The sequence below is a fragment of the Electrophorus electricus genome, chromosome 24 (genome assembly GCF_013358815.1).
Source record: "Electrophorus electricus isolate fEleEle1 chromosome 24, fEleEle1.pri, whole genome shotgun sequence".
NCBI lineage: Eukaryota > Metazoa > Chordata > Actinopteri > Gymnotiformes > Gymnotidae > Electrophorus > Electrophorus electricus.
The window spans coordinates 7,751,307-7,814,870 of record NC_049558.1 but is presented as its reverse complement, the minus strand read 5'-3'; the positions used below and the strand labels follow the sequence as shown (position 1 = coordinate 7,814,870).

The 63,564-nt window shown below is 40.8% G+C and overlaps 1 protein-coding gene across 1 annotated transcript; it reads left to right on the top strand.

Moving 5' to 3' along the window:
• Positions 1-11,244: 11,244 nt before the first annotated feature.
• On the top strand, positions 11,245-35,493 carry chl1a (cell adhesion molecule L1-like a). The gene is made up of 28 exons (XM_027017901.2): positions 11,245-11,332; positions 12,600-12,645; positions 13,993-14,155; positions 14,408-14,516; positions 14,774-14,964; positions 15,077-15,199; positions 15,734-15,904; positions 16,019-16,048; positions 16,211-16,313; positions 16,508-16,689; positions 16,905-17,039; positions 17,745-17,879; positions 18,619-18,730; positions 20,036-20,202; positions 20,293-20,458; positions 20,697-20,821; positions 21,113-21,214; positions 21,434-21,631; positions 22,240-22,310; positions 22,980-23,202; positions 23,956-24,071; positions 24,364-24,568; positions 24,765-24,887; positions 25,263-25,442; positions 28,618-28,749; positions 30,324-30,396; positions 31,974-32,135; positions 35,353-35,493. The coding sequence occupies exons 3-28, from the start codon at positions 14,074-14,076 to the stop codon at positions 35,441-35,443; spliced, it is 3,507 nt and encodes a 1,168-aa protein (XP_026873702.2). The 5' UTR covers positions 11,245-11,332; positions 12,600-12,645; positions 13,993-14,073; the 3' UTR covers positions 35,444-35,493.
• The last annotated feature ends 28,071 nt before the right edge of the window (positions 35,494-63,564 follow it).

Sequence of the window (63,564 nt, the reverse complement as noted above, 5' to 3'; positions counted from 1 at the left end):
CAAGCAGTGCATGAAGTGAATGGAAGGAGCAATTACTCGCATGACTGGACATCGAATGTCCCCCCTGTACTCAAATTAAAAAGCAATCAAACCGCAATTAGAGGCGCTTATTCAAACTCAATACGTCCTAGGAGAAACTCCCATTAAGACGTTTTCTGTTGGGTTATGGATGTACCAGCGTTCTGTTAAGCATATGCTTGTTATGAGCACACCTTCCACGCGGCTAAACTATGTGAATGCCACTTCTCTTTGCTGAAGTAAGCTTCTCCTCAGCTGCAGCCCTCACTGAGGAAAAAAAACCAAAACAAAAAAGGGAATAAATTGTACATTCTTCTACGGATGCAGAACTATGAAATCCCTCCCTACAAAGCCTCACGGCGGTTAACATCAGAGGCTTTAGAGTAAGCGCTGCACTTACAGAAGCCTCGCGTTAATATGCAGACATACGTCTGTTGGGTGCTGAATGAACGTTCGTGACCTGCTTTAAAAATAGTGGTCTGTGACTCATGCCTGTGAACGTAAATAAGGCGGGGAAATGAACATTATCGACGCAAGACTTGTATGGCGAAATCACTTACACTGTCAGCAGGACGCTCTCCACTTGTATACCTAAGGCAGACTATAAATTACCAGTTACAATTAAAGCAACCGTCTAAGGTCTTGAAAATTACATTTGATTAAGTCACATTAAGGATGCGTCTCTCAAACATTAATGTCACGCTCGCAACAATGTTAATTTGTTGCTCAAATGCCTGTACTAAACTTTCCAAACACAAATCGCTGACAGTCTGCACGTGCAGGGGCGCTTGCGAAGCTCTTGGGTGGTGCGCGAGAAACGTTGTGTCGCGGCACGAACTTTGTCAACTCTGTGGAACCAAGCGCTAACCTTGTTGCAAACTGGACAACTCCAAAAATGTAAACATCAAAGCAGGTAAAACAAAACCACAAAACGTATTCTGCTCATGGTGTCGCAAAGCAAAATGTGGCGTACAGCCAGGACATTTATGCGCGTCCGTTTTTAGTTTAATCCTACACATGCTCAGAGGACAGAAATAAAAGAAATGGCCTTTCTTGGGCAAACCGTTGCTACCTTTTTTTACCGGTTACTACACTGGGCGGTATAGGGTAGCGTTAGCGTGTCAAGTTTGGATGCAGTTGACCTTACATGTTGATCTTATTAGAAATCCCTCGCTGAAATGAACAATAATATGACTCGGATGTACCGGTAAGTTCTACACACATCCATAGGCTGCAGAAGCTCCGCGCTTCCTACGAGGCCTGCATCTTTCGCGGGGTCTGGCTTTACTATGATTTCGACCTTGCAAGTTTAACATTTTCTGAAAAAAACCTAACCGAGTATTGATCTAGTGTAAATAGAACTGTGAGAAAATAAGTTGTAATCTCGAGAAAAGCCAACCATTGTTATCTTCAGGTCATAAGAAAAACAAAACAAAAAAAAACCACTCAGAATGCTTAACCTAAACGAAACAGAATTACATAAAAATATTTTAGTCGCTATTTAGTTTAATATAAAAACTTTAAAAAATTAGTTAAAGGGTGTCTTTTTCTCCTGTAGCACACCTTACCCCACCTTAGAGCAAATTGTTTAACAATATTTATTCAATGTGCTACGCTTGGTTAATTTGGTTAACAAAGCAGTGGTGGCATCGTGAAGTCTGTACGAGTTTCCTCAGGCTGAGGAGGAAGTGAAGGTCGACCAGGGCAGTGTCTGTGGTTTGTGTTCTAAACTGGTCTATTCAGCTTTACACTGAGCAATAGATCGAACCTCCTTCATTGTGTGACTGGCCCTTGACTGGGATGGGTAATTGGTAGATCGAGGCATGGTGGGCCATTGCTATGCCCTGCTGAGACGAAACTGTGCCCCTTTTGACGCCTTTGTGCGTAGACACTGTAGCCAGTAGACACTGGCGTGGCCATGGGTTTGATGTGGTTTACAAACCCCTGTCCTTTGATATGATCGACCTGGCTGTTTCATTCTGCGGATCTTAACACAAATCACAAAGTCAAGTCGGATGGGGAATGAATGAATGTGGGAGTTCTAGGAAATGAAGGTTCCATTTTTTGTTTGTTTTACTGTTCGTTTTACTGTTTTTGATTATGATCTGAATGTCATGCAAGACTAACAGGGTTATGACTTTTGAGGAATGTAGTCTAATTGCTAAGATACACTGCCAAAGAGTATCTTTCCTTCTAAGGAAAGGTTCATGTCTCAGCTTCTCTTCATATCCTCACATGTGGAATATGGCTTAGGAGTTCATTTGACCTCTAAATAAATATTATTCATAGAGCTAATGAAGGAATATCATAAGATGTTGAAGTAAGAATCAGGTTCACCATGAAAAATATGGAGAGACTGCATTGCAACAAAGTTGAACCTGGAAACGGATTTAAGAAATAATTATAACAATATAATAATTATACTATTACAATAATTATAACTTTGGTGACTTGCTTTCATGTAGTTCTTGAATCAGCCATGTTTTACACACAAATAGCAAATAGCCCTAATATCCAGTTTTCAAATATGGAAGAGGTGCCATACAATCTACAAAATACCTCTGCTTTCCTACTACCACGGCAGTATTATTCAGAATTTACTAGTAAGAAATATCTGCATTGGGATTATTTGTGTGGATTTAGGACTAAACCCCTTATGGCGAATCCCACTCTGGTAATGGGGGATTGAGGGAATGTTTTTTAAATAGTCAGTGTGTACTCCATAAACATAGTTAAGCACATTAATTATTAAAGCCTGATCCTCCTTTTAAGGCACTTTAAAAGTATAATGGCTGCAGAGAAGACGTTCCATGTCAAAAACAGTTATGCAGACTCAAAGTGTTCTGACATTAATCTGGTTTTGTTTTGCATTAATTAAATAGTTTGTATGTTCTTTCGGATAGGATGCTCTGCAAATTTCCTCAAAATAAATGACAGTGATTGTCCAGTAAATGTTCTGGAAAACCTCAAAATGAGATTCATGCTGCAAATTTTGTAGAAAACTGAGTGTTTGCTGTGATGGATTTGATTAATGGCTGTGGATTATAGTGACGAGAAGTAAATCTAACATATTTTTAGATGACATACTGTTTTAATCTATCACAAGACAGGCAAAACACTTGTTTAATAATCTTGCATATTTGTACATTCATGACTTACAGTGTAAGTAATTCATAAGGGCTTTTAAAAGTTTTCCTCTATAGTTTAATGCATAGTACTGTAGAGGGACTGTGATAGTGTTATGTCCTTTGACTATTGTAGTTACATTTGCATATCTTGCCTATAGCAGAAGCGTAAAAGCTCAGTAACAGTAAACAGCTCTGTAAATAATTGCTTCATTGCAATTTTACCTTCAATACTAAGCTGCATTCATAACACTTACTGTTGTTCCAGAATAGTATCAGAAATTGGAAGCAGTGTAAAATGTCTGCTGTAAAACATTTTTTTGCCTTTCGAAACCATTATGTTAAACTGAAAACAAGCTCTGAAAAGGCTGCAGAATGAAAAATTGGCATGGAGATTTTGCAGCAAAAGACTTGTCTTTACATGCAGTCTCCTTTCATTCATATCTTATCTATAGTGCTGTCTGCTTCGTGCTTTGGTGTTTATAGAGCCGTGCCCGAGGTGCTGCCCGGGGAGTTCTGCGGGGCAGGGCAGTTGTCTGCCACAGAAACAAACTGCACTGAGCTTTCTGATCTTTTGGTGCAAGTGATACCAAAGCACCATGGGGCACTGCATTTAGGCCAAAGAAGCTGTTTCCTTTGAGATGTAGGTCTGAAGAATTATATTTGATGTGCATATTGAACTGTGATTCCTCATTATGGTTTGTTTAAACCTGAATAATGATTTTCTTGGCTGTGAGACCAGATAAACATCCTTTCATTATGTTTCCTTCCCCTAATTATTATTTTTCTTGAAATACACAGAATACATATAATGGCCGGTTTAACAGCTGTCATCTTGTTAAAGCCCACAGTGGTATTTTTGTTACCTTGTTTGGTTGCCACCTGAATGGGAAATGGGTGGGGTCCTGACTCCTCCTGCTGGCCATAGCTAATTTAATTACCGCCTCCCACATTTGACACAGATTTCTATAGCACTCCTGACAAGAGAAAACGATATCCCATGCAGAGACCACCTATGAAGTGAGGCACTGCCGTTTACAGACTTGCGCTTACACACGCACACGCACGCTGGAGTATATACGTCTAGGCTATCCTGTATTGTGTCTGCTGCTTACTTGGGCAGCCCCTTTGCCACTGTAAGGGCCAATTCTCCACATTCCTCCTTCTAAATATGGACACGGTTTGCTAGCACTCGGAGGGCACTTCACCCCATTCAGCTCTGTACAACAGAGCCCTCACTGTGTCTCCCAATATAGAGTAACCCCCGTCCATTTGGACTTCCCTGTCTGGTCACACATTGAAGATCAAAAATACTCCCAGTAGACAATATCCTTTAGAAGCTTAAATAGAAAGTAAACAGGTTTTCCATTTAGTGCTATCTCGTCTTTTGTATGACTCCTCTGACATAGGACTTTCCTCTGGAGAGGACGGTTGATGCTAATGTGGCAGTCACACACTGTTTCAGATGAAAGCCCGAGGACCTCCATAGTGGTTATCTGACATTTAGCATAAATGGGGTGACATATGCCAGTCAGAAACCATTTCTGAGAGGTCCACATTTGAACGTGTATATATTATTTAATGTTTATAGCGATCTAACGAAGGTCTAAAATGAGAAAAAGCAGGGGTACGTGGTCACAGTTCTGCAGTGAGTTTCATATCACCTGTATCCTTTTGCTATTTTCTGCTTTTTAGCATCACTAAGATGATTTCAGCTATAAATACTGTAATTATTTTGGATGCTGCTCATTGTAGATATTTTATCTGATACTTGTACTCGTTTACGTTTTTATTATTACTACTTTATCATTTAGCAAATGTATGCATTCCACACGGTTTTGAACTTTATTCATATGTAAATGAATTCCCTCCCATTGGGTCCCTGTCTAAGCCTGTATAACTGTATAAGCCTAGAATGCCACAAAAATCTTCCTCTCCCTATAAAGTCCTCCCTATAAAGAAATCTCGCTCTTCCTATCAAGTGACTCTCACAAGCCTGTAAGTCGTTTTGCTCTGTTTTTCTTCAGACAGCACAATGGACCAGATTTAATGGCATTATAGTTACTCATGTCAGACGTGCCTGAGAACAGATGAGGCTTGATAGTGTGCTTTGGGTAGCAAATGCAAATTAGTTAGTCACTGGCTAGAGGAGAAATAAATATAACTCAGTCATCATGCTTTGTTGAATATGTCATCTGCATGTTGCCATAGGAATATTATGGGGAATGTTGGTCAGCTCAAGGGAGTAAGGCGTCAGAAAATGAAATACAGTTAGTGACATTTAGGGACATATAGGGTGTATTTTCTGGTGCCTAGACTGCAGTAAGCAGTGTTTTAGCAATATAAAAGTTATATTCTGCAGAGTTTTTTCCCACAACACCAAACATTGTTAAGCAATAGCGGCAACTGTGCATTGGGGGCTAGAGTATGTGAAGAGCACACTATGTCAAGTTTGAAAGTTGAAAATAATTGTAGGTCAGTTTATTTACAATTTTTTTCTTGACACAAAAGAGAAGCTTTTTCTGCTTTCTACACACATTATATTATTAGAAAGGCAATGAATGTTATTGTATGGCTTTAAATTGACAGTTTGTTGCTCGACAAGTTGTTACAGGTGGTAGAAATGAATAAGGTTTTTATATGCATTGCACCTACCACACGCATGCACACACCCACACACACAAACAAACAAACAAACACATACACACCCTATGAGGCAGAAAACTGACTGAAGTGCCGTTGTTTTGCTACCTACTTTATTATAAAGACTGGGTGTAAATTCTTATTTTAATGAATGCATGTGCTTCAGGGAGTCAAGCAACGGTGCGCTTATATGTCATTAGAATGAGTCACAAAGTGTTCAGTAACTGACTGTTTACTTGGGATTGAATAGGAAATATAGGTTTGGCCTAACGTTGCTTGACTTATGTTGTTCTGGAGCCATTTCATTTATCTACACCTCTCCCACTCTCTCTCTCACCATGGCCCAGCGTTCTGGAGCCTTCTAAGACCTGCAGTCTTTCCGTCAGGCACACAGATTAGAACAAACATTTATTCACGCATCTCTAAAATACTAATTGATCTGGATTGCACAACTTTTTTTCCCATTTCATTGGCATGGTCTAACACCCCACCCAGACAGCCGTTAGTTTAGTCAGCATTGAGACAAGCAAAACTGACCAATGTGGAACAGGAATCAATGTCTGGCACTAGATAGGACTCAGATGACTAGCTCTCAAGGTTTACCATTTACAGCATTTAGCTTGTGCCTTTACCCAAAGCAGCTTACAATTATGCCTGATTTGAGCAATTGCTTCAGCATTAAGGGTATTGCTCATGGACCCAACAGTGGGGTTTGAACTGGCAACCTTCAGATTACAAGTCAAGTATCATAACCACAGAGGTACCACTGCCCAGGTTTTTAAAATTTGAAGCAGCTAGTTGCTTTTGGTCAATACGCGCTGGTAGATGTAAAGGTTTAATGAGAGAAGCTTGAAAGAGCAGTGGTCAGAAATATAGTGGTCAGAAATAGATTTGGTGGGATTTCAGCAGGTATAATTCTTTGCTCAATTAAACCCGTAGTCTGTGCTACCTCAAAGCTACATCAAAATCATATCTCACTCTTACCGTAGATATTCACCTAATGCTGGCGGTGAATCTTCTAGAAAAATGCTAAAGGATATCATCTGGCACTACAGTTTCAGATCATAAATTGCGGTATATGCTTTGAGAACACAAATGACGAACGCTGCTGTTGTTTCCTGTGAATAATGAAGACCCTGTGTACATGGTTAGGTGTGAATATTTTTTCAGTTTGCGTGTGGGAGCTTTGTTGCAGCATGCTCTGCAGATAATGATGTTGGAAACATGTCAAAGTTGGAATCGTCCATGAATCTCCGAGCAAGTAACGGCCTGAATGAAGCCTTACACAACACTCCGATTCTTTAGTGGCTCAGCATCGTTTTATTAGAAACTTCTTTGTTGCACTTTTATCTATTCATTTCAAGGCATGTCATCTTAGCCATTGTTCTTCTGTACAGGCCTCATTGAATTTGAAAGGAATAGCTCCAGGTGACCACATTAACAGACTGCACCTGCATGTGGCAGAAACTCTATTCAATACTCATTACTGAGGATATTTATTTTTCTATCCGCTGCTACTGCAAAAAAGAGATCAATGGCTTATTTTGTGGTCTGGTCTTTGTCAAATGTGATATGACCACTTTTTTGTTTTTTGTTTTTTTTGCTTTTGATCGCTTGATCATATCTGTTTCCACCTCACGTCCATTGTGAGGTTTACGGTTTGAGCTGTGGAGCCTTCTTCATAATGTGTTTACCCTTTTTACACCAGATTTCTGGATGTTTCTGATAAAATGGCTGAAAATGTCTGGTGAGATGAGCTTCGTAGCAAACTGCAGAGCGTCAATGAGGCTGGATAAGGTGGCCTAGACTAAGTGACTTGTTATTAAAGGCTGTTAAGAGTTATCAGACTATGATTAAGCAAGACCTAGTGTATGGAGAAGTGCTGACATACACTGGTGTTTTCTGAATGACAGGATGTAAAATTGTAGATGCTGCTGTCCCTTTTTTCTCAAATACAGGAGAGATACATAAAATAGGTGCAGTGCAGAGGCGTAATTTAGGCCCCCCCCCCCCCCCAATCTCACAAGTGCTGCAAACGGATAAGGAATGGCTAAAAATACTTCATGACTTTTAAAGTAATTATAGAGTTAAGAACATGCTAGATCAAAACTATTTGGCATATGCTATGTATTACGTATTACCTTTGGCTTTTAGGTAATGTTGAGTGCATGTTAAGAGCATTATTTGTCCATTATTTAACATTGTTTGCTTGTGCGCAGGTTGGCATGCACTTAATTTCCTAATGCCTGTGGCACCGTGTGGAGTGTTGTGCAATAGCCGAAATATGTGCTTTTAAATTGAGAGATAAATGAGAGATTAAACGTTATTTTTTAAAAAATTTCTTGATTATGACAAATCTATTCATTATTTCTTAATTATGAGGGATTTGAACAAAAGTGTAAGAAAATGGCCTGAAATGGCTTAAGGGCAAAGCCTGATAAAAGACTTCAATTACATTATTTTTTAAGCTGCTGCATTTAACTCCAGAATAGTCACATAAATCCACAGCACCATATGGCACACTGCTGTAATTTGTTGTACCTATATCAGCTCCTTTGAACATTGTTTGAAATGTGACACTGAGATGTTGCCCTGTAACTGAATATGCCCCTGAATTTTTGTACAACTTTTGTGTAACCTCTTCCTCACCACTGGAAGTACAGGTTCTGGCTGTCAGTAGGCCGTCAGAGGTTTGATATATTGTGGCTTTGTGCTTTGGATTCCAGGCATTTCATGCTTGTGTTCATGCTTGCCTGTGGTTTCTGAAGTTGTGTGTGTCAGTAAGATAAGCTGAAGGGTTCTCATGTCGAGGTGGAACATCAAAGGCAGAAGGATTCACATTATTGGTGCAGCCACACAGCGTGATCATTTAAATTATGTAATCATTTACAGTTCTTGCTGTAATTGTGCTAAATGTGAATCCGGAGGTGTAGTGCAAAATTCTGGGGACCAATGCAAGAAGCAGGGTTGAGGCCCTTTTTAAAATGATCACTATGATTTTTAAAAATTTATAATCCACTCCTGGGACTCCTATAATCTCAAAACCCATTGAGATGGTTCAGTGTCAGATTACTATCATGTGTGTGTTTTCTCTGCCTGACAACCAGGTCTATATATATACGTCTATCTTGAAGCAAGTGAGCTGAGACGATTGTAAAGGTTTGTGCATGTGTCTACATGTGTCTACATGTGTCTACGTAGTCAAGAGGGGTCAGGGACCATAACGCACATACAGATGGGACAAAGCCACGTGACCTTATTCTTACTTTACTGTTTTAGATCTCCATTATCATCTCACGAAATAACAAAATAACTCAAATAAATGCCACAGCAAAACAAGGAGAAAATCTGTCAGACTGGGCTTCCTGCCAAGGAAACAAACACACAAAAGCAAAAGAAACAAACAAACCGTAACAGCAGCCCCAAGACACTAACGTATCCTCTCACAAAATAAATAATAAAAGAAAAGATATTCGCTAACCTGAATCCTTAACTAAACCGTAACCAAGAGAAAAATCAACCAAAAATGGCACCCATACCTACAAGTCTCCAAAAAAGAGAAGAAAAAGGAATACCTAAACAGCTACACAGAATCACAGTAAAAAGCTTCCAGTAACCTCTGTCAAGAAACAATGGTAATGCTTTCATTGTACTAACTATGTTGTGGAATGTCTGGTAAATTGCTCTTTCATATGAGCATTCTTATTAATGTCAGGTATATCCAGGTTGTTTAGATTTTTCAGGTGTGTAAATGTCTGATATCATATGACGTTATGTACATATGACATCTTTGACTAGCACCGGACTAAGTTACTGTATGATCACGGTTACTGTAGGATCACCATGAGATAAGGGATAAAAACCGTAGATGCTTCTATCAAATATAAAATGTAAGATGTATACAAAAGTGTTAATATTGCATCAGAAAAAAAAAAAGCTTAGAAAAAGGAGATCTCTAAAGATCAGAATCTAGAGAGTGGTCTGAATCCCCGTATTTAACTCTCCTGGGTAAACAAGCCTTTACCCAGGAGAGAATTGCTGAGCATATGACCCTTGTTCTGTTTTCTAAATTTATGACTTGCAATGCAGAGATATTCCTTTCCTTAAACAGCATCTGCGAGTAAAAGCCTTGAAACCTCATAAAAGTTCACTCACAGGACTTCATGAACCGAAAGCATGTTCTACCTCTTCTCTCTTTGTAACTCAATCTGACACAGCTCACTAACTGTAGCACCACAGAGATTAATAATTCTTCCCTGTTCACTACCACATTATAAACGTTCCAATACTTCGTATATCAGTACACTGCAGTTCTAACATGGCGTCATAAATCTGGGATATGATTACAGAGATTATGTGTCTTAGTCCAGCAAATCCCAGTGACTCTGGAGACAACGCTCTTGACTTTCCGTCTTAAAGGATCAGCCTGGGTTTGTTGTACTTTCTCTCACGTCTTTGTTTTTCACTGTTTGCAGTGGTGCTTCCACATTCTCACGCTAATCCACAGCCTGTATTGTCAGGCAAGTCGGAACACCTATTCTGTTCCAAATGCCCATCCCATCCTGTTCAGTCTTCCAGAGGGGGCCGACGTCAAAGCATGCAGCTGTTCTAAGGATTAAATAATTTTGTTCTGGATTATTTGACAGTATTTAATCAACTTGTTTATAGTGTTTATAGTGTGTCTTGCAGCGAAGCATGGTGTTCCATGCAATATCATGTCATACACCAAGATATAAACAAGTTGGCAATGGTTTGGCGAAAAGCCGAATGTATACATGCTTCCAGCTACCTTTCAGCCCATTCCCATGAAAAGAAGAAAGACACAGAGAGCTTTTAGCAATTTTTTAGTCCCGCCACACCAAATGAGTTTGCACGTGACAATGGCCAAAAATAAATACTTGTATGTTAACTTGTTTGAAGATTTGGGAATGTGTTTATGAAAAACTGTTTTTTGTGGAAGATTGAGTTTACACAGAACCATTCCTTCAGGATAGTTTTTGTTTGTTTCCACATTCCATATGGCGTTTAGCACAAGAGGCTCGGTCCACCAGAAAAAAAAAAATCCATCACCTTAAAAATGATCATATATCAAATATATCATATATATTGTATCAAAATATGGTCCAGTTATTAAATTAATAATATAATAGCTAAGTAAAGGCACTCTACACTGGAAAGTGAGGATTTCTATAATTTTTGGGTTAATTTCTTTAAGGGTTTGCAAATAGCTGTGTGGATCAGACTTTTGTTAAGTCTTTGTGCAGGCATAGTGGCTCTTGCCTAGTTAGAAACATCACATTCACAGGCATCTCCTCTGTGAATGTCCCTTCGTGCTTTGCTGGAGTGCTGGGGCATGTTAGAGGGGTGTGTGTGTGTGTGGGGGGGGGGGGGGGGGGGGGGGGGGGTGTAAGAATGTGTGACTTCATGGAGCACATAGACAGTCAGTCTGAATGTGTTTGATATTGTAGCTGCTCCTCTCCTGCGTTTCGCTATAACGGAATTATCGTGTTGCTGTCTTGCGGATGCTATCTACTGGACTGGCACAAGTAAGCACAGAAGCTCCTTCTGTTTGACTTAGCATGCTCTTTCATGAGGAGTGTAACAGCAGGTGTATGGTTACATGTTATTCTTCTAATGTCAGCAAAGCATATCAGAATGGGGTTATCATATTCTCTGACTTCAGGTACAACAGACCTTTTAAAGCATTTCTCAGTGCAGGCTTAGGAAGTTACTTTTAAAATGTAACATGTATTTAACCTTTTCTTAAATGTACGTTACCATAATACTTTTTGTGCCAAAGGATTTGTTACCTTTTGCATTACTTTTGCATCACTTTCACAAGACACCCTCAAGTGCAAAAGGACTAAACATAATATTAAATAGAAGAGGGTGCAGTAAATGGAAAAGCTACTGGCATTGAAATCAGCATATTATTTCAATGGCATGATCAAACAGATATTTCAGGAACTTTAAAGTGTGGTTTAAAATTGGGCAAAACAACAGTAGTGGTTCCTTCTTCCTGCTATAGCTGTGGGACGTACAGTTGCTGGGGTACCACAGCGCCTCCTACTGGTACAGGGTGTTAATTTGGATCTTTTTCTTAGAATTTTTATTTATTTTTTTAAGTTTAACTGCCAAATGTTAGATAAACTGTATTGTCATTAGTGCACTTTATTATTTATAAAACATAAACTTTGTAAACAACTTTATAAACTACAAATAACGTATTTTTAAATCACAATGTAGAGCTCCTAAAATTAACATTACTTGACATATTAACTTTACCAGTGAATATTTCAATTTAGTTTTGACCTTAGTGACTCCTGGTAGTGATCACTACTACTGTCTTTACTGAACATGGTTTACCCAAGGTCAGCTTTTAGGTGCTCTTCATTCCTTAAGAAATCTCGGTAATAGTAAATACTGCAATATGGTCAGAAGTCTATACTTTGTTGTCGTCATATTAAAGGATGAACCTGAGTTCACCTGAATCTTTTCACATCTGAAGTTTAAGATGTACTCTCTACCTGACTACCAGGTAAAATAGCTCACCCCTGCAGTTAATCAGCTTGCAGCATCAAATGCTAGGGTTTTGATGAGAAGAAAGCATAGCATGTACATAATATTTTTAGCAAATACTAATAATGAAAAATAAATTATATCTTATTTATTGATTGCTGCAAATGAAAACCAGGTGCAGAGTTCCACTTCTGGAAAATTATGTTTTTAATGGCTGAAAATATGAACCAAGTATAAGCATTGCAATTGCATAATTGCATTTTCTCCTAAATGTACCCTCACATGTACTTTCAGATTCCTACTTATTGATGTTCCAGCATAGCCTCTTTAGACTGGCCAGGTAAGGCTGTTCACAGAAATATTTTTGGTGGAGAAACCATATTTCATGTCAGCAGATCCAATTGTGGTTATTTCTAGTGAATTTAGCAGCAGTGCTACCTTGCATAAGTCCTGGCTTGAACCTTTCCAAGGTTCGTATGCTTGTCCCGTGCAGGGGGGAGCCGTTATGTCGCTAAGTAAAACCTGCTGAAAGAGGGCTGAAATAGTTCTGCCTGACCTTTCATGCCCCTTTTCGCAAATTGGCTGCATATTGAAATATGCAATGGCAAATTTGAGCAGATATTAACACCTGCAGGCCTCTGACATTTTATCATGTCTTGAGTGAAGCGTAAAGAAATTTGAAACTGTAACCTGGCCTGGCCATGGCTTCTGGTCGCAAAAGCCCCATTCGGAACCCTGCGTTCGGCCATTTCTTCTCCTTTATAGATAAAAGTTTGCATCCAGACCCTCAGACCACCAACAGCACTTAGAAATCGGCCTGTTTTCCTGTTTTTCTTATTTTGTTTATTTAAGAGTGTATTTTTTCATGCCTCGTGGATAGTGTGCTTCCCCTCGAGCCCGAGCAGTGATCAGGAGGTTTACTGACTCACCACATCAACTGAACATTTAGGAATGTAATGCCGAGAGGAGGACCTGTCAGGACCATAAGCCACTACCCTGGGCTATTGCTTGGGTAGACGTTCAGCAGCAGTTAGTCCTCGTTCATTCGCGGTGGTATGTAGGCGAGGCATTTTCTTCCTAGCTTTGAACTTGCTTGACTCATGAGTGGCTAAGTGCAGTGAGCCTTTGACACATGTAATTAGCTTTTAGCATGCACCTCGTGGCTAAATTTTCATTCAGCAGAAACCATGGAAATTTCAGCAGGTCTTCCCTTATTATTGTAAACAGGTAAGAAGGAAACAAGAATGTGACGATGTTCAGTATAACTTGTCAGTCAACTGACATAAAACCTGTTCTCATTTTCTTTGAGGGTGTGTTGGCAGAACACTGTTGATCCAGTGTTTTTAACTCAATTTATAGGAATCAGAAGAAAATGCCAGAAAAAAAAGTTTTTTATGGACATATTCTTTGATTATGCCCATTTGTAATAGAAATACTACTCTAATGTTGTAGTGCTAGCACTGAAGAATCTGTGTTGATATGTTTTTTCTATAACCCGAGGTGAAAAGGGATCAGAATAGTTATACCAGCCTAGTTATCCAGCCTACCCTACGTCCATATGTCAAAAAGTATATAAGACTGTAATGAAGGCAGATCATGCTTGAATGTCTGGAGCTTCATGGGAGCTTTCTGCTCTGCTCTGGTCTGCTCTCATATTTCTCCTGTTGAATCTCTTTTTTCCTCTAAGAGTCAGTAGCTGAGAGCTAAGTGGCTAAGTGCATTAGCTGAGAAGTTGGTGGGAGTAAGGGGGTTTCATCAGGCTGTTGAGATGAGGTGTCTCGGGGGAGTTGGTGTCAAGCTCCTCTTGGCTGCCTTATCTGTCGGCTGTGGCCTGCATATTCCTCCTCAGGGTAAGTAATCTCACAATTATAATCACAGGAAGCTACTGTTCTCTGCCATACAACTCCCTGCCATGTTTCTGTTGCAACATCGTCTGCCACAGCTCTTGTTACCCTTTTAACATTTTTTAACCTTTTGTTAACGGTTTACATAAGCTTTGTCATTATGCGCAGAGATGGTAAACTTGAAAACACTCCTATGAAATGCGTCATTGGAGTTTGTACATATAAGGTGCCTCATTTGAACTGTATTTTTCCCTCCAGTGGAACAGCTGCCAACAATAATAGCCCAGCCTCCGCGTTCTCTCGTTGCCTTGCCATTTGAAGATAGTTTCACTTTGATGTGTGAAGCCAAAGGCAACCCAATACCAGTGTAAGACCATCATTACGCTGACTCATGTTATGGTTGTAACACCCAGTTAAAGCGGTCTAAAACCCCTTTTGTGCTTTTCATAAATCATCTGGATTTTTAACATAACATTAATTTATGCTCCTCCCAGCTAAAAATTCAGCAGACCTTATCTTTAAGAATACAGTACATTTAAAGAATGTATACTGCATACACATGAGCATAGCGGAAAGAAGTCTAGTATGTATTCTGGATAATGTTGAATGCTGTTCATTGAACAGGTTCTGGTGGACTAAAGATGGACAAGACTTTAATCCATATAGGGAGTCCAGTCTCATAAAATACAACAACAGTGGGAGTTTTGTGATACCAAACACCAAAGACCTGGCAAAATATCAGGGCAGATACAGATGTTATGCCTCCAACAAACTGGGAACTGCCATATCAGAGGAAGCCGATTTCACTGTGCCTTGTAAGCTGTTCCCCACGAAGGTCCTTTCTCCAACTTCGATGTTGAGTTAGTAGGTGTCGATAGAATGATGTAATCACCATTGCTTTTTGGGTTATTTGTACTTCTTTCAAAGCTGCACCAAAGTTCCCAAAGGAAAAGATCGAGCCAATAGTGGTTAATGAGGGAGATTCAGTGGTTCTGGAGTGTAACCCGCCCAAAGGCATCCCACCGTTTCAACTCTACTGGATGACTATTGGTAAGTTCCAGGATGCTGCGCGCCAGACCTGGGCACTCACACATTATTTTTTCTCTGTTCATGACATAATTAAGTTAAATAGGATATATTTTGGATTAAGTAATCTGATCCAGTCTGGGTATCTCTAGGAACTGGAGCTTTGTACTTGAGATCCATATTCTCCACAACAGGAGAAACTGAAGTATTTTTACGTAGCAGTTTTCAGAAATAAGCATAATCATCAGGTTTATCAGATGATGTTAGTTTATTAGTTGAAAATAAATTGTACCATAACATTGTATTTCCCAGAGATACAAAACATTTAAGGAGTAAGAGGTTTAATTGATCTTAGAGAACATATTACACTTCTTGCATGTTTTTTCAAAGAAAATATGTCTTTTCATCATTATGTAAAGGTTAAAAAATTGCACCAGGACCTCTGTAGGGGATTTTAAGACTTTGCTCTGATTACACGCTGCTGCCCTTCATGAACGACAATCCATTTAAGGCTCTGGTTCCTCATGTGAAGATAAGTGTCCTCTTCACTGTTCCCAGGTCTTCAGCACATTGAGCAGAATGAGAGGGTGTCCATGGGCCTGAACGGAAACCTCTACTTCTCAAACACTGTTCAGAAAGACAGTCGCAGAGACTACTGCTGCTTTGCTTCCTTCCCCAGAATTCGTACCATTGTGCAGAAAAATGCCGTTCCCGTTGTGGTCATACCCTGTATGTGTTCATGTCTACTGCTCACCCTCATATAAATACTGCTGCATTTATGGTGTGTGGTTTTGTAAGAAAAAAACAACAACTTTCCTTCTGTGATGCCTTCTGTACTTTCAGTGAACTCTAGCAGTCACGCAAATGACAGAGGTGAGACAGATATAGTTCAATGGCTTTGTTTTTTTTGTTTTTTTGCTTATTATACAGTTTATATAGTTTATTTAGTTGTTCCAAAAGAATCAGATTACCATGCTTGAATACGAATGAATACGCATCAGAATGATCTTTGACCGCTTGTGTTTGTACACTCAGGTCTGGGTAGGAAGCCCAACTTTTTGGTGCCCTCTGGTGATCATTCCCAAACATACCTGGTGAAAGACGAGGAGCTTGAACTGGAGTGTATCTCAGAGGGGCTGTAAGTGTGCACTGTTTAACCTGAAAGTAAGATACTGAAGTAGAGTTCATCATTCAGCATCATTCTCTTAAACATCTTAAACCTTTAGATTTCTGTGAGAAGATCATTTATCTGGGTATCATTCAGGCAACTGTCAAATGAGAAAATCATTTATGTGATGCAAATCTGTTTTTGCATTCTAATTTTTGTTTTAGCCCTACACCAACAATAGAGTGGACCAAGGTGGGAGAGAAGTTGCCGAAACGCACCAACATTAAGAATTATGGAAAACTGTTGACTATATCGAAGGTCAAAGAGGAAGACAGTGGAAAATACGCATGCAAGGCTAAGAACTCTTTTGGGGAAGCTGTCCACCACTTCCACGTGGCAGTCGAAGGTTTACAGTCATTCCTTCTTTTGAAGGACAGAACTTAGGTTTTAAATTGCACACTTAGGTGCCATCTTTTGTCAGCATTACAAGGCCGTCTCTCACCTTAAAATGGAGCAGTTTGGCTCAGACATTCTTCTTAAATACAGGCACACATTCCTTCGACACACACAGGATGGCAGTGTTGCGCTAGTCTGGGTAGTAAAATCCTTCCCGTGTCACAGAGCCACCACACTGGGTGAAGGAGCCCACGCGGAGTCAGGTAGTCACGATTGGATCAGACGTGCGCATCGAGTGCCGTGCTGGAGGGAGACCACAGCCCGTACTCACCTGGAGGAAGAACGGCCAACCCTTCCATAGTGAGTTAAAGTCAACAGAAGCCCCTGACTATGCCCATATTAGAGCAGAATAGCCTTCCACCCAAATCTTGAAGGGTACAGTCCCTGATACAATATTGTGTGTTTGTCATGCAATGTTGTACATGTACCTCAATGTAATGCCATTGAGTAACGAGGGACGTCCCGCCTTCTTTGGCAAACAGGAATGTTATGGGAATTTGATTCCTCTGCTTTCAGAGAGCACAATATAAACAAACCTTCAGTCATTTTAAAATAAGGTTTTCATCTCATTGATCTGTGGTTGGTTTAGTCTAGAGCTTGGCTTCTGAACCTGAGGCAAACAGCATGAACCAAACTTTTTTTTTTCTTTCAAGATGATGTGTGGGGCCACTATTTCTTTGTTCTTGTGCATTGTTGTGATTACTGGTGTGAGATGATGCAATCAAACACAGTAGAAAAAATGACTGCAAAATCCTTTTGCAATAATTATTTTTGCATTCTTTACAGAGGATTGTTATAATGTATCATTAATGTATCAGTGGTCATATTGATCAACAGCAAATATGTCTGGGACTATTACATCAAGTACTTAACAATAATAAAGCAAAACCTTTTATATATGAGATTACAATTACTTTGCAAAGAACTTCTAAAATGCTAGTCTTTTAGTAAACCACAGCATAATTTATCCAAACCTGACCAGAATCACCCTTTTTCCCCCTCAAGATTTACCCTCAACCCAAGGAAGTGGTAACACCATTAGCCTTCACAGAGCCCAACCGAACGACACTGCAGTATACCAGTGTGAGGCCTCCAACAGACATGGGTCCCTCTTGGCTACTGCTAACATCATGGTCATGAGTGAGTAGCTCTACACAGCCATAGTTGAAGCATGTCATTAGCCCCTAAAATAGTCCACTTAATCAGTTTCACATTATTATTAACCACCCCTAAGACACTGAAAAAGATGTAATGGTACTGAAGGAAAGCTGTGGACAATACAATAGGGGCTAAACTGCATGGTGAATTAAATATATATGCAATGTGTATATAAGGTACATATCAGCTAATATGAATGCAAGTGAGTATAATTTTCGCTCTTGTTGTCCCTGGGATTATAAGGGGAGTTTGGAGAGCTTTGGAAGTGTTATAGCAGACATTTTCATCAAGTCTCTGCTTTGATTATGATATGATATTTATGCTGATATGGTTGCCTTAGGGTCTGAGCAGCTGTTCATTTGCAACTGACATAGAAGTACAGTAACTTCCTTTGGGGGGTGAGGGGTAGTGGGGTAGCGAGAGAGCGTGTGTGTGTGTGTGTGTGTGTGTGTGTGTGTGTGTGTGTGTGTGTGTGTGTGTGTGTGTGAGAGAGAGACAATTAGTGCCCTTGCTCAAGCCTGTTTTGTTGCTTCTTTTTCATTGCTGGCAGCATATTGATGCTTTTTTATGTTAATGGAATTTTTAGCCTTTAATTGTGGAACTGACTGCATCTTCAATCACCTGCTTTGAAAACCCTTCACTGAAACTAGCCCATTCACTGCTTCTGCTGTTTGATGTTCAGACACTTGCGTAAATTACTAATGACCTGGTTTCATCCCAGATTACCCTCCTTTGATTCTGACACAAGATTATCTGGAGTATGCCACCGTCCGTGGGAAGAGTGTCACCATGGACTGCCAAGTCTTTAGCTCTCCACCTGCAAATATTAACTGGTTAGTTTCATGCTATTTTGGAATGCTGTTTTCTTCTCATGCCTATTGTTAGTTCTAGTTGTTCATTTTTACTGGACTGATGGGCTATTTCATTTGAAGTGACTAATCAGATGCAAAATATATTTAGTTTAGGTTTTCAACTCCTAATTCTAATTGCAACTGGAATGTTGAAAAGACTAATCATAACTGAAATGATACACTGTGATGAATTTGTAATTTTCTGAACTTCATATTGAAATCCTGTTCTTTCAGATCATTATTTACATTTGAAGCAATGATATCCTCTATATCTCTCTATATTTCATCTTTATAAACCTCCCCATGCCGTGGAATACAGCACCTGAAACCTCCAAAATGTGCTTACTGTCTCTAAGGATTCCTTTACTTTACGTTCATGAGCTTCTCTATTTACCTTAAGTAATTTTCTCACCTGAATGTTAACTCAGGTCTACAGACTATTTTTAAACTGATACTGATGTGAAGCAGAAAACATCATTGTAAAAAAATAGCTATAGTAAACTAAAGACTGAAGGGACTTAAATGTAGCCTATAAATACTTGAACATACATGGGGAAAAATAAGGTTTTTACTTTGATTTGATTTGAAATGAAGCTTTTACTTTGGTTCACTTAGTTTTGAGATGTCACTGAAAAATGTAATAAACAAAAATTTCACTGAATATTGATAACATTATGCTGCCCCCTCATAGAATATATTTCAGTCTGAATTTTCCACATTAAAGAAGCTAATTAGATACTCATTATATTTTTATATTTATCCATTCCCCATAGTCATTTTTTAAAAAGCAAAACTATAGTAAATTATTTTTGATATTCTGCCGTCAAAACCTTGTTTGGCACTGTATTGACCTTCAGCCGTGTAAATATGAAATGATAAAACCCATTATTAAAACACTTAACTTCAAGGTAGATTTCCCACACATTATCCCCATCTGGCCTTCTGTTAATCAAATGAAGTGATGACTCTCCTTATGCTGTGTAGCGTCTGCATGCTCCTCACTGCTGGCGAGATTCTTTTCACTAAATGTTTCTACAAGTGCAGCGCTCATGGAATTGTTCACCTGTCTGGCAGCAATTGTGGGGAGTTTTCGTAGTAATCCTCAGGATTTAAAAGAAAGCGGCCAAGGGGTAGATTTGTTCCTTAGGGCAAATTGCTGTGGCATTTTTCAAATCGGCTTGACCAATACACACCTCAAACTCAAGTAACCTCAAACTTGGAAACTAGGCTGTTCCCTGGGGCTGCAGTTTTAGGAAAACAGTGAACAGCTCACTGTTTGTCATGTAGGAAAAAGGAAGACCCAGAGGGCCTTTTGGAAGGAGAGAGGTTCTCTTTCTCTCAGAACGGCTCCCTACAGATTCACACATCTGCGATGGAAGACATTGGGAAATACGTGTGTTTTGTTACAAACTCGGAGGGTACTTCCACCATCAGTGCGGAACTTTATATAAAAGGTTAGAGATTTTCTTTAAACATTGAAGTTGTTTACTCCTTTTCTGAAACACCTAAATTCACTCAGACGTGCATTATGGTCATTACGGCAGATCCGACAAGAATTACGACCCCTCCTCAGGACCTAAAGATCAAAAGAGGCTCCACAGCGGAGCTTGTTTGCCAGGCAGAGTATGACCAGTCGCTCAGCAGAGAGCTGGAAATTCTCTGGCAGAAGGATGGCAGAGAGATTTACTTCAACTACACTGATGACTCAGGGTAGGTAGCACAGCTGTAGACTACAATAGAACTATATTATCCATAGTTATTTTAAATCAGGTGAAGTTATTTGGGACTTTTAAGGCTGGGGTAATGCTGCCTCGTCCTGAAGTGGTAATAATGGATGTTCTTAAACTACAGTTACAATGTGATGTCATCATGGGTTCAACCAGAACTTACACACACAGTTGGTGTCTTTAGTTTTGTCATGTAATATTTTGGCTTTTTTTATTGGCAGCTACTACAATGATGAGGGAATACTGCAGATCATCAATGTAAGCCACAGTGATAAAGGGCTGTACACATGTATCGCTAAAACACCTCTGGACCAAGATTCAGCATCTGCACGTTTAACTGTTCTTGGTGGGAATATGCTCTAATTATTTTCTAAAATGATTCATTTTTGCACTGTACACATAGTAAGGTTAGTCAGCATCAACTAGACTGCAGGCCAGAGTTAGAAATCCCAGTACTGTTATTAGCAAATAGTAATATCTCAACTTAAAATGGGCAGTCCTTTTAACATTGATGGAACTGATATCAAATTTACAGTGAAGTACACCAGGCAGAGGTCCTTCATCAGCTGTGAATGTAAAGGGTGTGTATAATATACTGTATACATTGGAAACATATGATGTCTCTGATCTGCTGTAGATGTCCCTGATTCTTCAGTACAGTTGACATTATCAGATCAGAGAGATCGGAGTGTGAGGCTACAGTGGGTGTCCCCCAGAGACCATAACAGTCCCATAACAGGTAATGCACAGGTTCACATCTCACACAGAGCACGACTCTATCAAAATATTCTTCCTCCTGGCTCTTAGTAATGATGGTTCTTCCTCTATGTCACACTGCTTTAGTTCCCCCCTGGATCTGCCTTATATGTGACTATAGCTAACTGTCTTCTAATAGGAGTGCCCATACAGTGTGTCTGCCACATACTGAATAACTACAGCATTTACTATTCATATGCAGAGTACATCATTGAGTATGAGGAGAGCCATTGGGAGCCAGGTACGTGGAGGGTGTTACTGCGTGTATCTGGCAACCAGAACTCAGCTCCTCTGTCACTATATGGACACATTGACTACCAATTCAGAATCACTGCTGTCAACTCTATTGGCACAGGCCCTCCCAGCAAACCCTCCGAGCGATATAAAACGCCCCCTGCTGGTAGGAAGACTACTTTCATTTCTCCTTCTTGGTATGGTTTTGTGTGTGTGTGTGTGTGTGTGTGTGTGTGTGTGTGTGTGTGTGTGTGTGTATGTATATATGTATGCATGCATAATAGAGGTAGTCAAAATTGCAGTGAAGTACATAAGGCTTCTGGGGAACCAGGATATTTCTGATAGAGGCCCTTCAACTGTGCAAGCAAAGTATATATATTGCTATAGTGCTGAACGTTTAAGCATTTTCAGTATATTTAACAAAACAGCAATAATACTGAAAACGCTATTAGATTTGGTCAAAATGTCACCACACCTCATGCCTAGCTGTCTGGCTGTGCTCACCCATAGCTCAGCAGCATGCCAGCAGCCTCCCAAGAGGACTGCCCTACAGTGTACGGCCTGTACCTGGTGCAAACAGTATTCTAGCACCATTCTGTATTCATGAGTGTGCATCACTAAGTAGGAGGAAAAAACCACTGGGAGCAAGCAAAGTGCAGGCAACTCTGTATATATGCATCACCAGAGTCCCTGTTGAATCATTGACTCCAGACAGACTGGACACTGGAGATACACTGGACAATTGTTAATAATTCATACTTCCTCTTTATACAGCACCTGATAGAAATCCTGAGAATGTAGAGATCAAGGGTCATTTGCCTCATCAGATGGACATCACTTGGGAGGTAACAAGTTTTTACCGTTTTGAAGTGGGTAGTTAGTACTTGTATAGATCTATACTTTCAGCCTATATTATTAAAATTTTGAGTTTCCTGTTTTTGAAAAAGGAGATTGTGAACATATATACAAAAATCTTTGAATTGGACAGTCTGTAAGCCAGGTTAGAAACTGCAGAGAGGTGGCAATTTTCTCAGTACTAAATATATCCGCCAGATTATCACTCTTGGGGTAAATAATTTTGTAAATTTATGGGTTGAAAAATAGCAAACCTATTCATTAATATATGAAAGACAGACTTACCAAACATTTCATGATCTAAGCAGCTAACACACAGACTAAATGCACAAGTGAAGAGCACGAGGGGAACTCAAGTTTCTGGGTTCATGATATTTTCTGACTTCTCAATCAGCTCCAGTTCCAGATGGTATCAGGTCGGTGACAACATCTTTTAAAAACGAATCCTGAACACCATCAGTTATGTTGTCGCAACCTGATCTCAGAACACAGCAGTACTGTTTAAGAATGAAAATAAATGAATCTGCTGATAAGTTATGGCCACCAACTCTGTCCTACCTTAAAAAGGTTGTAACTTCCCTGCAAAATGTATCCCAATTTGCGTCTATGACATGTGGGTGCACCTAAAATCCACCCTTTTCACTTTGTCTGTGCCTTAGCCTTTGATGCCCATAGAACACAACGGGCCTGGCCTAGAATACCAGCTGAGCTACAGACAGCTGGGCGTTGAGCAAAGCTGGAGCGAGCAGATAATGAAGAGACACTCCTTTGTTGTGAAGGACACCCCGACGTTCGTTCCTTATGAAGTCAAAATCCAGGCCCGCAACCAACATGGCTGGGCACCTGAACCCAGAGTGTTGATTGGATATTCTGGAGAAGACTGTGAGTAGAACACGTCACGCCCAACACTGACCCTAGTTGTAACTTTTTCACCTGCCGTAATTGTTCTGTGGAGGACGGAGCCTCAAGCCGTTTCTCCTCTTTTTCTTTCTGTGCCTCTCTTTGTTCTGTAGGGGAGAACAATTCAAACTGTTCATTCAGACTGTAGTAGGAGCTATGGCAGCGGGTACAGACCTTTTGGCAAAAATGTATGAACAGTTGTAAGAAGAGCCACTGTTGTGTTAATCCATAAAGGAATACCACTTATGGTTTAAAGTTGCCTTCATCTAAAATGATACATTACCTCATGATTGGTGATGTTTTTTAGAGGTAATTTTCCACTATGGTCTGTCTGTTGTCTTAAAGATAATGCAACTGGTTGGGATATATTTATTCCTCTAGTAGGTTTTGTGGTGATGAAAAACCAACAGCGATTCTAGAATGTTCACCACCTCTGCCCGGCAGGCTATATGTAGATTAGTTTTTTGACATATGGTCATTACTGCTGAATAAATACACTTTTTTTATTACCAACCTTCCTCTTCCCTTTGACTGTTTACATGCTCCTATAAATGCTTGTGTCTCATAAATAGCTCAAGCGTGTTCAACTCTGACCCATGTCTTCCACGGTAGTTCCTTCAGTGGATGCACATGTGTGTGTTCCTGTAGTGTATGCTGGTGTGAGTGTCTGGATGTTCTCCACCCAGCATTTGTTCCGAATGTTTAGGCCAGCCTCTCATGTGCTGTCCTCTGCAGTGCCTTTGTTGGCTCCCGAGCATGTGTCCGCGGATATACTGAACTCCACGGCGGTCAGGGTCAGCTGGTCCCCTGTCCCTCCATCCCGGCTGAGGGGCCGTCTTGGCGGCTACAGTGTGAGTGTCTGACCCATGGGTCTCCTGCCTCTTTCCTACCACTTGGTGCTGTCTGGGTCATAGCCCTGCAGTCTTTTAGCTGGGTCAGGAGGGGAGAGTCATTTAGCTTTGACCAAGCAGTTTACTGCTATTAATGGCCTGTCTCCCCTTCTACTGTCTCTTTCCACTTCTCTCTCCCTTTCTTTGTCTACTTCTCTCTCCCTTCTCTCCTTATTGGGCTTTTCATGCTCCCATCTTCCCTTTCGCCTTCTTTCCTCTTCCCTTTATGTGTTGCTCTGTCTCTCACTTCCAGGTGCACTGGTGGAGAACACTGAGCCTGTTAACCTCTAAGGAAGTCCCCGCTGAGAAGAAGCTTCTCACTCTGTCAGGGAACCGGAGTCTCGCCGTGGTGCCTGAACTGAAGCCCTTCACCGAATATCGCCTCACCGTCAGCGTCTTCAATGGGAGAGGCAGTGGCCCCAGTAGCAGACCTCTGACCTTCAGAACGCCCCAGGGAGGCAAGCGATTCCGTTCCATGCAAAACGACGTGCTAGGTTTTATTGAAATGTTGTGTTCTCTTTTGAGTGCTCTGATACTGGCAGCAAAAGGAGAGTGCAATGAGTTGTAGGCTGGGTTGTAATCATGAATTTGTCATGGTAGTCAGAAGATTACTGAGCTTGTGACTGGGATCAATTGTGAGTTAATTACCTGCAGTCCCCGGGAAACCTCCTATACTGAGAGCCACAAACCCTCAGGGTGACTCTATCACCCTGGTGTGGGCTCCACCGCTGGAGGCTAACGGCATCCTCACAGGCTACAGGCTGCACTACCAGATAAGTACGTGAACGCGGTAGCTCATTTCCGTCACATCAAGCACTTTGGCTTTTGCTACATGTCAGTTCATTGTGCAGGCGGGGGATAATAGATAGTGCTAATGCCTGGCTGTCAAGCCTTGCCGTTCTTGGCTACTGCTGCTAAAAAGCCCATGCAGAACAAATAACCTCTGATTTCACAAAGATAGTCCTATTTAAATATTAAACTGTCAAAAATCACTTGGTCACCTCTCACGGTAACAGAAGCCTATAAATCACTGGAACCCAGCCTGGATGTAAACAGGCCCCGTTTGAATTATGAACTGCATTTTGTTTAAATAAAAATGGTAGCATATACCTAATGCAAAACAAAAACTGCCGTCCTGTGTCTCAACCGCAGTCAACAATACAATGAACGTGGATGGACTATACACGGTAAACATCGATGGCCCAGACACGACGCAGTGGGTTCTGCATGACCTGACCAAAGACAGCCAATACAAGTTCTCCCTGAGTGCATGCACTCTGGCTGGGTGTGGACCAGCAGTCAGCGAAGATGGAGGCACAGCACTTGTATCACGTGAGTTGTCCCCCACATTGTGACGGTCCCGATATAGGATCAGAATCGCCTGACTTAGCACTGCAACATATCGCACACACCCACAAAGGTGTCACTTCCCAGCTCATTGCTGTGTGATACTGGTATTGTTTTAATACCTACAGAACTTTACTTTTCTGTCATGTGTGTACTCATACGTCCAGCGAACTCTGATCTGTAGGTCAGCCTGCTGACACAGTATCACGCTGTTGTTTTTGTGTTTTTTTTCTTGAAGCGTTGTTTCTTGAAGAAACAACATCGTCAGCGATCACATGGACACAGACCAGTATGTGTCGCTTGGAGTAGGACGTAGCTATTTTTAGTTTTGTAGTGCGTAGAAGTTGATCAGCAAATGGCCTTTAGATTAACCTATTAGAGTATGTTTTGGAGTTTCATGAAGAGTCATTTGTCATATTGAGAGAAATCATTATGTATCTTATGAGTCAATATTTATTATTCAATATTCTAGTTGAGTAGAAACTAGCCATTTCTTATAACAGAATCTTTCAAATATGCTCCTCAGTTATTTCTAATATTATAGTATTTCATTATCAATTTATATTATTTTAAACAATCCCTGTTATAGTATAATGAATTACAGCAAGTGAAATCTCTGCCATAAAGGGTTAGCAGTTTTTTTTAAATCATATTTTTTATGTAAAAAAGTGGATTTCTTCAGTAAGGTGTTAGAAGGACTATGTGATCTTCAGGACTATCAAGTCTTCCTTAATTTTCCGTATCCATGTAGTACTTTTTTCCAAGGGGCTATTTCTCCCATACTGCTCATATCCTCCCCTGGGATGAGTATTTATGAGCATCAGACTAGGGCTTATACCTTTTTCTTAAGCCTCAGTCAGGAATGTACACTGAGGGGATATATTATACCACAGAAAAAGAGGCTTTTAAACAATAGTGCTAAAAGGCTTTTAAAGCCACTGAATTGTACAATGAATACATACAATGGCAATGATTCAGCAATTCCTTATTGGGGCTTGAAACATGTGATAAAGTCAGAACCATATTTATATGTAGAAGAGGCCAACATTAATCATGACAACAGCAGTGGTATTGATAGTGCTTAACAGACAATCAGTACCACCAAAACCTGTTTACAGCAGTAGAGGTTGTCATAACAATGTAATAGGGGAGTGGTAATCATGTTAGCATTAGTAAGGTGTAGTAATGTAACGTAATGACAAAGGCAGTCACAAACACAGAAGGCTTGAACTAAGTTCATTGTTACGGATATTCTGTTTGCTAGCACCACTTTCAGAGCTTCCCTGACCTCCTTTGAGAAAGTTCTCAAAAATGTCAGTATGTCTAGAGCCACAATCAAGAACCAGCATGCCAGTTTTTGGCACTGCAACAGTTTTCTTGGTTAGTTTCCAGGTAACAAGAGCACACCCATTAAAACACCCACCAATACTGTCGACGGCTGGCAGTGACATAATTTATGATGTGCCCTTATTGAACAGCAGTGGGAGCAGAAGGTGATCAGTTGCAAAAAAAAAGCACCGCTGGTGATTTAGGATTGACGGCTCCTCTTTGCTTATGCGTACGACGCCCATGGATAGTGCGCCAGGATGCTCACAACAAGATGTCAGGATTGCAGGGCAGTGTTTTTAGGACTGACAGATCCTCTTCTGCTGTCAACTGTCCTGCTGCGATGGGCTTGTGTTGAAATCCTTCCTCTCAGACTTCACTTCATCCAATACTATAATTCCTAATGAATCTAACCATTTGCACCATAGGTATCCATCTCATGCAAACACCTAAAGGTGTGCAGCCATTTTCAGAGGGTTTGCTTGGAACGTTTTTGTGTTTTCCTCCTTCAGCTATCATGGCAGTCCTTGTGCAGAACAAAGCTTCGGACAAATATTTGCAGCTCTTTTATTTTCTTCTTTGGCTTTTGTTAAATGACTGTGATTCCAGTTTGGTCTTCTCTGCAGCCCTTCTCAGCCTAGCTCCGTCGGTTTCTGGCTATTTATCTTGCTCTCATTAATCTGTCGTGCTGCTTGCCAGTCTCGCTGTCTGTGTTCCGGTTGGTCTCTCTCACTCTCAGCTTTGTTCATCACAACCACCCCTGCTAGTGTCAGTCTTGCAGAAATCAGCTAGACAGCAAGAGGAAAACAATCTTTTTCAGAAATCCGTGTTGTAGTTATGGATCACTGTAAGGAACCCCTCCTCTGCTCAACTAATACCAGATCAGAATAGGAATAGTGGTAATAAACCAAATAGTAGGACCTTGGTTTGGACAGCACATATGTCTATATTTTTAATTCTACCTTATTTCTCCCCTAAATATTACCAGTTGCAATAATATTATAATATTGGGGTTTGTAAACTTTATAACACATCCCACTCCAATTTAGCAATAAGTGAAACCAATATGATAACGGACTCACTTTATATTCAAAGCACTGATGTACTAGAAATATAATGATGTAAACTGTATTTTAGAACCTGTGAGCATTATTTGATATGAACAGTGATGTGATTTTCACTATGACAGGACACTTGTCAACAACCTGACTTTTAACTTGCCATACTATCACAGTACACAGTCTGCTAAATGCCAGAAATGTAAAATGTAAATATACTTGTGACATTGTGGCAAATTCAGTATGTGTTTGATATTACTGAATATTATCCCAAACCTAGTAACAGCTGACAAATAAGATCATGTCTTTTGGCTCTTCATCAGTGTATGGTCACATGCTTTGTATGTCACGGTTCATCTGGGTTAAAGACACTTTTTTCTGTATGTGATGGTATCAGGAAGATTTCCGAAGATATAAATACATCTAGAATTTTCCATATCATCGAAGGACTAAAGCCTGCGTATGCAGTTTGTGTATGCAGTTCGACTGCTGACAACCACCCAGGTTGATAACTCTAGTCTTTTTGAGGAGGTTTTCCAGACAAAGGGGGAAGATGAGAGGGCAGAGAATCTGCCTGACGGAGTGACAAGAAAGGTAGAGCTAGACACTTTAGCCAAAACTGCTAATTAGCTTCCATTGTTAAGTTTGTCTGCATGAACGTTAAACACAAGGGAAAATACCCATTAGCCTGACAGAGCATCCCAACGGTTTGAAGAACACACTCAAAGAGTATCGTACGTCCAGAGATGAGTGATGACTGCTTTGTGTTCTTGCAGACATGAAAGCTGTGTATGGGAGCATGTCATCCAGAAGCTGGATTGTGGGAATAATGTGTGCCTTGGCCCTGCTCACTCTGGCGGTTCTGATTGCCTGCTTTGTGACTAGGAACCATGCTGGAAAGTATGCAGGTACAGTACAGCTGATTGTGGAGGTTATTCTGGGCGCACAGGGGGTCCAAATCACAGTGCCCTTCATAGGTGAGGTAAGTGACTGGCGGCCGACTCTCGGTGCCGAGGTGTCGAGCGCACAGTGCCAGTTTTGTTCAGCCGAAGCTCCACCTGCCGCGCTCGCTTTCAAGAGTTGTCAAACAGTCACAACGAGATCAGTCCTCTTTGTTCTCTGCTGCACAGGCTGCACATACTTAAGGCTCTTTAGGTTCTTCCGTGTTCTGTGTCTGATGTGCAGATGTAACTACACACTGCACTACATGCACGCACACGCGTATGCACACGCGTGCATGCACCCACACACACACACACGCACGCACGCACGCACACACACACACACACACACACACGCTCACACACACACACACACACACACACACACACACACGCTCACACACACACACACACACACACACACACGCTCACACACGCACACACACACACACACACACACACACACACACATACAAACAAACACATGCTCACACAACATGCACACAGCCCAGTCGCCTGACCGCCGGCAGGAGCTGTTGATACAAAATGCTGAATATTTCATCACCTCTGGATCTCTCTCTCTCTCCTACCCATCTGTGAGTTTTATTGAAACTTCTTAATGTAACAGTCTCATTTGGACTGCTTTACTTTAGTCTTTTATCATATTTGAGTTATTAAAATAGCAACTATGGACAGGGATATAATTCAAATGTTTGAAGTATGGTGTATTTGTATTTTGTCATAATAATATTATTTGTGATATTGTTTCCAAGTAAGGCAATAAGTATCTAAAATATTATTCTTGTTATAAAATAAAACTAAAGAAAATGTTTCTTGCTAAGTATTATTTAAACAATTTTTAAACATGTAAAAATGGATTTGTATGTAGAAGGTTTTGGTGTCACCTGTTTAAATCACTAGGCTCCTGCTAATCTTTTTTTTCCAGAAAGTTATTTCTGTAATATTTAAAAGGACATTCAAGCTCCCTTTTCAGTTTATCTTTAAAGTATATACATTATACATGTTAAATGGTCAAATATTATTTAAAAAATGTATTACAAAGAATCATACTTCAGTTTGTAAATATAATCAGTTACAAAAAAGACTTTAAAAAGTTTTATGCAGACTTGCACAGTGGTTCGTCATAGCATGCTACACAAAGGTCAAACACAAACTAAACTTTTGGGAATTTTTAAAAGTTTTAAAGTTTCTGTTATGCTGCTTAGCTGTCAGTAGTGCAGCCCTCAACACATACTGAGCTGAAAGAAGTACCCGTTTTCTTTCTTACCCCAAAATTTGGACACAAAACACAGCCAATCTTTAAGGCATTCTGTGTCCTTGAAAACACTCCCACAAAAGCCAGCAAGAAGGACCATTCCAGATTACCTCTGGGTCTTTTTAAACACACTTTTTGCTTATTTTCTCCATTTCCATCGCAACTACTTGCATACAGTTAAAAGAATAACACCACTATACTTTGTGAAATAAAGGCAGGCTTCATTGGTTCCTTTCATTTTTCTTTTTTTTTTTTTACCTGCCAGTGAAAGAAAAGGAGGAAGTTCGGATAGATCTGGAATCTCACAGCGTGAATGAAGAGAGTTCCTGTGAATATAGGTGAGTAATCCTCACTACTGCTAACAGATGCTGTCACGAGGTTTTCGTAATTCCCAACACACACGTTCCTTAAACTATGGCTGTATCCCCTGCACGTGAACCTTACATGCATGACACTTATTCGGATCAACACAGAAATTGCACATCAAATTGCCCTTTCTAGGTTGTCCAGCCTGGTGCTGTGTGTGATGAGAGACCGGGCCTAGTTCTGTACAACTAGTTAGAACAAAAAACAACACTTATAATTCATTATGACTTTTGGTATCTAAATAAGTATATACACAACCTGGATGATTACCCACCTGCCATGCTAATCCAATCATGGTGAGTTTACACCCAGTTAGAACAAGCTACAAAGCTATTATGACAACTTAATAGTAAACATCGCATTCATAGACTTGAACCAAAGTGTAGTGTCTTGAGACATGTCTAGATCATTTTGCATTATTTTCCTTTAAAAGTGGGTTAGAAGACAGCTGCCAAAGCCTTTGAGAACACGGGGCACACAAACACAGTTAGCTCCAATAATTGCCCACAGCACAGCTTAAATCAGTGTTTCCATCTCATTACATTTAGACACAAGAGTTCCCTGCATTGTTCTTCCCTTGGGAAAACACTGTGGCCCGAGTGCTCAGAGTCTGCTGAGCACACTCCTCCTACTTTAGGGACTACTATGCACTAGCTTGTTTGAACATCTGCTAGCAGGAGACACTTGATAGGGGCAAAATTGTCTTCAGCGACAGATGTGGTTTATAGCATTAGTCTCTGCAGCTTCCCACAGTGCATTGCTCCAGCTCACACAATGGTACTTCTTATTCAGCGCTTTTGAGAGAGGAGAAGAGATTTGAGAGTTTGTTTTCTCAATTGCCGTGCCGTTGAAGTGCAGAAGCATATCTAGGTAGCCCATTTGAGTTATTTAATACATGATATAAATCAATTTGGAATAATTATGAATACATATCAGCAGCAATTTGAATTCAGCAACAAATTGACTGGGGGTGTAGCGTCAGGTACTAGAGTAAAAACATGCAACATGCTCTGTTACCTACTGTTTCAGAGATGCAGCATTTCTCTAATTAAAAGAAGGCAGCCTTAGAGTTACCTTTTGAGTTGGATTCATTTGTGTCCAGCACTCAATGGTGTTTCATTGAAATCATGGGGTTTCAAGGTGACCCAGTGTCTTCCAAGAACCACCTGCTAGCTGTCAGTGTGCCTGTTCACAAATTGACATCTAATTTTGGTTTGTTCCTGTGCACTCCTCAGGGACTAAAGGCAGGTTGTTTGTCTACAGGCACACGGCGCAGTCTCCCATCAGCCTTTCAGCCTTCTCATTGGCTAGCATTACTGCAGCACTCTGCAATTTCCCCCACTCTGTCTCTGAGCGTGCTTTAAATTGCCATCACCTCTTGAAGCTTTTGCAATTCGCAATTAGCAGTTAGTGAAAAGCAGTGATTCCACCCAGTCCTTCCTCCTCCACTTCCTCCATACTGGCGTGGTATGGAGACCTCTGCTCGTCATAAGTCATCCCCCTAACTGTTTTAGGGAGAGATGAAGTCGTTTTGCTTTGTTTTCAACAGCGACAATGATGAGAAGCCCCTTCGGAGCAGCCTGTACTCATTAGAGAGATACGTCAAAGGAGACAGCAGCAGCCTGGACAGCTCAGTTGAGGAGGGCTGCAGATTCAACGAGGATGGGTCATTTATTGGTGAATACACCAGCCACAAGCAAAGGGCATCCATGTAGGTGAACACAACAACCTGAGATGCTCTTCCCTCTTTTGGACTTCTGGACTATTTCAAGTCAATGCGGCTCTGTATTAAGAGTTCTGTTTATATGTAAATGGGCACTTCTCATTTTTGACAAGGCACTAAATTCCCATGGTCTGACAAACTAGGGTGCACTATACAGATTCCTTAATTTAACCTTTGAAAAATGGTTCTAGTGTTTACCTACTTTCAGAAGTGAGTTTTGCTGTTGCCGTGGGTAGTCACAGAGTTGATGTCATGACAGAGCAGTTTTGAGTTACATGCTGGTTTGCGTGGGAAAGCACATGTCCCCTCTGTAAGTAATAATGAGGCGCGGCTCAGAGGAGCCAGTATGTTTCCTTTGATGTTGACACAATGGAACAAAACAGTTATTCCCCCGATTAAAGCTGGCCTTGACACAGCCAGTGAAAAAAGGGGAATCCAATTGAAAAGGTCAAAGTGGAACAGTAGCGCTTCATCCTTTCGTCCTTGAAAAAGGATTTTTGTACATTTTACTTACTAGTCTTCACTGTAGTCTAACCAGAGGAAAGAGTTTCTTCTTACACAGTCTACCCATTCAAAAACCTACACACACACACACACACACACACACACACACACACACACACACACACACACACACACACACACACACACGTACATATATTTCTTTTATCCTAGCGGACTAATTATGGTTTTGATGGGTTTTGACTAATTATTTGTGAGTGGTTTTGATTGCATTAAAGGTTCAGTCATGTCTCAGGTCAGGTCAGAGATGTACCTGTGGAGCAGGACACTGCAGGCTATGTCTGTGGCATTGGTTAAAGAAAGATTTTTGCTAAAAGACCCAGAAATCTGAAATTTACTTGCCACTTACCAATTGTTGCATTTTGTGCTTCACTTCAGTATCTTATTTTGAATATATTTCAAGATGACCTTTTTGATTGCACTGTAAATAGTCTATTTTGTGGACATCTGTGTTTTGTATATTCCTTTAAAATTGTAAATATTATTGTCCATAGGAAAGCCTCAGGTTTTTTTATTACAAGGATCGCTTGCAGGGTTTTATAAAGAATATTCAATAAGATGTATTGTATAATTTGTATGATTACAAGTACAATCGGCTATAAACTGACACGGGCCTTCATCACAAAATACTACAAAGGTGATTTTTTATATGATGATTCTTAATGTATTTTCCACTATTATGTAACTCGACTAAAATATTTCATACTTTACATAACTTTTCATTTACTTTAGAAAAGGAGTCAGATTACAAAAAGTAAACTAAACAATGGCAAGTGATTGTAGCTGCATACCTGGACGTAAACATTAAGAAAGTATACTAAGAATGTAAGAATTTCATTAACCTGTATTTGACTATGAGTTAAGACTAATAACTGCAAAATTTCAAATCATGTGCCATGTATGTCTCTTACCTCAAACCTGTAATTTTTGAAGATATCCCATTTTTAGTTTAGAGAGTTCTCTTGTGCATGAGGTACTGGGTCAACCGTCATGAATTTACATATTTTTTTGCTGAGTCATTACAGAATGATCATTTATCATCAGTTATCGTCATTTATCACCAGTTCAAACAGTCACAAGTCCCAAATTTCTAATAATAGGATTGTAGTAGTTCTCTCTCCATCATGCACAAAACTAATATTGCCTAGAACAAAAAGCAGACAGGTACACACAGCACCCACATAGTTTGAAACGTACACCACTTTAAGAGAAACACTTTGCAGATGCACCACATAGCCCATAAATTGCCATGCAGTTTGTGTGAGCCAGCTACTAACCCCTCAGCAGTGCTAAGCCATTCACTAACCCCGCATCAATGCTAAGCCATTCACTAACCCCTCATTGGTGTTCAGTGTTTAATCACAGGTCCACTATTGGCTGGATATTTTGGATGGCAGACCATTCTCGACTTAACAGTGGTAATCAGTTGTCAAACTCCCAGCAAAACCAGCTGTATTTGATACCAGTTTGTACCAGTTTAACACCTATAATCATGCCACTGCAATGTTATTGGTAACGCTGTGTTGAAAAGGGTCTGCCATAATAATATGCAGTGGGCAGCGGGCTGTGATGAATAGGGTCGAAGGTGGCCACCAGACGGTTTACAGTCTGTACTGGGACACATATGCACATTCAAGACACGTATGTAATAAAGTGACTAGTAATTGTTTCCACAAGGTAGGTGTTTCAAATAAAGTGACTGGCGAGTGTATGTTTCGAATGAACCCAAATCAGTGTTTTGTTATTGTGAATTACGGCAATGTTTAATTACACTATTTTGCATTATTTATTACTAAAATGTTTTGAAATGTTAAAAGTGATATTTGACAACACTTTTTTATCCAATTCCTTCTGATCAATTTGAGACAGGTAATTTTTCACTCAAGAAGTAACTGTAATCTCCAGGTGTTACGTGGTGTAAGTGACTCCAAAAATGAAGCAAGGTACCAATACCTGCCAGATATATATTGTATCACTGGACAGTGTAGCAATTAACAAAACTTATAATAACCGATATTACTGATTACATTTTAGATGTTGCTGCCAAACTGACAGGTGTAAGCCAACCACGGAGATCCCTTTTGTTCTGAATTTGACTGGAGTTCATGCATTTTTTTATCATAGTATTTTTGGGTATATTTTCATTATTTATCCAAAGCTCCTCAAGATTAAATAGGCATCCAGCTAAAAGCCGATGCTTCCGTGTGCAAAGCGCTTGAACCCACTCCATGTCTTCTTCTGAAATGAAGGTCATTCCTGCAATAATCCCTGAATTGGAGCAGATTATTCCTTTATCCATTCTAAAATTGCTTTCTCTGCGTAGCGGTAAAACCCCACTAAACAACAACAAACGATTACCCCTCTGCACTCACTCAACAGCAGGTCTTGGCCTTGCTAACTGCTCTGGATGTCATACAAGCCTCTGAGGCGCTCTAGCTCAGTCTGAAGCCGAGTAGTTGACTCCATCCTGTCAGTGCAGCACTCGACCTTATACAGAGAGTTATGAATATTCCCAACTTAATACTGCCTATCTAGTCTTTTGTGGATCCTTTCTAAGAAATTCATATTATCCTATAATTAAGCGACCCCAGTTATTTTCTTCTGGGCTCAGATTGTCGCAAGCGCTGAGGACATGTTTCTTTTTTCTTTTTAAACTTTTTTTTTTTTTTTCCCATGGGGACAGTGGTGTGATAAATCAACCAGCCCACATTATGCAGAGCCGTACACCCCATGGCTTCGTCTTCATCAGCGGTGACTGTCCGGCTTGCTCTTGAATACGCCAGGGGATAGCAAAAGCCCTGCCCAGCTGGAGGGATGTCAAAGACCGCAAGGATGACTTACTGATTAAGTAAGCTTAAGTGGGCCCTGCCTTACTTTTGCATCATATTTAGTCCATTGCAAAGGCTACTACAGTGCAAGTAAGACTTGCTGAAGACTTCCTGTCAGCCTTGTTATTGGGAAGCAGTGGGCTGACCTAGATAAAACTCTGGCATGTTAGAGACAAATAGCACGTTGAGTCAGTATGATAAGAAACATAGTCTATGTGAGACAATGTCATGGAAAATAGATTGTTTGGTAAATATTTGTCTATCAGTTATGAAGATTAATAAGTGTTACATACAGGCATACTTAACACATTGCCATCACACAGGAGAAATTGCAATATTAACATCTAATTTTTACAAAACTAATGTTTAGTGAACATTATTAAACATAGCTGAGGTGATTCAGTGTTTACATTCTCCTTGACTCGTGGTTAGGGAAATATTTTTAGCCTTAAAAAAACAACACATGTAAGAGTGCATCTGGGAATTCTTTGCCAGGTGACCCAGAGTTAAAGCGCAATGACCTGGAGTTCAGTGACCACAAACGCAGCTCTTGCTTATCTATAATACAGAAAATTTTCCATGACCTACCTGACAGTGGAGTTATTGCAGTTTGACAGAGTATGTTTCAAGGGTTTAATGAGGCTGTTAATAAGTTCTTAATAAAGAATGGTTTTACATAAATGTGTCTGTGTGTTTTAAATGAATGGGTATTTTTTAATATAAGCTGAAATATACTTTTTATTTTCTGGAAAACTGTAAATACAAAGTAACCATCCCAACTAACACCCAGTCAGAACTGTGAACTGGAACTGTGATTGGTGCTCGTGTGTGTGTGTGTGTGTGTGTGTGTGTGTGTGTGTGTGTGTGCGTGCGTGTTCATGGGGCAGTGTATGCATACACACACCCAAGAGCACCAATCACAGTTCCAGTTCGCAACACACTTCTCATTTGCTCCACACACATCACCGTTCCCCTTCACCAGAGTACTGATCACACACACCTGTTCCCAGTCGCACCAGGACTATTTAATCTCACAAGTTCTTCACTTCAGTGCTTTGCATTAGCCTGCCTATCAGTCTAACACTGTGCCAATTTCCTGCCTGTTCTAATCACTCAGATTTTGTGCATCTTAGTGCCAGTTGTCTGCATGCTTTTGATTTCTTTTCATCCTTGTCTTTTTCATTTTTTGTTTGCTTGTCAATAAAAGCGACTGTTGCTCAACTGCTTGCTCTCCTGCCTCATATCATGTCACAGAATCGGAATAGAAAGGAGCGTGGTGAGCGACTTTAAACCGGCCCAGTTGTCGAGGCTCGGGGGCCTTAGGACCCCAGAAACATGAGCTGCTGGACCAGTGGAAAGAGAGCTGCCAGATTTAGACCAGCCTGGACAGACTGACCAGATTCACGGAGGCATTGTCACACCTGACCAAGTTACTCTGCATCATTTGTGGTCTTCGGATCCCCATCATAACACAGGGCAACTCCGCACGGTGATTGGGAGCGCTGCAAGGGATTTGTGGTACATTGTGATCTGTATGTTGCCTACCAGTCAGCAGTGATCATGGCCTTCGTTATCAGGTGTCTCACTTGGAGAGCCATGACTTGAGGCACCATGCTGGTTACCAATGATTCCCCACTGAGACAGCAGCACCCGGACTTCATAAAACATTTGAAGGTGGTACTTCACCACACAAAGAAGGGGAAAAGCCTGCAGGAGAATCCTGTTACGCCTCAAGCAGGGCACATACTCAGTGGTGGGATATACCTTGGATTTCCAAGCGGTGGCAGCAGCCACTTATTGGAATAAAAAGGAGACGGTTGACATCTTTGTGGATGGCTTAAGGTAGGAAATCCAAGCTGAGCTGACCTGTTGTGAAGAAGCGGATCCTCTGGATGAAGTAGTAGATCACGCCTGACCAGCACTTTGAGGACAAACGCCTTTCTCCTCACACCCTTAACCATCCGCAAATTTCACCAGAACCAGTGCAAGAGGCCCCACCACCCACAGAAGGTTTAAGCAGCTGGGTAGTGCTTATATCACCCCAGAGGAAAAGGAGAAGAGGATATAACATCTGTCCTTGTATCACTGAGGAGCAGATCCAGCCGATCAGCCTGTCATCTACATCCTCCCACAGCATATGAGACCAGGGGTTGTGATCAAAAAGTGATAGTCCTCGTACTTCCTAGTTCATTACCTTAGAGATGAATGTTACATACTCTGCCTGTGTTTCAGCACTAGTGGACTCTGGGATGGCAGCTTTTTTCATGGGCCTCCAACTGACCAAGGATCTCCACAACCTGTCACCCTCATGGGCTATGCAAGCACTGGAGTGCACATTACACACTGCACTCCACAAATCTTCCTAGAAAGTAGTACTTTGTACATGGAACATCTTTCATTTATTTGTTCAACTCCCTAGTTTATCCTGTCACTCTAGGGCTGCCCTGATTACGCCAGCACAATCCGACAATCGAATACTCAAGCGGCCCCCGTTCTGTCATGTACACTGTTTTTCATTTACATTGCTAAGTCTCTATTCCATTTCTGTTGAAAGCTCTGACACAATCCCCAGTCAAACAACCCCAGCCCCCCACTGATATCTGACAAACGTGAAGGCCACTCAGTTACTCCTGCACAGCAAGACAGATTGTGCTGTACAGCTACTGGATAATACGGGCCCTCCTCATTGCAGTGTTTATCCTTTATCCCACAAGGAAAACAAAGTCATGGAACAGTATATAGCAGAAGCTTTCACGCAAAGGTACATTTGCCCCTCGCATCTCCTACCTCGGCTAGTGTGTTTCTCATGAAAAAGAAGGATGGGGGCTTCCACCATTGGTAGATTACAGAGGTCTAAATACCCTCTTAGTGAAGTACACATACCTGTTCCAGCAGGTCTCAAGCAGCTAAGAGACTGGATCTACTCAACACCCATAACCTCATTTGGATCAGGGAGGGAGATGAATGGAAAGCCAAATTTAGCACAGCCTCCAGTCATTTTGAGTACCTGGTTCTTCCATATGGCCTTGCAACTGTTCCCTCTATAGTTTTCATTAATGGCGTCCTGTGAGAGTACCTAGGTAGATCAGTCATCTGATTACATTGAGACATTCTTATCTATTTGCCCTCTCTGTACAAATGTGCATGATATATGTCTGGTTTTCCACATCCTCTGGCCAAACAATTTGTACTGCAAGCTGGAGAAGTGTGTTTCATCAAAGGCCAGCGTACTTCCTGGGGTACATCATAATTGAAACTGTACAGATGCAACCAAACGAGGTCAAGGCAATGACTCAGTGGCTTGAACTCTCCATGTGCAAAGAATTGCAGCACTTCCTGGGGATTGTCATCTATTATAGATTTATTCCTTTATCCAGTGATCTCTTGATGGGCAAGCAAACGTTATTGAGTGTGTGTGGCCACCAACGATTATCTGTCCTGCCCCAGTGGTAAACTGGACCCCAGGAATTTCGGTCCTTATACAATCCTACATATCAACAAGCTGACATATTGTGGCAAACTTACATTTGGGTAGCTGTCTCCCCTACCTTCCACATCTCAGTGTTGAATCCTCTTTTCTCAGTTTCCCTGGTCTCCCCATCCAGCCAACCAAGGGACTATCAGTCTAATCCTACCCTGCCTACCACTGTCACTGTCAGATCGGTTCAAACGACTGTTACTTGAGTGCACATCTCTCTCTCCTGCCTCATGTCATGTCACAGTAGGAATGTGGAGGAAACCAACCATTTCTGGTTCATGAAGGGATGATATGTATAAAATGTAAATAATTTACATGTTGTTTCATTAACAAATGAGGGCACCAAAAATTGATAAGAAAAGAAAAAAACAACAACCAAAAACAAACAACCCCCCCCCCCCCAAAAAAATATAGTAAAACCACAAACAAATAAACAGTACTATATTCTTAACCTGAGTGACAAAGAATCTATGTTGGCCAGCAACGTGCTTAAATATATATATGGCTGGTAAAAGAAAACCTCTCACTAAAGGCTGAAGCCTAGTTGTCAGACTATTTTCCCAGTGTTATAAATAAAGGAGCCAATGGATGTAAACAAAAGAAGGAAAGTTTAAGAAATAATGGCAATATGGAAAAGCAGAGAGCTGAAAGGACTTCGAACTAAAAAAGTATGTTTGGCTGAGAAACTAAAGCGTCTTTATAAAACTACATTCTTCTGCGTTGAAATCTCTTCCCATTATCCAGAGATTAAAATCATGTGTTATTAGTTAAAGATTTCTCCTAGAAACCCAGTAATTTTACAACCCATAAAAGAAATGGGTTGGGTGGGGGATTCAAATCTTATTCAAATCTTTTGCATATCTGTTTTATGAGTACTCAGAATGCTGTAAAGTATTACATGGCCCCACAATCATTATTTATGAATAATGTTGACAAATCAACTTTCAGAATTTTTGACAAAAGACCTTTATAATACAATGACTTCCAATGTTCCCCAAAACTAGTAGTATATTTTTGGTAGAGGACATGTATCAGCCGGGACATTTAAACAACAAGAAAAATGTGACATGTCAACACTGGAGCGAGACACGAGTGATGAATACAAAAGCAGGGGTTTTATTAAAGAAAGAAAAAAACTACCCCTGGAGAAGCACATAACCAGTTCAGAAGACATGGAAGTGAGCTAAGCTCTGTATTCATGGAAGTGAGCTAAGCTCTGTAGTTGTGGAAGTGAGCTAGGCTCTGTATTCATGGAAGTGAGCTAAGCTCTGTAGTTGTGGAAGTGAGCTTTAGTCCGAAGCAGGCTAAATGCGAAGCAACGGAGGATGTGACATGTGGGAGATGAATGGGGGAAAGGAGACTTGAAACAGGTGAAGGTGATGCTCAATAAAGGTAAAAGGAGCAGGGAAGTAGTTATGAAGGTGATTGGTTCCGCTGTGAGTGGATTCCTGGCTGAGCGGCAAGGAGGGTGTGACTATAAATAAATTAAATTATAGATTTTATTATATATTTTAACATTGTTTGCTATGCCATAACTTTTAAAACTGCCATTATGTACTTGGCCCTTGCCTAATTTCAACAAACTGAAAAGTCAAAACTGTCTTAACACATTCCCCTTAATAAACACATTTCAACAACCCATAAAGTTCTAAAAGCACACACCAATAAATGACCACTTTAATTTGGATATTCAGAATAACAATAATAAGAGTGAGTTTTAATTACTTACATGAAAATTTGTTTATCTCAAAGTGCCTAGCAATCTAAGAGAATTATAAAGTGTAAGATATTTTAAATATCTTTTAAAATATTTTAAAAGAAGGCTAAAATGCCTGCTTTCATATATATTTAATGCAGTGGCTGCATATAACACTAGTCATTAAATATACATATAAAAGTCATCATTATATAGCCTCAATTTGCATAAGATTCAAAATGGTGCAGTGTAGCCTATATCGCAACTTCTGATCATTATTTATTTATGAAGTTGCATTTCACAGTGTGCGGCTTATCCATAAAAAAATTAAAAGGCAAGACCACACAGGAAAATAAATAATATAGAATAAAGATTTTGCGTAAATAAATTAACTAAAACATCTGAAGTAAATATGGAACGTGTGTGTCTGTGGGAGAGGGCGGGGGTGTGTGTGTCAAGGCATTTTTCAAGGAGTTTCTTTCCTTGAAACTAAGCATATTCATGTTAACTTTATGAAGCCATTGGGAGCAAGACATTCAAGTAGTTGGGTCTGCAACAGGGGTGTCATGATCTGTTCTCAGATTTGTGACATTTTTCAACTGATTTGATTCTAAACATTTAGTTGTGATGGCATAACAGTCAAATCTTTTTGTGTCCTCCAAAAGCATCATTTTGGAAGTCATTCCTAATGATTCATTTATAGTAAACTCTGCAAGTCTTCTTCCAGATAGCTTAATCAGTAGCGAATGGTCTAACTTAAATTTAAGATAGGATTATAGTGGAAGCAGATATAAAGGCACGTCTGGCTTAAATAAACTGTACTTTTGTAGTATAACTGAATTAACTGCCAAAGTTAATGTGATGGAAGGTAATGAGATTTGAAATCAGCTGACAGTCAATCCTAATGCATCAGTGCAGTGTTGAACATGATCTGTGGGCTGTTATCAGTATGGAAATTAACTCATTAACAAGCAAGCTAGATTTAAGCTACTACTGTATTTTTATTCTTGTTAACAGCCTAAATGTTAGGAATACTTTTCTAAAAGAGCTTGCCTACCTCTTAACAATGTTGTCTATGTCTACCTGCTTGTGTGATCCTGTGTGGCAAAGCTATAGATGTTGTTTTATACTGTTTTATAGGATTGGCACAATGGAACCTACATTTAAAAAGTGACTCTTCAAGTGGAGGAAGGTAGAAATAAGTTTGGGCATTAATAATTGTTGTTCAGGCCTACAGTTAAGGCTCAGGGACCCAAAGGGGTGTTATCAACAACTATCCTCATGCTGCAATGAAAACTGTGCACCTCCCTAAAAAAGATGATGTGCATATGTTTTGTTTTTGCTGCTATGAGTGTGCACTCTTCCTGTCTTCCAGTATTTGTTGTGTGTATGTTGGTTTCAACCCATGTGTTCCTAATATTGCAGACAATGTTGCCAGTCACCTACATCATGCATACACAAAAGTTTTAACTGCCCCATAATTTTGACCATGAAAGTCTGTTTGGTGTAGAAGACAGAAAGGGGAAACAGGACAGTTGAATCCGCTTTATAGGAGCAGTTCTGTCCCTCTAAACCCAGTGGGGGAGCAAGTCTTTCTCTTGGTCCACTAGTTATGTGCCCATAAGGGTATTTGCATATTTAATGTATCAAATATAACTGCCTTTCAATTTTCCATTAAGATGAATTATACATGACTTTTTCCAAGGTGAAAGAGTTGCAGTGGAAAAGTTCTACTCCTCATTCGCTATAGGTTTCACTATAGGTTTCAGCATATTCCTGACGTGATTATACATTGTGATGGAAGAAATGCTCTAAGTGGGCATGGAAACTATTTCTTTGCACTGCTCACTTAAAGGTCCGTCTTTTTGAGCGAGCACAAAGTCATGTGTTAGCTGGAATGTACGGCAGTGTTGTTTACTGCGCTGTTGTAACATGACACTCAGTCCTGCTCTGCTCAGAGTGCATTTATTTACTACCACAGTTCTGAGCGCGGGTAAGTAGATGGGTGGACTTTAATTGTTATGGATACCTCACTCTGACAGTTAAGAATGCAATTCTTTCTCGAGATAATTTGGAACTGTAAATTAGTGAGCTTTTCATTGAAACATGGCAATGTATATCTCAGTGGTCCTCAAACCCTTGCTAAAAATCCCTTACCATTGAAAGGCATGTCCATCTTCCACACCGTTAAAACACAGGCTTTATATAATTCCCTGTCTCACTCTTGCCTTATATATTGCCATCGCTGTTTTCTGCATCTTGACTACTATCACAACGTCTGGTTGGTCCTCCACTGCTTGTTTATCTAGCGGTCCCACAAGATCTTAGCCCTACTGTGTGTTGCTGTATATGATTCCTGCCACTGGGTTGTGTTTCAGTATATGCTCTTCCTGCCTGCCACTTGCATCCTGTTACTATGTGCAGGAATGTCAGAGAGGCTCCTTTGCACATATTGCCTATATACCGGGTCTTCCGCTTCCGTCCACCCTGTGCTTAGTGCTTGATCCTTATCTGAAATACCACAACTATAACCAGTTTAAAACTTCCCTGGAGGGCTTTGGCTATAGTTTATATAGGGCATTAAGTAAATGATTTCACAATGTTATATTACGGAATCATCATTATGGTAATTGTCTCACAGCTGAGAGTCGAGATAAAGCAATTCAACATGTGTGCAAAGTTTCAAAGTTTTGAAGCTGTCCCTCTATTATATTACAAAAATGAGCCAATTATACTCATTTCAAAAGTCTAGGAATAGAATGATAAATACTCTTGAGTCTGGAATCCGCTTATAATATCTCTTCCTAAGGGCTTATAGGACTAATTATGTTTCAGTGGGCCACAACAGGGGAAAAAGATATGTGGATATCATTTGACTATTCCATTGTTTCTTTAATTGTTTTCTACTTGCTAGAATGATTGTATGATTGAACAATTGAGCAATTGAACATCTATTTGAAATTAGTTTCGTCATGTATGTTTGAACACCCAAACTTTAGACAGTGTTCAATTACTAAGGCTTCTGAAGTTACACAGTACCAACTGTAGACTGTGTGCCCACTTATAGTAGAGAGAAACGTCTTCTTTGACAAATGATAGTTTTAAAATGTATAATCACTATGTACTGTGCATGACTTAATTGAGTCTTTGACTATGACAAATCTAATGATGATCAACAATAATATGGTAGCAGGACTGTCAGTGTTCCATTGATAAAGCACACAATCATCTTACATAAATCATTTTACATAAAGCAACTTGCCTTTTTAAACAGAATGATTTATTGATACCTGGAAAGTAGTTTGTTTTGAATTTAAAGTCATTGAAACTGACACACAATGATATTTATTAATGGAATAAGAAAAACTTGCTTGTTTTTGACTGATTTAGAGTGATAATATAATAATTAATAATTTAAGTACTCAGATGACACAAATTAATGCATAGGAGACCATAAGGTTCATCATACAAACAAATGTATTTATAATATAAACATATTATAATATAACTGTATTACAATATTCCTTAGCAATACATGTTAAATGCTTGCTTGAGCATACATAATCACAAGAACAAGACATTTGAAAATACAAATGTATAACTTTTGAAATTACCTGCAACCATACATCTCATATAATGTTTATGAAAAATCATTAAGTGCAGTTTAAATGTGAAAATCATTTTTCTAGATACTTTATTTAGAATTCCATAGCTATGAGAATAAGCTAACCTTTCTCTGGTGCCTTACTCTAGTACACTGAATTGGTTCTTGGTTTTGGCTACATCAGTAGTCATAAAATGGTGATGATTTCTGGCAAAGGCCAGAAACATCCTTTAATCAGTGTTTATGACAGACTATAGCATGTTCATTGTGCCTCGTGCATTTTCTTTGCCTTACAGAAAGATGCTTAACTTTTCAGTAGTATTAGATCAGATTTGCTAAAAGGCATTAAAACATCTCAGACCCCATTTATACCTCGTCATTTTAAGCATCTTGTATATGAGTATTATATATTATGGATTATCCATACAAATGCAGGTGTAGCCATACAAAAAGGTGTAAATGCATCCAATCCACATTAAGAGTAGATTAAAATCTGATCATGAAAACCATTGAATGTGGTTTGAGATTGATTGAGCTCTCAAATCCACATATGACAACCAAACCCCTTCCTATACATTATGTCATGGCATAGCATAGCCAGGATCCACTCAAATGCAGACATGCAAGTGGAGCATGATAAGGGTGTTATGCATTATGCATGTTATGCATGTGTTACGCATTCTATTCATCTTCTGATACACTTTGACTGCAGAAGTTGGCACCTTCTTCTAACTTTTAGAAAAAGAAAATCGACATTGAAGTTTTATTGTTGCTACCATCATTTACATAGGGAACGTTAAGAGTGGGAGAACAGCACAGGGGATTTTTGTCTTATGTGCTATATAACTATTTGGTTTCAAGGGGCCTAACTGGAAACTACAGTACTTAAAGCAAATTCATCTGGATAAATCCAATCCTGATAGGATCCGGATATGCAAGATGCATGAAATGATCATGTGTACACGGGGCCTGAGTCGGCCACCTCAAGACGTAGGCTATGCTCATCAGCGCAAGACAGTGTGTGAATTGAGCCGTAGAAGTTCTGAGCCTCTTATCAGGTCTGGCCCAGGGTCTCTGCAAGGATTGCCTACAGTCTGCAAGCCTGCTGAGATGCTTTTTTAGCAGGCAGCGAGCATAGAGAACTCGACGTGTGGAGGTCACAGAGAAGCGTGTTGAGGAGGCAGACAGCTCCCTTCTTCCCTCTTTCCTTCTGCGTAAGCCCACCCGGCAGAATTTTTTGGAAGCTCTTAGTGACATGGGGCCCACTGTAGTGCTCTTTATTCATAGAGCCATTTACTGCAGGGCTGAACACATCATGCATGCTGCTGCCTGGAGGACCGCCGTGGCTGTGTATTAATGGTAGCATTGCCCCAGTCACCGGATGATAGTTGGGTTTTAATTAATAACAAATGTTGAAAGTTCAGAAGTTTTATCAAACTAAACCTTGAGTGAATACTCAATTAGGATAAAGAAAGAGAATACTGCACACGCAGTGAAAACTCTATTTTAAAATAGCAAATGTAAAGCAGTGACCATATATAGTAATACCAATTTTGTATTTGTGAGTTACTCAAATGCTTATTGCATCAGAAATGTGATCTGGTGTTGATACTAAGCATAAAAACCTACACAAGAAATGCTGGTATTTGAGAGAACTAGAATGAGACCTACAATGTTTGTGATAAGTGCATGGAAAAGAGAAGGTATGGAGCCTGGGTGGGTGGGCTAGAGCCTCCCAGCGTCTATGCATCACCAAATGGCCAACCTGTAACTCTTGGAAGCACTTGTAATTGGTTTCTGAAAGACAGTAATGCAGCCTGGCCTGACTCCCAGCCTCTTAGAATGAACATGGTAAATCTTATTGTCATTTCTATTATCTTTCATTGAAGGTGTGCTTTTCTCACATACTGGAAACACCGTGTAGCTTAATAGTGGGCTATAATGCTTGGGGAATCATTACATGGGACGGCTGTGAATGGACCAAGTAACCCATCCACTTATCCAGGTAGCTTTCCTTTACTCTGGTTTCTTCTGTTGGAGATTTTGCTTATTTTCTTCGAGTTTTTTGTTTCTTTCATCTTTACACGGACTGCCGCAAATCACTTGTGGAGCCGCTCCATACATTTACAAGCTTCAAAGGCGCCTGCCGCATATAGATGTGACCATTTGCATTATGCAAGACCTGTGATGTTAATGTATCCTGGCTGCTGATTCGCGAGGCTGCACCAGAGATTGGAGGCGAACCATCTGGTTAGCATCAGCTCATGATCCGCCGAGGGCTGTCGGTGGATGAGAAAGGCACATTTTTCTGAAGCGACCAGGACAAAGACCTGTCGTGGTTTATGGCGGGGCGGGGGTGCGGTGGGGAGGGGGGTGGTTGTAGGCTCAAACTGTAAATGAGGCGACAGAGCCAATGACAGTAGCAGAAGAAGCTGCACTGTTCTGGAGAGATGGAGCCAGAGGAATGAAATGAGCATCCGTCAAATGGAGTGAGACCCTGAAGAAAGCCCTTACACCTCATCGCCTCATCACTGTAACAATCCTATAAGTTTTTTTTTTCCCCTTCCCTGGGTTTTTTTTTTTTTCATACCCTTGGACATGACCCAACTGAAGGTGCTGATTTTAAATGACTTTTAAAGTTGCAGCAGGAAATGAAGAACATTTGATGCACCAGAAACAAATACTATGATAAAGATTACTCCCCTAAAGGAAGCTGATGACAAATTCACACACATTGTTCCTTGTAAAGATACAGACTATATTGTTACATGAAAACTGAGGCTAAAACATGATTTGTCAGGCTAATATCAAAAGGAAAACTGATAATTACACTCATATATTGTACAATATCTGCATATAAACTCACTGTGATCATTGGTACTTTAGATTATTCTGTCACCACTGTTTTATTGCAATAGTATATGTTACATATGTTTTTACTTCTGTGAACCACAGGCAACCGCTGTAGAAACCTCAATTAAAAGCTTTACTATTATTTACTTTACTTTACTATTATTGCGAATAATTCCACAGCTTGTTATTCATTCTAATGATAGTCAGATAATTAAACTCTTTATTAGTTTCCCAGTTTAAACTGTTCCCTAACAGCAGGGCATGTGACAGTCGGTGGCTTCAAAGTGCCACTTCTTTCCAAAAGAGTACTGGAACCTGACCACTGCAAAATGACCATTCATATGGCACAACTCATGAAGAAATGTGACTGTTTGTTGACCAAAGACATGCTATGGTGACAAGCCTGGAAAACCTTGTATTTTCAATCAGCTCAGCTTTCATTTCGCTTTGTGCATGGTACAACTGAGGGTCTAAGGCTGGGGAAAATGAGCAGAAACCAAAACTTATGTGCAGGTATGACATGAACTTGCTGAGAGACATAAATCAACAGGGACTTCTGTTCATCTGAACCCTGTCTCAGAACAGCCAGAGACAAAATAGAAAAAACCCCAAAAACGTCTTCCTTCTGCTGTTTGCTTGTAGTCGTGGTCTTGGCAGGATGTTTTAAGGAAAGGGGACAGATTTGGGCCAGCTCCAGTTCTAATGAGGGTGGATGAATTTCAGGTACAGCCTTCTGCTCTGCCTGGGGAAGAAGGTCCACTGTCCTTGCCTTCACAGAGCCCAATTATCTACCAGAGCTTTGCAGGACAAACAGATATCAAAGCTGGTGAAACACTGCCGTTATGAGCTAAATGACACAGGCAGACACTTCAGTTCCATTTGCTGCTGGATGTTGAATGGCTGATAACTAATTGTGACGTTAGTGCAACTTTGTGAAGTTGCATGTCAATATGCACTCCATTACCCTGTGGCAGAGAGCAGTCCCCCCTGCTTGAGTATAAAATAGTTATAAACTCATGTTTCCAAAGATTACAGGTAAGCTTTAGTGAAACTTCAGCAAAAACATGATGTTTAACTTTAGTAAATGTTTGAGACTTTATAATAACATTTGATTTTGCAACTCCCAGAACACTTGTGCACAGTAATAAATAAAACCAAATAAGACAATAAAATAAAATTATATATATATATATATATGTTCATTCAGTGTTCAGTAAATATTTCCTGTTTGGCTTGCCATTATATAGAGCAGCAGCAAATGCCAGTAATAAAGTTAAAGTGATGATAATAAAGTGCCAGTGTCAGTTTCCTTTGTTGTTTTGCTGTTTCCTGTGTCCTTTTGTCATGTTTATAGTGTCAGTTCAGGTCAAGGCTAAGGGATGATGTCAGTCTGGTTGAATAATTTGACTGACCAGGGATACAAACTGTTGATGGTCCTGTAGCATTTACCACACGGTAGGAGGCCGAACAGGTTGTGGCAGGGCTGAGTGGGATATGCTCTCGGCTTCCTGCTGAAAGTGTGTTCTGAATATGTCCTCTAGGGATGGCGTCTGGAGTTCAAAGCTCTTCTTCACATTGTTGATTATCCTCTGAAGGGCAGTGCCACCAGTAGGAGTGCAATGGCCAAAGTGCCATACCACACAACCATACCACACTGCCATACACCACTACCATACACCACTACCATACACCACTACCATACACCACTACCATACACCACTACCATACCCACAGCCATACCACACTGCCATACACCACTACCATACACCACTACCATACCACACTGCCATACACCACTACCATACACCACTACCATACCCACGGCCATACCTACAGCCATACCACACTGCCATACACCACTACCATACCACACAGCCATACCACACTGCCATACACCACTACCATACACCACTACCATACCACACTGCCATACACCACTACCATACACCACTACCATACCCACGGCCATACCTACAGCCATACCACACTGCCATACACCACTACCATACCACACAGCCATACCACACTACCATACACCACTACCATACACCACTACCATACACCACTACCATACCCACAGCCAAACCACACTACCATACACCACTACCATACCACACTGCCATACCGCACTGCCATACCGCACAGCCATACTGCACAGCCAAACCACACTACCATACCCACAGTGACACCACACTGCCATACCGCACTGCCATACCGCACAGCCATACTGCACAGCCAAACCACACTACCATACCCACAGTGACACCACACTGCCATACCGCACTGCCATACCGCACAGCCAAACCACACTACCATACCAACAGCCATACACCACTACCATACCCTCAGCCATACCACACTGCCATACTGCACTGCCATACCGCACTGCCATACTGCACAGCCAAACCACACTACCATACCCACAGTGACACCACACTGCCATACCGCACTGCCATACCGCACCGCCATACTGCACAGCCAAACCACACTACCATACCCACAGTGACACCACACTGCCATATCGCACTGCCATACCGCACCGCCATACTGCACAGCCAAACAACACTACCATACCCACAGTGACACCACACTGCCATACCGCACTGCCATACCGCACCGCCATACTGCACAGCCAAACCACACTACCATACCCACAGTGACACCACACTGCCATACCGCACTGCCATACCGCACTGCCATACCGCACCGCCATACCGCACAGCCAAACCACACTACCATACCCACAGTGACACCACACTGCCATACCGCACTGCCATACCGCACCGCCATACTGCACCGCCAAACCACACTACCATACCCACAGTGACACCACACTGCCATACCGCACTGCCATACCGCACTGCCATACCGCACCGCCATACCACACAGCCAAACCACACTACCATACCCACAGTGACACCACACTGCCATACCGCACGGCCATACCACAATTCCATACCAAACTGCCATTCAGTATGTCAGGAGACTTTCAGTTTTGCAGTGATAGAAGGTGATCAGAAGCTGTTTGGGCAACTTGACTTTGCTAAGTTTCCTCAGAAAGCAAAGTTCTCTTCACAAAGTCTCTGCTGTGCCTTTTAAACTATAGCAATGGTGTTGGAGGCCCAATGAAAGATCCTCTGATATGTGCACCCCCAGGAACCATAAACTGCTCACTTTCTTTACCATGTCTTCATTAATGAAAACCGGAGCATATTCAGTGTATCTAGACCTTCTGAAGTCAGTGATTACCTTCTTGGTCTTAGTGGTGTTGAGAATAATATATCATCCTCTGTGGACTTGTTGGCACTTTGTGTGTACCCATGGTGGCAGGGATGAGAGATTTGATGTGGTGGAGGTCTTTCATAGCACTTCATGACAATAGAGGTCGTCACTATAGAGGTCAGTAGCAGAGGTGGGTTGTAAATGCGCTACATTTACTTAAGTACCTTTTTGAGCAAATTGTACTTTTAAGAGTTGTTTTAAAAGAGGGTACTTTATACTCTTACTCAAGTACATTTGCAAAGTCAAAAATGTACTTTTGCTCTGTTATATTCGTCAACGTTCCTAAAATAATTTTTACATTTTGTAAGTTTCACCACAACCTGTCAAGTGTGGGAGGGTTGGTTAAATCCCTAATAATGATCACTAAGTGAAATCCCCAAAGATGATCACTGAGCGCCACTGCTTTGCTTCAGTAAGTTATACAACTGGACAGTAGACCAACATAATGAACAACGGACATGCACATTTTCCGGCATGGGACTCAAATGGCATTTATGAAAAGTAGCTTGCTGTATATCCCTTTCTTTAAGGTTCACATATCTCTGTGTGAAATCAGTGTTCTAATGTGCATTATTAATAAGAAAGTAAAGCGTGTTCTGATATCAATGAAATTGTAAGAAAAAATGGCTAGCTGGCTATGCAGCTATAAACTACAAGCAGCAGAAAAATTAACGCGGCGGCTGAAAACTGAACTCATGCATTCCTGAACTAGGTGTGCAACCCTATATCGAGGCAAGTTTTCAACATCATAAGATTATAAAGGTTTTACGTTTACAACTATTAAGGTTTGTGAACGATTTTATGCACTGATATTTCTTTTGACCAAATACATGCTCAGTTGTTATCTAGGCAACGTAGAGTATCTAGCTGGCGAGCCAGTCTGACTGACTGGATGCATAATTGCAATGTGAATATAACAAAAAGTAAAATGTCTAATAACTTACCTTGGGCAAGAACACGGAATATTCCCAGGAACTGTACTAATCAGAAAGTGATCACCAAATCCAGTGTGATGCCTGTGACATATATGCACAATATTTAGCTGATATGAATATGCTCATGTAGCATGAATATAACTCATGAACTAAGTAGGACAAAGACCCAGAGCAAAGAAAAACAGCTGTTGATTGTTTTTGCACACTCAATCCAAGTATGTTTTCAGAATTGCTCTATCAGCCATAGGACGTATTGTTTCATTATGTTATGTTATCTACATGTATGATATTTAGCAGACGGGAGCTACCAAAATGCTTTTAGCTGTCTACTTAGATAGGACAAATAGTTTACAACCCATTATACTCACATATCTTTATGTATAGTAGGCCTAAGGAAAGTGGAACTCCTCTATTTTGGCAGACTATTACTGGACACTGAGGTTCAACATTGTACATATTTTAAGTGTAATAAAAGCCTTATTTATGAATGAGTAATATATACCTATTGTAAAATTCATTTAAAAACCATGCCTTAGATTTGACTTTAGCGTAAAAAATTGTTGTCCAGTGTTGTTAAATGAGTTCTAATGAAGTAACTCGCAAGTTGAGTAGTCTTTTTAACAGATACTTTATTACTTTTACTTAAGTAATCATTTAAATTACTACATTTGCTTCTACTTGAGTAATTATTATTTTAAAGTAAAAGTACTTTTACTTGAATACATACTTTGGCTAGTCTACTCACCTCTGGCCAGTCATTCAGGCTTCTGATCACTTCTTCTGATGGTTTTCTTCTGTACCTGTATGATGGTTGTAGTTTCTAGGCATCTGGATACTGCTTGTTGAGACAAATATAGTTTGAAGTTACTTGTTAAAACTTCAGTCAGATGGTCTACGCAGTCCTTCAACGCACATCCTGGTACACCATCTGGACCTGTAGTTTATCAGCCATTGACCCTTCTCAGCACACACCTCACGTCATGGGTGCGCACTGTGATTATCGGGTCATCTGCTGGAAGTGGTGATATTGTTATTCTGTATCTTTCACTCTTATCCAAGCAAACAAAGAAACTATTGAGTTTGCCAGGGTAACTTCATTGCAGGGTGGACTGTCAAAGCTGTGTCTGTACATCAGTCATGATATGTATGCTTTGCCATACACATCAGTTGTCTGTGCTCTTGAAGTGGTTCTCAATTGTCTGTGATTTTTTGTTGGTCCGTTTTATGCCCATTTTTTAGGTTTGGCCTGGCAATCTTTTAGGCACTGGTGCTGTCAGATCTTAAAGCAGTGTTATGTGTTTTCAGCAAATTTTGATCTCCATATTCATCTAGTTTCTGATTAGGAAACACCTTTTTTTTCATATCAATAGTGACATTGATACAGGTGTTTATGTAAAATATAAAACTATATATACAAACTATAAAAAGTATAACTTAATAAATATAAAAAAAAATAAAAATATATATATAAAAAAGTATAATATTATAAAAGTATAAACTATATATGTCTATATGTTCCTCGAAGGTTGCTTGCTGTGTAGTCTGTGTTGTGCAGTGACTCTTTTGGGACATCAAGTCTTTATGAATTGATTATGCATGTGACTCTGAAAAGTCCCAAAACTAATTTCACAGCAAGTTAAGTAGCTAATAGTCTGTTAGTTGTCTGCACAACTGTTTAGCAGAACTAGGTGGGAACATAGAACATATGATTTGAAGCTGCATGAAAAACATGACTATTCTGTAGAATAACTGACTTGTTAAGTGATTTTGTTGAGTCCCATATCTGGCTCTAGAGGAGGTACGTTCTGTTCTCTGCATGGAGCATATTAGATGTGATCAACGGGGAAAGGCCTGGCAGAGCTGAATATCACAGAAAGAGCAACGTTAGGCATGAAATATTCAACTGGAATTTTGCCACAAATGCACAAGTTTTGGATGATTTATACTTTCAAGAAAAATGGTAATGCAATTCCCAGTGTGACCAGAAGCCCTCCCATTGGCTGCTCCCTAAAAGAATCAAGCTGGAACTTCTCTGGACCGCTTTCATTGTTTTGCTTAATCTCTTAACCGATTCCAGACGGTAGTTTTTTGATGTTTTGAACAAGCAAATTACACAAGGTTTCCAATGATTTCCTTAAAAAATAGATAAATGCTTCTTAGTTCAATCTCAGTATGGCTAACACAATTGGTCAACAAGTTGAATTAACATACTGAGTATTTGTTATGCTTAGCATATTTGCCAATATAATATCCATTTAAAAATGTAGAGCACTGCTTTACCACTGCTAAAAATCTGCAGAACCTTTTAACGCATCTTTGAACTTTAGCTCGATTCCAATTATTATTTGGAGTATGTGGACATGCCTCTAGCATGTATGTCAGTCAGAATAAATAAAGTATGTGGACATGCGTCTAGTATGTTTTTGTCAGTATAAATTTGATGAAGAAAGTTCAAAGTGAGTTCTGTGAGTCTACAGAATTATTCACACCGATGGATGGCCAGAAAACCTGCTGACTAATTTAAATACAGGCGATCTGCAGGAAGATAACTACACTAATCATACCCAAAGTGACAGCCTGTTACTGGCTGCAGAGCTCAGATACACAGTGTGCTTTATACATGAGAGTATTGCTTATTAAGTCTCTGCAAACAGTGTTTGCCTTGTCTTGCGTTAAGGCAAGTGGGAATGATTTTTTCAGATTTTTTCAGATTTTTTCAGATTTATAAGGAAATATATGGCAGGAAATTGGGTGTGTATTTATGTTAACTTTGACCCTATGCATAAAGCTATACACAACATATACAATTTGTAAATTTAAGACACCCTGGGGTAATGTAGGGAACTACAGCAAAATGTACAAATAAATGTACTCATATGTAACAGTCAATATTACATTTTGCAGCTACATAATTACTGCATATAAGCTACTTATGAAAGGCATTCTACCCTAAACAGTGTTTTGTCTGATGTTTTCCTTCATTTATTTGTGTAGACTAGTTAATTACCTTGTTTCTATGTATTCATATTTAGTGCTCCCGATAACTACTTGCAGCCTTCAATTTGTTAATCCCCTCTGAAATGAAATTGTAATTTCATTCGGGGTTGGTAATAGGTGTGGATAATTACAGGTTGCAAACAGCAAACAGCACAACAGGTTGCAAACAGCAAACTGCACACATTCATGGATTTATAAAAAGGCTAGAATCAATGCTGTGTTGCCTATGGCACAATGACTGTTTTGGCATTATTAGAAGACTACACCAACTGTTTAAGACAAAAACATTTTTTTAGAGATCATGAAGATTTTCTTGCTACCAATGATGACTGGTTAATAAGCAATTTAAGTTTCCAAGAGCCATTCTCTTATAACTATGTACTGATTTGGGTCCACATTTAAAAAGAGCAATACCGCGCAACACCTGTCCACTTGCAGGTCTTAATGACCCTGAGATTCCTGACAACTGGCTGCTTCCAGAGGGAATTATCAGATAGTTTAGGGATCCCCCAGCCATCTTGCCAGCCATACTGGTTGGCATTATTAAATTGATGCATCTGTACATCAGATTTTCTTACACGGGGGTTAAAAGGCCACGTCAAAGCACAATTTGCAGCAATATCTTGTTTCCCAAAAGTAACTGGAAAAATTGACTGCACTCATATAGCTATAAGAGCAGCTAATCAGAATTAAGCTGTTTTTATCAGCCAAAAGTAATGTCATTCCTTAAACATCCAAGTCATTTGTGATGACACAATGACCAATCTAGTCAATCGATGGCCTGGCTCAACACAGTATTCCTTTATTCTCTAGATACAGCAGTGTAGGAAACAGGATGGCTGGCACTCGACAATGGTGCACTCCACAATGCGTTCCCCCATCGTGCTTCTAAAAGGGTGATGGCATTGTCTGGATGTGTCAGGTGGGAGACTGCTATAGCAGCCAGAAATAGTCTGCTGGATTGTGAGGACATGTGCTGTGCTACACAATAATATAACACAGCCAAACACTCCCCCTCCTGATCCCTGACCAACAGCCCCATGATCTACATCTCTACCCAGGAGATGAGCAGAACCTTCACGCTTTGAAACTGCATGAAGATGTGATGAGTCAATTGTGAATAAATTGTGAAACCAGTGCAAATTTTTTAACAAGCTTTTTTAATGTCATTGACATTTGAGGCAATATTTTGTTCTAATGCATTTGTCAGCTCTTCTATTGCTGTATTTGGAGCACTATAGACACAGCTGGAGGCACGTAGAGCACCACAGATACAGCAGGGGGCACGTGGAGCACTGTAGACATGGCTGGGGGCATGTGAGGTACTATAGACATGGCTGGGGGCATGTGAGTTACCATAGACATGGTTGGGGGCATGTGGAGAACCATAGACATAGACATGGCTGGGGGCATGTGAGGTACCATAGACATGGCTGGGGGCATGTGAGGTACCATAGACATGGCTGGGGGCACGAGGAGAACCATAGACATGGCTGGGGGCATGTGAGGTACTATAGACATGGCTGGGGGCACGAGAACCATAAACATTGCTGGGGGCATGTGCGGTACAATAGACATGGCTGGGGGCACGAGAACCATAGACATTGCTGGGGGCGTGTGAGGTACCATAGACATGGCTGGAGGCACGAGGAGAAACATAGACATGGCTGGGGGCATGTGAGGTACCATAGACATGGCTGGGGGCACGAGAACCATAAACATTGCTGGGGGCATGTGCGGTACAATAGACATGGCTGGGGGCACGAGAACCATAGACATTGCTGGGGGCATGTGAGGTACCATAGACATGGCTGGAGGCACGAGGAGAAACATAGACATGGCTGGGGGCATGTGAGGTACCATAGACATGGCTGGGGGCACGAGAACCATAAACATTGCTGGGGGCATGTGCGGTACAATAGACATGGCTGGGGGCACGAGAACCATAGACATTGCTGGGGGCATGTGAGGTACCATAGACATGGCTGGAGGCACGAGGAGAAACATAGACATGGCTGGGGGCATGTGAGGTACCATAGACATGGCTGGGGGCACGAGAACCATAAACATTGCTGGGGGCATGTGCGGTACAATAGACATGGCTGGGGGCACGAGAACCATAGACATTGCTGGGGGCATGTGAGGTACCATAGACATGGCTGGAGGCACGAGGAGAAACATAGACATGGCTGGGGGCATGTGCGGTACCATAGACATGGCTGGGGGCATGTGCGGTACCATAGACATGGCTGGGGGCATGTGCGGTACCATAGACATGGCTGGGGGCACATGGAGAACTAAAGGTGCCACTAGGGCTGGGTTAACAGTCTTCAGCTCTCCCATCATCTCTAAGAAAAACAGTGGCTGTTAATACTCTAATAAAATATAGGTTAACACTAGTTATGGAGATTGTACTTTCCAATCAAATGTCATAAATAATATAGAAATATTTTGTTCTCCTGTGTAATCGGTATCTCGCTCCTTTTAACTAACCACACACACTATGTAAGAAGGATTCCCCAACAGCTGAAGCCATTCTTATGTAAAAGGATGAAGATGAAAGTGTAGGCTTTCCCCCACCGGTCGCAGTTACACTATGCATTTGCAGAGCAAGTCACTTCTCTGCTTCAACTTTTTAAAATCTGGCCACTGTTTTTCACCTCAACAACAGTGCAGCTTGTGGAACATTATTGACTTCTGCAGCAGTCACTCTGTAAACTCGTGTTTATTGGCCTTGCCGCTGCTAAGGCTAAGGTGTTTTTCCTCACTTCCGTCCCTGTCACAAGGACTTTCACTTCACATTCTGCAAGAATCTTTTTTATTTTGCTTTCCCCCCCCACCATTGTTGCAACTCTCTCGTACAATAATGAACGGAGCACTCCATCTTTAAATATTCATCACATACACACTAACCGTTGTCTTAAGATAAGCTTCCCAAACATGCTGCGCAGAATGATGTTCGGCAAGGAGCCATCAACCATCTGGAAAAACCTGCAGGACATTACCAGCTACAAAAGGTCAACCCCCCCCCCCCCCCACCGCAGACAATGGGAGATCATCAGCTGGAAACACCTACTGCTACGCAACCTGGCCTGAAGATCTGCAAGGAAGATGTGTTCTGACTTTTAAACAAACAAAAAGTGAAGAGGCACCTGGCCCTGATGAAATTTCACCTTCCTGTGTGCAAGCCTGTGTAGACCAGCTCACGCCTGTCTTTACTGAAGCTGTGTGAAGTACACTCCTGTTTCAATTGTTCCACAATAATACCTATACCAAAAAAGCCACCATCACTGCAACAAATGACTATAGACCTGTAGCCCTGACCTCTGTGGTCATGAAATCCTTTGAGGGACTAGTGATTTTATTTTTATGGTTATTTTTATTCACTGCTGCTGCCACTTATTTTGTAATTATTGTTTCTTTTTTTCTGTTTTTCTTTTTGTTAATTTTTCTTGTTGTAATGCTTTGGCAATATTACACTGATGTAACTGCACTTATTGTTTATTACACTGTTTATTACATTCTTTATTACAATGTAATGTTTATTACATTGTTTAAGGTAGGGCTTATGTATTTGTACTTCTAGGTGTCACGGACTGCTCCTCCCCCATAAGTCACGTGGTATGGCCCACTGCGTGCACGGGTATCCACATGCACTGTGTTTATTTATGTTGTAACCACGCCACCCCCACCCCCCCACCCCAGGATTGCACAGGATTTAGTGTTAATGTCTTACGTCTATTTAAACCCCTGTCCGTGTGTGCTCCCATTGTTGGTCATTGTCTCTATGTGTGTTTAACTAGATCTGTGCAGCTAACAAACATTAGTTTGTCCCATGTCAAAGTGTAGGCGTTTATCGTTTAATGTTAAGTGTATAGTTATGTTCATTGTGTGTGTTATACATGAGTGCCACTGTTGTCTTAAATGTGTACTGTCAATAAATGTTCTGCACAAATGAGGAAGTCTGTGCATCCTGCCACGTGCCCTGTGGCACTTGGGCCAGCGGCTGCATTACAGAATGACCAACCACCACAGGATGCCAGCTCCCTCTGGGTAGGACGGACTTCCTAGTGGAAGGTGCGTAGGCACCCCCTGCACTGCTGCTTGGATCCCAGGATATTGGGGAGAGGACCGTGACTGGGGTCTAGGTCCACTCTGGAGGTGGAGGGGAACACCCCCAGGAGTTTCTTGGGGGCCTGAGGCTACCGAGCCTTGGCCGAGGAGTGCCAGTGTGCTCCACAAGTAAAGGCTAGTAAAAGTCCCACTGGTGGGAGGTTCCTGGCTCACCTTTGTGCTGGGTGGGCACCGGGCATGGCCGCACTGTGTTTGTGTGTGTGTGTGTACGGCAGCCTGGAGTTCGCTATCCCGGAAGGGGAAGCACCGGGAACCGCGTCCCTAGGGAGGGGTCGTCGTCTATGGGGACTGCTCCGCCCGACACTTCACCCGGAGCGTAGCAGAATGCCCCGAGAGAGGCAGTGTCGCTGCCTCTTTCCTTCCATGGAGGTCTCCCCGGTTGGCGGTTCCTGGCCCGCCTGATAGTAGGTGGGCACCCAGCAGAGCCATGCGATGTGTGTGTGTGCAGGGCAGCCTGGGATTCATAGTCCCACTGGTGGGCACTTTGGGAGCCGTGCCCCTTGGGAGGGGGTTCTGTCACAGACTGCTCCTCCCCCACAAGTTACGTGGTACGGTCCGCTGCGTGCACGGGGATCCACATGTACTGTGTTTATTTATGTTGTAACCACGCCCCCCGGGATTGCACACAGGTGCACAGGATTTAGTGTTAATGTCTTACGTCTATTTAAACCCCTGTCCATGTGTGCTCCCATTGTTGGTCATTGTCGCTACGTGTGTTTAACTAGATCTGCGTAGCCGTAACGTTAGTTTGTCTCATCTCAAAGTGTAGGTGTTTATCGTTTAATGTTAAGTGTATAGTTATGTTCATTGTGTGTTATATGTGAGTGCCACTGTTATCTTAAATGTGTACTGTCAATAAATGTTCTGCACAAGTCTGTGCATTCTGCCACGCTCCCTGCGGCACTCGGGCCAGCAGCTATGTTACACTAAGCATCAGCAGCGATCCCTGTATTTCTACAGTATTCTAGATCATTGGTATATTGGACTCTAACCTGCTCTACTGGCTAGCATGTATTCTATGAGTAAATGACAAAGCAAGTTTGTGAGTCGCTCTGGATAAGAGCGTCTGCTAAATACCATAAATGTAAATGGCACTATTGTTCTCATAACAGTCATGCCAATAAAGCTACTTTGAATCTGAATCTGTATCTACTGGCTCCTCTGAGGGACATCACGAACCCCCTGCAGGACCCCCTGCAGCGTATATACTGGGCCAACATGTCGGTGGACGACCGGTGAACATGGGGCTTCATCTTATCCTTTAGCACCTTAAACACCCAATAACTTATGCATGGATTCTGTTCTTATATTTCAGCTTGGCATTTGTTACTATCATGGCATGATTGCATAGCAAACTCATCCAACTTAGAGTGCCGGCTTCCCCCTGCCAATGGATCACCAACTTCCTCACTGACCAGCTGTGAGGCTGGGAAAGTTCAACTCAGGAACCCAGACCATCAGTACAGGTGCCCCATGGGGTTGTGTACTCTCCCCACTGCTTTTTTTTTAACTGTACACGAATGATTGCACCTCCACGAACCCCTCCGTCAATATCCTGAAAATTGCAGATAACACCACAATCAACGGACTCACGTGACGGTGATGAATCTACTCGTGGACGAGTGGTGGACCAGGTTGGGCTCTGGAGCAGCCACAAAAACCTGGAGCTAAACACGGCGAAAACAAGAGATGAGCGTGGACATCAGAAGTCCTCCATCCCTGCCAGCATTCACCATCCTTGACAGAACTTTGTCAGCAGTGGTGTCCTTCAAATACCTGGGTACTACAATCACCAAGCACCTGGAGTGGGACAGCAACATAAGCTCCATCAGTCATCACCACATCCATAACAGTGAGGGGCAGCTCAGCCATCAAGCATGATATCAGCAGATATCAACATTATCAGGTCTGCAGAGAGGACCACTGGTGTTAAGCTGCCCACACTGCTGGAGCTGCACACTTCCAGAATCAGGAGGCGGGTGGAGACAGTCACAGTGGACCCATCACACCCCAGCCATCACCTGTTACAGCACCTTCTCTCAGGCCAGTCCTTTAGCCAAATGAGGATCAAAACAACCTGGCTACAAAAAACCATTTTTCTGCATGCCATCAAACTCATGAAGCGCTGAATATCACAATGCACATAACTCCCCATAAAATGCATAGTTACACATAAACATTCCATCTTGATCTTGACATAGTATTTCACCTTTATCTGCACTTTTCTGCCCTACCTCTTCCTGCCAGCTTATTTATTTATTTACTTTATCCTTCTATAACTGCATTTCCAAACTGCTGCACTCAGCACTCTTAATAATTGAATCCAGATGCACATGTAAGGTTTGCAAGTATGACTGTGTGTATTTGTGTGTGCCTGTGTGTGTGTGTGTGTGTGTGCGCGCGTGTGTGCATGTATGTGTATGTTGTGTGTATGGTGGAAATGTTTCTTGTTGTATTGTGTACAAGCAACTGTGCTATGTGAGCTCTTGTAACCAAGAACAAATTCCTTGCATGCACAAGTATACTTGGCCAATAAAGCCTGATTCTGATTCATAATGATAATCCAGTATTTATGCACAGCCCTGCTTCCTTTCTCTGGACATATTGGTAGATCCCCTAACAACATGAGGACCAGTATGCTGTTGGTCACAGTCACTCACAGAAGAGATATTAAAGGAGGACTCACCAGGGAGACATTACCACTACAAATTAGGCACCCCCAGCAACATTTTAGCAAGATAATCCATTTTAGGTACATTTTAATATTGAGTGCCTGTCGCTGCAACAGAGAGCATCTTTAACTCCAATTTCAAACTTTCATAACAATCTCCTCAAATCTAACCAATTAACTAAAACGTCTTATCTTGAGAGGTCTTTAATGGCTATGCTGTGATTCTTCCCCATGGAGGTCAGTTATCTTTGATGGTGCAGAGAAGAAAGTGAACACTCACTTTTATTACAGATATAATTCATTCAAAACAGAGGAGCTGTATGTGCTGGCAGTGGGAAATATTCAAAGTTTATGGAAGCTTTGCAAATCAGATTTTTACTTAGTCATTCAAACATTGCCACAGGCAAGGAGAAATTGTGAAGTTGCTTAAGCCATATGCCCATGATTCATATGTCCCTCGGCTCCCTATTTAAGGTTAGTAGCTTCTATTTGGCATCATCCAAAGAGCAGCAGAAGCAGCCTGATGTTAAATAATATACAATAACAACAGTACGGTTCTCTTGGTGTAAAACAAATGAGTACAGTGAGATGCTTGACATTTTAAATGCACATGTGTCTCAAATTTCATGCTTGCTAGATGCTAATTAAAGTGCTATTTCCAGAATTCTTATTTGGATTTTTATATTTAGCTTTAGCATATCCTCCTGAATGGCAAATTTATGTCCTATCTAACATGACGAGTCAAAACCAAATTCTACTTCTGCGGCTACGATGAAGCTGCATTGAGAATGTCAAGTGAAATGAGGAACAATGCAACATACTAGTTAATACCAACTCCATTCTTTTTCTTACACTCCTTGTCAATACTTTAAACGCAGCTAACAAGTCTTGGCTGGTTGACTTAGTGTTGGCTGGTGCATATAATAGAATAATGCACAATGTCCTCAAAGGTTAATTAACTCAGTCAAATGACATTGTGTTTTCATTAAAGACATCTGTCAGGGATTTCCGAACACAGACAACTCGAGACATTGCCTGCCCATCAACTGGACAGACCTAATCATTGGCACTGTTGCCCTCCTGCCATAATAATGAATAACTCAGGCGTTCTTCCAACTCGTGGTTGATTTTTTCATATGAATGGACCATCTTGATAAATATTAACCAGTGACGCAAGGGTATACAATACCACCTGTATCATTTAATCTGTTCTTTGTAAAGCTTACATTGTGCTATAATTCATGTACAATACTGAGTAATTAATCCGCAATACAATTTAAAAGACATTAACCAATGCACTTATTCCTTTCATTTAAAACAGTTCTTTTTGAGCAAATTTTTTTTTTTTTTTAATTGAAAATTCTAACAGTTAATATTCAGTCAGCTGTTTACTTATCACTGGAAGACAAACAGACAGCCTGCAGCACAGAATGTGGAAAGGGGCCTGAGATGCTGCAGCGAGTGGTGTTCCTCCTGAATATTTTATAAAGCACCGGAGCATTTGAGTAATGATGTAGGGTCTTTAATAAGAGAAAGGGGCAGGGGTGTAGGCACAGCTGGACACTTCAGATGTCACTATCTCTCTGGGATTTCACTGCAGGAAAGGCATCAACTGATGGACGCACTTCGCCACTAAAGAGGAAGAAGCAGGACCTAAAACAATAAAAAGAAAAAAGGCACAAAGCAGACTATGGCAGTGTTACACATAAATATATGTCCCTACTTTGTGAGATATTTGTTCCAAAATAGAGATGTTATGTAATTTGTCTCAGTGTCTTATAAGGCAACCATCTATTAGGCCTTTAAAAAAAAATGGTACAATTTTGCACTAGAAACGATATGTTAAAAATGCTTCACTTATTTCCATACACGGGTGTTGCAGGTCCTTTCAAAGCATAAAAAGCAAAACGTTGTCTGTTGTTTTCCCATGTCACATTAAGCATTTGGATATGATATGAGTAAAAAATATCAAATTAAGAGGTGCTTGAAAAAAACAGGTTAGCCATACAAAAATAACATGTTGTGATATTATACCTTATTCAGTGTCAGTAAGGTTAATCTGGATGACTGCCTAGTCCACATAATGCAGTGCACTGAAAAGCTTTACACGCTACATGTCTGGTTTAAGCAGATTTTGAAAACAAGCTGCAGAGTGCCACTTTTTTATGTAGGTCAGGGTGTGGAAGTGCCTAACAGGTTTCAAATGTATTTTCATATCGTCTTCTGTATTACACCATCTGCACTGGGAGTCACAGCACTCTGAATGGCTTTTGAGCGGTAGCTGAAGTGTCCTTTCCTCAAATATCCTCTCTATGTGAATAGCGACAATACAAGGTCAATAACATTGACTACAAATTGTCAGATGCATAGCAATACATTTGGCATCGGTTTGGCTGCAAGAGGCTGCCAGATGGTAA

Bases quoted from the DNA above. Each gene is read 5' to 3' on its own strand.
- chl1a (XM_027017901.2), top strand. From the start codon at position 14,074: ATGAGGTGTCTCGGGGGAGTTGGTGTCAAGCTCCTCTTGGCTGCCTTA. The intron at 20,822-21,112 runs GTGGGAATATGC...GATCTGCTGTAG, and splicing joins TGCACGTTTAACTGTTCTTG to ATGTCCCTGATTCTTCAGTA. The intron at 24,569-24,764 runs GCAAGCGATTCC...AATTACCTGCAG, and splicing joins CTTCAGAACGCCCCAGGGAG to TCCCCGGGAAACCTCCTATA.